Source organism: Gopherus evgoodei, chromosome 24, assembly GCF_007399415.2.
Source record: "Gopherus evgoodei ecotype Sinaloan lineage chromosome 24, rGopEvg1_v1.p, whole genome shotgun sequence".
NCBI lineage: Eukaryota > Metazoa > Chordata > Testudines > Testudinidae > Gopherus > Gopherus evgoodei.
Genome location: NC_044345.1, coordinates 10,266,502 through 10,335,428, shown reverse-complemented (window position 1 = coordinate 10,335,428; position 68,927 = coordinate 10,266,502). Strand labels below are relative to the sequence as shown.

The window sequence follows — 68,927 nt, the reverse complement described above, 5'->3', positions numbered from 1 at the left end:
GGCTATCGGAGGAGGCCTTCCAGATTTAACTGAAGGCCACAGCTCACCAGCGCAGTGGTAAGCGCACTCATAATCAGCTGAAGCAAAAATTTAACACCCTGGCACTGCGCGATTGTGAGGCATATTATAACCAAGTGGCAGATGATGTCGAATTTGGCTTAGCCAGGGGTGACTTGAAGCCAGCATTCCGCGCCACTCACAACCTCAGCGGTCAAGAGGTAGTCGCTACAAACAGCATCCTGAACAAAGCCAAGGCCATCCATGTAAATCAGATGATGACATTCTCTCACGCTAAGTGGAATATTATCACAGCGTCCTGAACCATCCTCCAGCTGCCACTTGTTCAGAGCTGGGTGATCTGGAAGTCACTGCGGTTCTGGATCCAAATATTTGTACTGATGCACCAACACTGGATGAAGTGAAGTGTGCCATCTCTACACTGAAAAATGGACGTGCAGCTGGTGCTGATGGCATTCCCCCAGAGCTGCTAAAATGTGTTATTGTTCCTGTAGCAGAATCACTTCTGGCCATATTTCATCTAGTGTGGAGAACGGGGACCCTGCCTGTTGTAGGAGCAGCAGTGATCTGTATGCTCTGTATAACCTGTATGCTCAAAAAGTCTGTTATACTCCCCCCCACCACTTTGTCTCCTCTCCCTCTCTGAACACCTGTGAAGTGGCTTTCCCCCTCCCCCTCCCTCCTGGAATGCTTGTAGGATGAATGGGCTGCTTGAACAACTGGAAGATCAGAAGAGCTCCCAGGTAGACAAGATGTTTGGGACTCTAATTAGGCAGCGCTCACACACCCAATGCATGGACACTGGCTGAGGTGGAGTGTGACCAGCCAGATGTGCCCAAGTCACAGGCCATGAGGAGCAGGTCCTTAAAAGGGGAAGGGGCCATATGCTCAGCAGTGCAGTCACAAGCTTGTACCTCCCGTGAAGGCCCTTCGCCTGGACCGCCTGGACAGTGGCTCACTGTGTTGCACTCCATCGTGCCTTGGGAAGACTTACCTTCATCGCACCGTCCATCACTGCGCTGTGGGACACTTACCTCGAAGGATCCTGCCGTGCCTGTCCTGGGAGCGTGAGTATGCCTGTGTAAGTGTAACCCCCTGTCACAGAGTCCCTGGGTGATGCTCTGGAACTGCTCCCCACAAGGCCAGTCAGGACTTTGGGGAGCTTCCTCTCCTTTGGAGCAGACTTTTTCAGGGCAAGAAGCTCACACGTCTTCACCTCCTGGGTCTCTCCTTGGAGCATTCAGCATCCTCTGCCCATCCGTGTGCTTCCCACAGCGAGCCTGCCCCAGCAGGGTCCTGGGGAAGCCACAGGGTTCTGCACCCCCACTTTGCAGTCAGACGTGACTCTCAGCCAGCCAGTAAAACAGAGGTTTATTCGATGACAGGAACAGGGTCTAAAACAGAGCTTGTAGGTACCACGAACTGGACTCCTCAGCTGGGTCCATTCTGGACCTCCACATCTGCACTTCACCCCTCGTCCCCAGCCAGCTGCAGACTGAAAACCCCTCCAGCCCCTCCTCCTCCTCTGCTCAGTTCCTTTCCCGGGCCAGGAGGTCACCTGATCTCTTTGTTTCCCCACACCTTTAGCATCCCCTTGAAGGGGGGGGAAGAGCCTGGCCATTAGTTGCCAGGCGACAGAGGGTTGGCCAGGAACTGAGGCCCCCCCACAGTATTCAGAGAAAACATTAAGAACATTCCCACTTCGTCATCCCCGCCCCCCCCCCCACACGTCTTTTGAGCTTAGCTATCAGTATAATAAACATGCTGCTTTCTGCCGAACTCTGGTGGGTCATTAGTCCTCCCTCAGCTTACTAGCTGGCCCAATTTCGGGTAACACTGCCAACTGCCTGGAAGGACAGTATTGTGATCTCACTCTATAAGGGCAAGGGATAGCGCAGTGAACGTAAGAGCTACAGGCCGATCACCTTGTTCTCCATTCTGGGGAAGGTGTCTGCGCATGTTTTGCTGGCACGCCTGGAGCCTTTGCTACACTGCAAGCACCATCCCCAACAGCCAGGCTTTACAAGGAACAGGTCCACATTAGATGCCATTTTGGCTCTTCACTTGTTGTCGGAGATACATCGCGAATTCAGAAAAACCCTGCATGTAGCGTATGTTGATCTTAAGGCTGGATTTGATTCAGTAGACCGTGTCGCGTTATGGAAGGCCATAAAGGGTGTAGGTGTCCCTACCACTCTGCTGGACTTGATTAGAGAGCTGCATAATGGAACCACTACCTGTGTTCATCTGGGGAACCGGATGTCAGCACCTTTTAAATCAGTATCTGGTTTTAGGCAGAGTTGAGTTCTGGCCCCTGCATTCTTTCGTCGAGCAATGGATTTCAAAATGCAGCATTCCGTCAGGTCCATAGGCACTGAGATCAGTGATCTCTCGCTCACAAACCTTGACTATGATGATGACATTGTTCTTTTAGTACAGAGTCCCAATGGGTTTCGTGAGGCCCTCCAGCATATGGAGGAGCAGTAAGCAAAGATTGGTCTCCATGTTTCATGGTCAAAGACAAAACTGCAAAATCTAGGACCAGGTCCACCTGCAACTCCAATCTCTTTGAACAATGAAAAAGTCGAATCAGTTTCCAGCTTTTGCTATCAGGGTTCTATATTTATCAGCTCCCCCAATTCTCCCACGGAGGTTCTCCATCGGATTGGCATCGCAGCATCTGCCATGGACCGTTTACAATTGATATGGAATGAAAATCATCTTAGTGTGACAACCACGTTCAGGATTTATTCGAGCTGTATCCTCCCTATACTGTTGTATGGCTGCAAAACATGGACACTACACCGCTCAGACTGGACAAAGCTGGAGGCTTTCCAAACAAAATGTCAACATTGTATATTGGGCATAAAGTGGAATGACTTCATCTGTAATGCAGATGTTTATGGACGCTCGGGTCTACAGACTACTGGGGCCATTGTCTGCAGGTGGCATCTTATGCTTTTCGGCCATGTCGCAAGGATGCCCCAAGACCTTCCAGCGAACGCCATTCTTCGGGTAGCTTGTGACATCTGGGATAAAATTCCATCAACTGAGGGGTGGAGGTGACCTAGAGGCAAACCCCCAATTACAAGGGTTCATCAAGTCTGTTCCGATGTTGGACTCTCAGACTGTCAAGCCTTTGCGGTTGTGCAGGAATGGCCCAAATGGCGAATGATCGCTATGGCCAATTGTCTGGCTAAGTGTTGAAGAAGAAGAGAAGACACATTCACTGTTCCTTTCTGGTTCATCACTTCCAAAGGTGTGAAGCCAGCCTCCCAGTTAGGAGCTAATTTTGGCACATGCACTCCACACAGTTTGCACCCCAGAGACCTTCTTGGGGTAAAAATAACCAAAAGGTTCATTCTATAGAAAAATCCCAGATTCCAAAATAAAATAGCAAGGAAAAGCAACATGTACAATTTACCCAGAGTGAATGACGAGGTGCAGGAATGGAGTGAGTGGGGGGAGGGGCCTCAGAGAAGGGGCAGAGGCAGGGCAAGGGTGTTCATTTTTGTGTGAGTAGAAAGTTGGCAACTCTACCCTAAGTTTCTATCAAGAGGAACAAAGAAGACCAGGGAATTATAGATCAGTCAGCCCAACTCTGATACCTGGAAAGATACCAGCACAAATAAATAGATAATCGATTTATAAGCATGTAGAGCAGGGGTTCTCAAACTTCACTGCAATGGGCCCCCCTTCTGACAGCAAAGTTACTACATGACCAGGGGAGGGGGCACAGCCCGAGCCCTGGTGCCCCGGGTGAGGGGAGAGGCAGCCGTATCCTGAGTCGTGCTGCTTTGTGTGGTAATGGAGCTCGGGCTTCAGTGTCAGCCCTGGGTCCCAGAAAGTCTAATGCTGGCCCTAACGACCCCATTAATATGAGGTTGTGACCCACTTTGCAGTCCCAACTCACAGTTTGAGAACTGCTGATCTAGAGGATAATAGGGTTATAAGGGATAGCCAGCATGCATTTGTCAAGAACAATCATACTAAACCAGGGGTTGGCAACCTATGGCACGCATGCCAAAGACGGCACGTGAGCCAATTTTTAATGGCACGCTGGAGCCTGCCGGGACTCCAGCATGCCATTAAAAATCCTGCCCAGCCCGGTCCGCTCTCCTCTGCCCTCTGCTTCCCCCGCGGGGGCAGGAAGCAGAAGCATAGCCATGCACACGGGGTGGGCAAATGGCCCCACTCTCCTGGCATGGCAAGCGCAGTGCTCTGAGGGCTGGGGCTGTGCTCTCCCATGGGGCAGCGTGTCTGGCTCTGCGTGGAGCCTCAAGGTAAAGGGCCCAGGGCTGAGGGGGTTAGATAAGGGGTAGGGGCAGTCAGAGGACAGGGAGCAGGGCGGGTTGGATGGGGGGGTGGGATCCCGAGGGGGTGGTTAGGGGCAGGGGTTTCTGGAGGGGGCTGTCAGGGAGCAGGAGGGGTTGGATGGGGCATGGGAGTCCCGGGGTTTGTGAGGGGACAGTGGGTGGATAGGGGTCAGGTCAGTCAGGGGAGCGGGAGCAAGGTGGGTCTTGGGGGGGCTGTTAGGGTGTGGGGGGTCTCTGGAGGGGGTGGTCAGGGGACAAGAAGCTGGGGGGGTTGTATGAGTTGGGAGTTCTGGGGGTCCTGTCAGGAGGCAGGGGTGTGGAGAGGGGTTGGATGAGTCGGGAGTTCTGGGGTCCTGTCAAGGGGCGAGGAGCAGTTGGATGAGGCATGGGAGTCCTGGGGGTTTGTCTGGGGACGGGGGTGTGGATAAGGGTCGTGGCAGTCAGGGGACAGGTAGGGGGTAGGGTCCAGTCTGGGGACAAGGAATAGAGAGGCTTAGATAGGAGGTGGGTTCCTGGGGGGCAGTTGGGGGCAGGAGTCCCAGGAGGGGGTAGTCAGGGGACAAGGAGCAGTGGGGTTGGGAGTTCTTAGGGGGGCAGTCACCCAGTCCTCTCCCCTGATCCTTGGCCCCTGACACCCCCCCACACACACACCACGTCCTCTGCCCTGAGTCCCGCACACCTCCCAGGCCTCTGCCCTGAGCCCTGTACCTCCCTCATACACACCCAACCCTCTGCTTGACTCCTTCATCCCCCTCCCCAACCCTAGCCCTGACTCTGGCACCCCCACCCATACCTAGACCCCCCTCTGCCATGACACCTCCAGCCCCCAGCCCTGACTCCAGCCCACCCCCAGCCCTCTGGGTCCTGGCCGCCGGTCCCACACAGCCCGCTGCTGGTCTAGGGTTCTGGCTGACGGACCCTTGCCAGCCGGAGTCCCGGCCATAGGCCTTGCTCAGCCCGCTGCCGGCCTAGGTGAACAGAACCCCAGACCAGCAGTGGGCTGAGTGGGCTGGCAATGTAAGATCAACATTTTAATTTCATTTTAAATGAAGCTTCTTAAACATTTTGCAAATCTTGTTTATTTTACAATACAACACTAGTTTAGTTATATAATATATAGACTTATAGAGAGAGACCTTCTAAAAGACATTAAAATGTATGACCAGCACACGAAACCTTAGATTAGAGTGAATAAATGAAGACTCGGCACACCACTGCTGAAAGGTTGTTGACCCCTGTACTAAACCAATCTAATATCCCTCTCTGACAAGGTTCCGGGCCTAGTGGATGGGGGGAAGCAGCAGATGTGATATATCCTGATTTTAGGAAGGTTTTTGACACAATCCCACATGACATTCTCATAAACAAACTGGAAAAAGATGGTCTAGATGAAACTACTAGAAAGTGGGTGCACAACTGGTTGAAAGACCATCCTCAGAGAGTAGTTATGAATGGTTCACTGTCAAACTGGGAGGGCATATCTAATAGGGTCGCATGGAGGTCAGTGTTGGGCCCAGGACTATTCAATATTTTCATTAATGACTTCTTGGATAATGGAGTGGAGAGTATGCTTACAAAATTGGCAGATGACACCAACGTGGGAGGGCTTGCAAGCACTTTGGAGAATCGGATTAAAACTCAAAACACCCTCAACAAATTGGAGAATTGGGGCAGAATTCAACAAGATGAAATTCAATAAAGACAAGTGCCAAGTACTTCACTTAGTAATGTGATACAGCATGGCCAGAGGGCAGCAGGAGAGTGTTAGCAGGGAGCCTTATTCCCTGCAAGGGGAGGAAGGTTTGCTATAGATTAAGTAGAGCGCCTGAAGCCAATTAGAGCACCTGAAGCCAATTAGAGCACCAGAAGTCAGTCATATGATAACACCCTCCCCGCATTTCAGTCAAACAGTGTGGGAGCTGGAGCAGGAAGGTTTGGTTGGAGCAGAGAGCAGTTTTGAAGAGAGTCCAAAAGGAAAGTTTGGAGGAGTGCTGTGGTGGGCTGAGAAATCCAAAAAAACCCTAGGTAAGGGGCACCTGGCTTGTGTAAAAGGAGGGCGAGAAGCCCCTTCACAAGCTGAAAGGCAGGAGAGGGAAGTAGCCCAGGGGAAGGAACCGCTAGTTCAAGTGGTTCACCACAAACCTCAAGGCCCCTGGGTTCCTGGAGGAGAGGGTGAGCCCAGGTCCCTCCCTTTCCACTCCCTTCCTCAAGGACAATAGTGGGGTAATTAAAATACCAATTCAGAGGCAAGCAATGGTGCCCTGAATCTTCCCCAAGGAAGAGAAAGCGTGAGACCCAGCATAACAGTACTGGCAATTTGCCACAGTAAGTAAAAATCAAATGCACAACTACAAAATGGGGAACAGCAGGCTAGGTGGTGGTGGTATTGCTGGAAAGGGGTCTGGGTGTCATAGTGGATCACAAATGAAATATGAGTCAACAATGTAATGGAGCTTCAAAAAAGACTAATTCATTCTAGGATGTATTAACTCAGGGTTTCTCAAACAGGGGTCGCCGCTTCTGTAGGGAAAGCCCCTGGCGGGCCGGGCCGGTGTGTTTACCTGCCCCATCCGCAGGTCCAGCCGATCGCAGCTCCCACTGGCCGCGGATCGCTGCTCCTGGCCAATGCGAGTTGCTGCAAGCGGCAGCCAGTACGTCCCTTGGCCTGTGCCGCTTCCAGCAGCTTCTATTGGCCAGGAGCAGCGATCCGCAGCCAGTGGGAGCTGCGATCGGCTGGACCTGCAGACGGGGCAGGTAAATGCACCGGTCCGGCCTGCCAGGGGCTTTCCCTACAGGGGCTTTTCCCTGTTCAAGAAACCCTGTATGAACTGGAGTGTCATATGTAAGACATGGGAGGTAATTGTCCCCTCTCTAGTTGGCACTAGTGAGGCCTCAGATGGAGCACTGTGTCCAATTCTGGGTTCCACACACTAAGGAAGATGTGGACAAACTGGAGAGCATCCCAAGGAGAGCAACAAAATTGATAAAAGGTTTAGAAAACCTGACCTATGAAGTATCAGAGGGGTAGCCGTGTTTGTCTGGATCTATAAAAGCAGCAAAGAATCCTGTGGCACCTTATAGACTAACAGACATTTTGGAGCATGATCTTTTGGGGGTGAATTCCCACTTCGTCAGATGCATGTAGTGGAAATTTCCAGAAGCAGGTATAATATATATATGCAAGCAAGCTAGAGATAATGAGGTTAGTTCAATCAGGGAGGATGAGGCCCTGTTCTAGCAGTTGAGGTGTGAAAACCAAGGGAGGAGAAACTGGTTCTGTAATTGGCAAGCCATTCACAGTCTCTGTTTAATCCTGAGCTGATGGTGTCAAATTTGCAGATTAACTGGAGTTCAGCAGTTTCTCTTTGAAGTCTGGTCCTGAAGTTTTTTTTGCTGCAGGATGGCCACCTTAAGGTCTGCTGTTGTGTGGCCAGGGAGTATGAAGTGTTCTACTACAGGTTTTTGTATATTGCCATTCCTAGTATCTGATTTGTGTCCATTTATCCTTTTCCGTAGAGACTGTCCAATTTGGCCGATGTACATAGCAGAGGGGCATTGCTGGCATATGATGGCGTATATTATATTGGTGGACATGCAGGTGAATGAACCAGTGATGGTGTGGCTGATCTGGTTAGGTCCTGTGATGGTGTTGCTGGTGTAGATATGTGGGCAGAGTTGGCATCGAGGTTTGTTGCCATGCTTTCACAGGCCTTGGGTGGCAGGCCAGTCCTCGCCCACAGACAACCTGCCAACCTGAAACATATTCTCACCAGTAACTGCACACCGCACCATAGTAACTCTAGCTCAGGAACCAATCCATGCAACAAACCTCGATGCCAACTCTGCCCACACATCTACACCAGCGACACCATCACAGGACCTAACCAGATCAGCCACACCATTACTGGTTCATTCACCTGCACGTCCACCAATGTAATATACGCCATCATATGCCAGCAATGCCCCTCTGCTATGTACATTGGCCAAACTGGACAGTCGCTACGAAAAAGGATAAATGGACACAAATCAGATATTAGGAATGGCAATATACAAAAACCTGTAGGAGAACACTTCATCCTCCCTGCCCACACTATAGCAGATCTTAAGGTGGCCATCCTGCAGCAAAAAAACTTCAGGACCAGACTTCAGAGAGAAACTGGTGAACTCCAGTTCATCTGCAAATTTGACACCATCATCAGGATTAAACAGAGACTGTGAATGGCTTGCCAACTACAAAACCAGTTTCTCCTTCCTTGGTTTTCACACCTCAACTGCTAGAACAGGGTCTCATCTGTCAATAACCTTAGTCCCAGATTTGGACCTTAGCGTCCAAAATATGGGGGTTAGCATGAAAACCTCCAAGCTTAGTCACCAGCTTGGACCTGGTACTTGCTGCCACCACCCAAAAAATTAGAGTGTTTTGGGGCACTCTGGTCCCCCCGAAAAACCTTCCCTGGGGACCCCAAGACCCAAATCCCTCGAGTCTCACAACAAAGGGAAATAATCCTTTTTCCCTTCCCCCCTCCAGGTGCTCCTGGAGAGATACACAGACACAAGCTCTGTGAATCCAAACAGAGTGACTCCCCCTCTCTGTTCCCAGTCCTGGAACAAAAAGTACTTTCCTCTTCACCCAGAGGGAATGCAAAATCAGGCTAGCCACTTCAACACACACAGATCTCCCCTGATTTCTTCCTCCCACCAATTCCCTGGTGAGTACAGACTCAATTTCCCTGAAGTAAAGAAAACTCCAACAGGTCTTAAAAGAAAGCTTTATATAAAAAGAAAGAAAAAATACAAATGGTCTCTCTGTATTAAGACGACACAATACAGGGCAATTTCTTAAAAGAATATTGAATAAACAGCCTTATTTAAAAAGAATACAAATCAAAGCACTCCAGCACTTATATTCATGCAAATACCAAAGAAAAGAAACCATATAACTTACTATCTGATCTCTTTGTCCTTACACTTAGAAACAAAAGATTAGAAAACAGAACTACTTCTCCAAAGCTCAGAGAAAGCAGGCAGCCAGAAAACAAAGACCTCCGACACACAATTCCCTCCACCCAAAGTTGAAAAAATCCGGTTTCCTGATTGGTCCTCTGGTCAGGTGCTCCAGGTGAAAGAGACATTAACCCTTAGCTATCTGTTTATGACATCATCCTCCCTGATTGAACTAACCTCATTATCTCTAGCTTGCTTGCATATATATACCTGCCCCTGGAAATTTCCACCACATGCATTTGACAAAGTGGGTATTCATCCACGAAAGCTCATGCTACAAATCATCTGTTAGTCTATAAGGTGCCACAGGATTCTCTGCTGACCTATGAAGAAAGCTTTAAAAAAACTGAGGCCAGGTCTATGCCACAAACTTACATCAGTATAACTATGTTGCTCAGGGGTGTGAAAAATCTCCCCCCCGGGTGATACAGTTATACCGACCTCTCGTGGAGGTGGGTTAACTATGCTGTTAGGAGAAGCTCTCCTATTAGTGCAGTAGCATCGTCGCTACAGCGCCATACATGTAGACAAGCTATGAGCATGGATAGTCTTGACATAAAAAGTCTGAGTGGGAACATGATCAGTCTTCAAATATGATAATGGCTCTTATGAATAAAGAGCATGGAGGGTAATTGTTCTCCATGTCCACTGAAGGCAGAACAAGAAGTAATGGACTTAGATTACCACAAGGGTGATTTAAGTTAGATATTAGAAAAAAACCTTTCCACCTATAAGGGTACTTAAGTTCTGGAATAGGCTTCCAAGGGAGGCTGTGGAATCCCCATCACTACAGGTTTTCAACAACAGGTTGGACAAACACCTGTCAGGGTGGTCTAGGCTTACTTGGTCCTGCCTCAGTGCTGGGGACTGGACTAGATGACTTTTCAAGGTCTCTTCTAGCCCTGCATTTCTATGATTCTTGAACAGGTCCATGATACGTAGTGTCCATGCCTGGCTTCTTCAGAACTTCATAAGAAAGTCAGCATCCTCCTTCTTTTCAAAATGTTTCTCAGAGTTGTCAGTAAAACCATCCCTCACAGGAGACATGGGCATGCTCTTGCATTGACCAGCCTCTGATGTCACAGGGCTCTCTTCAGCAGATATATTTATAATATTTCCTCCCTGCAGTTCTGATTGGCTCAGTGAGAAGGTGAGTAAATGGGGAGTGACCTGCTATGTGGTTTGTCTACAATGAAACTAACCATCCTAGAGCTTCAGAAACAAATGTAGAGCCTGTATAGTATCTGCCATATCCCGTTTTTGGGCCAGGTGATCAGCCTCGCACTCTGCACATGTGCTGAAACACAATATCACAATATTTCAAGTGAGCCCAAAATATTTGTGTTGCACCTATCAAACTGTGTCCTCCCACCTTTGTGGATATCGCAGTCACGGACTCATTAATATTACCATCAGAATGGAAGAAAGATATAACAGACAATGCTGTGTTTGTAAGTGTCACAGAGTGTGGGGAAGTCAGGGCCTGCACCCTCTTCCTGAGATTCACTATGACACTCAGCCAGCCAGTAAAACAGAAGGTTTATTAGACGGCAGGAACACAGTCCCAAGCGGAGCATGTAGGTACAACCATAACCGCTCAATCAAGTCCTTCTTGGGGGGGGGGGTTCAGGGAGCTTAGACCCCGCTTGGGGTTCCCTGCGTTGCACCCCCCAACCCAAGACTGAAAACAAAACCTCCTCCAGCAGCTCTCTTCCCCCTCCCCCCAGCTCCTCCTCTCCTTTGTTCAGTCTCCCAAGCAGAGGGTGTCACTTCTCCCAACCCTCCTCCTGGCTCAGGTTACAGCTCAGGTAGCTTCCTTCAAGGGAAGTTCCCCATCCCCAATGTAACTCCCTGCAACATTCCCAGGTCAAATCCTCCCTGCCCCGGCACAGTAAGTTACATTTTCCTGGGAGCTCACAGATGGTAAAAAAACAAAAACAAAACAAGGTTTAGATCCTGTGTGGCTAGCGAGCAGGGAGAGGCTGAGATCAAAGAGGAATCTGTAAAGCACCAAAATTGTGGATCAATTGGTTAATTCTAACGGGAGAAGAGTGCCACCACTTTATATGCATTGTTTATAGAGGGGATCACTGTGCCACTAGGCCAACGCCCTCTCTGCATAGCAGAATCTACCATCACACTATCAGGCCTTCATTCTGCTCAGGAAAGGTGTCCTGACCAGCACAGGGCAGAGAGAAGGCATGAGATCATCTTTAATTGTAATTTATTGAACTTACGTCAGGCCAGAATTGATACCTGTTCAATATTGCCAAGGCTTTTCTACCCAGGGGAACATTCAGGGAAGTTCAGACTAGAGGAGTGCCCCATTGCTTTGCTCCTTCTCTTTGGACTTAAAGGATCAAATGGGGGATACACCTTGACTCTCTAAGGCTTTCAAAGTCTTCAACACAGGTCAAAGGCCTGAAGATTAACTGTGTTCAGGAGGAAGGACTCCCACACTCTTCTGTGGCTTCCCTGACTGCCACTGTCAAAACTAAGGCCACTTTACTTAGAACAAAAGCATCCACACAAAGGTTTAAGGCATGTAGCTTACATGCATTCACTTCGTATCTTTAGTTCCACACAGTCTAGACAAGCCCTTCATAAAGGAAGGGAACAAGGGAAATTGAGGAGGGAAAAGTCTCTGTTAATTCCTTTTGTTTAAAATGTTTTAACTGGTTTTCCAGGACACCCACACAAACTAGGGACTGCAGACATTCAGATGCAAATTTCTCTGCTAGGGAAGGAGCAGTGTTACCAAACAGTCAGTGTGTCGGAGTTGTCAAGCTATGAATAATAATGGTTAGTTTAACATCTGAGTCAGCAGTAAAGTCTGTGTCCTCTGTGCTAAGAGGTGTTTTTTTACCATGGGGTAACTAACACGCATTACCCATCCCACTGTAAAAACAGAGATAATGCTTTTCTCTCTCACCAGTAGAAGTTGATCCAATAAAAGCTACTCACTGCCTACCCGCCCTCCCTCTAGCGGAGATCCGGCACTTTAGTTTCACCAAAAGGCAAACTAAGTGAGGTCAGCACTATGCCCCCAGTGACACTGGCACAGCAGGTGCCAGCTTCTGCCAAAGTCTCAGGCCAATTCACTTATGTATTAGCATAGATCAAAGTGATTGTTAGATGTGTAAGAGCGTATTTGGTATTTACATGACATGAAAACTAATGGGATGTTTGATGCATTGTTTTCACTTAGCTGTATCCTGTTAAAATATAGTAGCAAACATTTGCATTGAGTATAGTCCTGTAACAAAATAACCCATCAACCAAGGAAGAAGCCTTGTGGCATGCAAATGAAGAATGTTCGCAGGCAAGTGCTAATTTGTGCCCATTTGAAGGCAAGTGGTCACTGTGTGTGATAATTAGAGACCAAACTCTCCTCTCTCTCTACCAGTCAAAGAAAGAACCCACACGGGCAGTTACCCTGTCAGCTTGTTTTCTTTGAGAAGAAGCTCTAAGGCCATGTCTACATCTAAAATTTTGCAGCGCTGGTTGTTACAGCTGTATTAGTACAGCTGTATAGGGCCAGCGCTGCAGAGTGGCCACACTTACAACAACCAGCGCTGCAAGTGGTGTTAGATGTGGCCACACTGCAGCGCTGTTGGGCGGCTTCAAGGGGGGTTCCGGGAACGCGAGAGCAAACCGGGAAAGGAGACCAGCTTCGCCGCGGTTTGCTCTCGCGTTCCCCGAACCACCCTGCAAACCGCAGGGAAGGAGACCTGCTTGCTCGGGGTTCCGGGAACGAGAGAGCAAACCGGGAAAGGAGACCAGCTTCGCCGCGGTTTGCTCTCGCGTTCCCGGAGCCACCCAGCAAACCGCAGGGAAGGAGACCTGCTTGCTCGGGGTTCCGGGAACGAGAGAGCAAACCGGGAAAGGAGACCAGCTTCGCCGCGGTTTGCTCTCGCGTTCCCCGAACCACCCAGCAAACCGCAGGGAAGGAGACCTGCTTGCTCGGGGTTCCGGGAACGAGAGAGCAAACCGGGAAAGGAGACCAGCTTCGCCGCGGTTTGCTCTCGCGTTCCCCAAACCACCCTGCAAACCGCAGGGAAGGAGACCTGCTTGCTCGGGGTTCCGGGAACGAGAGAGCAAACCGGGAAAGGAGACCAGCTTGATTACCAGAGGCTTCCTCCTTCCACGGAGGTCAAGAAAAGCGCTGGTAAGTGTCTACATTGGATTACCAGCGCTGGATCACCAGCGCTGGATCCTCTACACCCGAGACAAAACGGGAGTACGGCCAGCGCTGCAAACAGGGAGTTGCAGCGCTGGTGGCGCCCTGCAGATGTGTACACCTTCAAAGTTGCAGCGCTGTAACTCCCTCACCAGCGCTGCAACTTTCTGATGTAGACAAGCCCTAAGTGTGAATTCAGGGAAAAATCCTGCATTTCTGGACTCCTGGGACTCAAAGGGCAGAATAACTGAATGAGAAGATGGAGATCCCCAGAGTTATTCTGGGTAGTCCTGAGACACTTTTGGGAAATAGGCAAATTACTACATCTCTGATACCATTTGGAATTATAGACTGTGATGTGCCTGTACATATACTTGACCTATTTTAACCTCTCAATAGATCTCATTTCTTTTTCTTAGCTAATAAACCTTTAGTTAGTTTACTATAGAATTGGCTAGGACCATTATCTTTGATGTAAGATCTAGAATGCAACTTGACCTGGGTGACTGGTCTCTTGGGATTGGGCCCACAACCTGGAATATTTGTGATATAAGTGACCATTTATCAAAGTCCAGTTTGTCTGGATGGCCAGACAGATGGGACGGGAGAGTCTAAGGGGACTGTCTGTAACTCCATGGTAAGCCTGTTAGATGTGAACTCCTGGATCATTGTTACTAGCTTCATGGGCACCAACTTTCCCTGGCGCTAGTGAGTGCTCACGCCCCCCCCATTCCAACCCCTTCCCCAAAGTTCCTGCCCCAACTCCACCCCCTCCCTGTCCCTATTGGACTCCTTCCCCAAATCCCTGCCCCGGCCCTGCCTCTTCCCTCAAGTGCTATGTTTCCCCCTCCTCCCCACTCCCACCCTGCCCCATGAAACAGCTGTTTCCCCTGGGAGCCAGCGGGAAAAAGTGGGCTTGCAGCATGCTCGCGGAGCAGAGGGGGGTGAGGAGCTGCTGGTGGGTGCAGAGCACCTACCAATTTTGCTCCGTGGATGCTCCAGCCCCGGAGCGCCCATGGAGTCAGCGCCTATGACTGGCTTGGTGAAATCTATTTATAGAACTTACACTCCACTAGTTTGGGGTGTCTGCTCTGCTTTTGACAGTCTGCCCTGAGGTAGGCACCCAAGGACACGAGCCACTCCAGACAGAGTGACTCTCCCCTCCCCCACCAACCAATGCAAAGGAATAACTGGATAATCCATCTGAAAAAATCCTTGATTTTAGCAGTACAGAATGGTAAACTTGTAAGAATGAAGAATATCACTGAAAGGTATCACAACAAAATATGTAGCACACATAAAAGGCTATGAAATTAAAATATGCAGTTAGAAATATAAACAACTCAGTAGAAAAATCCACATTTGTGTGTGCAACAGGTAATAAAACGTAAAGGAATGTTATAGGAATGTACAGTTGTTTTAGGTATGTGGATTCTTTGGGTGAGGTAACAGCAAAAGTACAAAGCTCAGAAACAAAAAGGAAAATTAAAAGACTCCCAAATGTACTTATTTATTTTCATTTCATGACTTTTGGGTGTATAACTCATGATTTTTTAATGGTTGTGGGCGTCAGTCTACCCTGGGGTTGTATACTTGTAGTTAGTAAAAACTACAGTAGAAAGTTGCCTTTGAGAAGGATTTCATACAAATAGTACAGTGCCCTTAGGGACAGATTTTTAAAAGGTACATTGCTACCTCGATGTAACGCGACTCGACAGAATACGAATTCGGAGATAATGCGGTAAAGCAGTGCTCGGGGGGGCGGGGCTGTGCACTCAGGTGGATCAAAGTAAGTTCGATATAACGCAGTTTCACCTATAACGCGGTAAGATTTTTTTGGCTCCCGAGGACAGCGTTATATCGAGGTAGAGGTGTATTTAGGCAACCAGTGGGATTTTCAAAAGCATTGAGGTGCTTTCAACCTTTAAAAATCAGGCCTGTGGTGAATACCATACTTGGAAACCAAGTTCCACACACAAGTGGAGACATATGAAAAAGAACAAGGCTGTTCGACAGAGAGGCAAAACAACACTTGACAAAGGCAATTCCCATTGCCAGCTCGAAGGAAATTGAAGAAGTTCTGACACCAAACCAGAAAATCACTCTACTAGCAACTACTACTATTTTTATGATAATTTGCTATTAAAGATATCAATTAAATAGGCCAATGCCATCCAGCTGGATCCTGTTAATAAAGGTAAAGGATGTAACGTTCAGAGCCATAAAAACAACATTTTCTGCAGTAAATAACGCAAAGGAGTGAAACTCCATCTGCAGCGCGTTACTGCGGTCCAGGCCTGGCACTGAGCACACAACCTACGGCTGAGCAGCGAACGGCTGCAGGTACAGGCACCCCGAGGGGCTGCGTAAAGTGTTTCGCTGCATCCAGCCTCCTTTGGCAGCTCAATGCAGGGCATCAGGGCGAGGGAGGAACCGCCGGGCCTGGGCACTGCAATGCCGGGGGGCTGCACCGCACAGCCCAGGGATGCGGGGGCTGCGCTGTACCGTCCTGCGGGGGCCGCCTCTCCCCTCTTTTTTTGCAGCCACTGCAGATGGCTCCCCCTGCCTGGGGTAACTGTCACCCCATCTCCCACCCCAGGCCCTCACCCTCCAGCTCTGACCCTCCCCCTGTGCTCCCATCCCCGGACCCCCAGCCTGGGGTAACTGGGACCCCATCTCCCCCCCAGGCCCTCACCCTCCAGCTCTGACCCTCCCCCTGTGCTCCCATCCCCGGACCTCCTGCCTGGGGTAACTGGGACCCCATCTCCTCCTCCAGGCCCCCACCCTCCAGCTCTGACCCTCCCCCTGTGCTCCCATCCCCAGACCCCCCGCCTGGGGTAAGTGGGACCCCATCTCCCCCCCCCAGGCCCCCACTCTCCAGCTCTGACCCTCCCCCCGTGCTCCCATCCCCGGACCCCCTGCCTGGAGTAACTGGGACCCCAACTCCTCTCCCAGGTCCCCACCCTCCAGCTCTGACCCTCCCCCTGTGCTCCCATCCCCAGACCCCCCGCCTGGGGTAAGTGGGACCCCATCTCCCCCCCCCAGGCCCCCACTCTCCAGCTCTGACCCTCCCCCCGTGCTCCCATCCCCGGACCCCCTGCCTGGAGTAACTGGGACCCCAACTCCTCTCCCAGGTCCCCACCCTCCAGCTCTGACCCTCCCCCCGTGCTCCCATCCCCGGACCCCCAGCCTGGGGTAACTGGGACCCCATCTCCCCCCCAGGCCCTCACCCTCCAGCTCTGACCCTCCCCCCGTGCTCCCATCCCCGGACCCCCCGCCTGGGGTAACTGTCACCCCATCTCCTCCCCCAGGCCCTCACCCTCCAGCTCTGACCCTCCCCCCGTGCTCCCATCCCCGGACCCCCCGCCTGGGGTAACTGGGACACCATCTCCCCCCCAGGCCCCCACCCTCCAGCTCTGACCCTCCCCCCGTGCTCCCATCCCCGGACCCCCCGCCTGGGGTAACTGGGACCCCATCTCCTCCCCTTGGCCCTCACCCTCCAGCTCTGACCCTCCCCCCGTGCTCCCATCCCCGGACCCCCCGCCTGGGGTAACTGTCACCCCATCTCCCCCCCAGGCCCTCACCCTCCAGCTCTGACCTTTCCCCCGTGCTCCCATCCCCGGACCCCCCGCCTGGGGTAACTGGGACACCATCTCCCCCCCCCAGGTCCCCATCCTCCAGCTCTGACCCTCCCCCCGTGCTCCCATCCCCGGACCTCCCGCCTGGGGTAACTGGGACCCCATCTCCCCCCCAGGCCCCCACCCTCCAGCTCTGACCTTTCCCCCGTGCTCCCATCCCCAGACCCCCTGCCTGGGGTAACTGTCACCCCATCTCCCCCCCCAGGCCCCCACCCTCCAGCTCTAACCCTCCCCCCGTGCTTCCATCCCCGGACCCCCCGCCTGGGGTAACTGGGACACCATCTCCTCCCCCCCGAGGTCCCCACCCTCCAGCTCTGACCCTCCCCCCGTGCTCCCATCCCCGGACCCCCCGCCTGGGGTAACTGTCACCCCATCTCCTCCCCCAGGTCCCCACCCTCCAGCTCTGACCCTCCCCCCGTGCTCCCATCCCCGGACCCCCCGCCTGGGGTAACTGTCACCCCATCTCCCCCCCAGGCCCCCACCCTCCAGCTCTGACCCTCCCCCCGTGCTCCCATCCCCGGACCCCCCGCCTGGGGTAACTGTCACCCCATCTCCTCCCCCAGGCCCCCACCCTCCAGCTCTGACCCCCCCCCCCGTGCTCCCATCCCCGGACCCCCCGCCTGGGGTAACTGTCACCCCATCTCCTCCCCCAGGCCCCCACCCTCCAGCTCTGACCCTCCCCCCGTGCTCCCATCCCCGGACCCCCCGCCTGGGGTAACTGGGACCCCATCTCCCCCCCAGGCCCCCACCCTCCAGCTCTGACCCTCCCCCCGTGCTCCCATCCCCGGACCCCCCGCCTGGGGTAACTGGGACCCCATCTCCTCCCCCAGGCCCTCACCCTCCAGCTCTGACCCTCCCCCCGTGCTCCCATCCCCGGACCCCCCGCCTGGGGTAACTGTCACCCCATCTCCTCCCCCAGGCCCCCACCCTCCAGCTCTGACCCCCCCGTGCTCCCATCCCCGGACCCCCCGCCTGGGGTAACTGGGACCCCATCTCCTCCCCCAGGCCCTCACCCTCCAGCTCTGACCCTCCCCCCGTGCTCCCATCCCCGGACCCCCCGCCTGGGGTAACTGTCACCCCATCTCCTCCCCCAGGCCCCCACCCTCCAGCTCTGACCCCCCCGTGCTCCCATCCCCAGACCCCCCGCCTGGGGTAACTGGGACCCCATCTCCTCCCCCAGGCCCCCACCCTCCAGCTCTGACCCTCCCCCCGTGCCCTTAACCCCTCCCCCCGTGCTCCCATCCCCAGACCCCCCGCCCCCTCTCGCTATCCCCCGGGCCGGGATCCAATTTCCACGTCTCCATGGAAACGGTACACAGGCAGCACCTCCTCTTCCGCGTCCCTGCCCCGCCCCCATGACGTCTACGAAGGCGTTGGCTGCGATTGGGCGAGAGGAAGGCAGGGGCGGCGCCTGGCCGTGCCCCGCCCCCAGCCCCAGCTGGCGGAGCCGCGGCTGCTGCTGCCCGGCCGCTGTGTCCGGGCCATGGGGGCGGCGGGGCCGGGCCGCTGCGGGCGGGACCCGTGCGGGGCGCTCTGCCTGCTGCTCACCTACCTGAGCGTGGGCTACGCCGACTACGTCATCCTCACCCACATCCTGCTGCAGCCGGGCTTCCGGGGCAGGTAGCGGGGCCCGGGCCGGGGCGGAGCCTGGCGCGGGGGCGGGGCCGGCAGCGCGGGGGCGGGGCCCAGTAGTGGGGGGCGGGACCAGAGTGGGGGAGGGGCAAGAGTTGGGGTAGGGCAGGATGGCAGTAGGGGTTTGGGTGGCAGTAGGGGTTTGGGGTGCCCCTCTGGAACATACCCCCCTTCCTATGCCTGTGGGGGTGGGTCAGTCCCGTGGAGCCCTGCTGTGGGGTGCTGGATCCATGAGATGCCCCCCTGCCAGGGGTCACTAGGCCCCCTCCCAGATATGGGGGGCTCCCCGGGTTCCCTGCACCTGGCCGCACTTCTCCCAGGCAGGGTGAGGGACAGAGGCGCTGCCAGAGCCAATCCCAGTTCTGTGGGCTGGTGTCTAGTGGACCAGGCGCGTCCCTGGGTCACAGATGGGGACTGAAGCGGAGAGATGGAAGTGACTCCCCGCAAGGTCACGTGGGACATCTGGCAGAGCCAGGGCTTGAATCCAGCTCCCCTGAGCACCAGCACCCCCCCATCCCTGAATCAGCATCATTCTGCATTCATTTCCCCGGCTAATGCTGTCCCTGCCATGCGTTTTCTCCCTCCATTGCCCCTGCAGGGTTCAGAACCACTACAGGCCAGGTACCCTAGTCTGGAACTGCCAGCTCCCTTCCTTCCCTCTTCAAACCCCCCCAAACTGGGTCGGCAACATGCAGCTGTCACTTCCGTGCCACTGCATGGTGCAGGAGCTTCCCCAGTCCTCACTCAGCTGTGTCTCAGGTGTTACTGGCCTCCAAGGGTTTAGGCATGTCACAGAAGAGCGTGCAGCCACCTTTGACTTTCCAGCAGCGGGGCCTGGGGTTGAGCTCTAATGCAGGCCGGGAGGGTGTCTCCCATGCAGGCCGTGTGGGCTAGATGCGCAGCCAGGGATTCACCAGACAACAGGGGAGGAATCTCTCGCTGCTCAGAACATGGCTCCCCTTCTAGTGTCTGCAAAAAGAACAGGAGTACTTGTGGCACCTTAGAGACTAACAAATTTATTTCAGCATGAGCTTTCGTGAGCTACAGCTCACTTCTTCGGATGCACAGAATGGAACACACAGACAGGAGATATTTATACATACAGAGAACATGAAAAGGTGGAAGTACGCATACCAACAGGAAGAGTCTAATCAATTGAGATGAGCTATCATCAGCAGGAGAAAAAAAAACTTTTGAAGTGATAATTAAGATGACCCATAGAAGGTGCGAGGAGAATTGAACATAGGGAAATAGATTTAATTAGTGTAATGACCCAACCATTCCCAGTCTCTGTTTAGGCCTGAGTTAATTGTATCTAATTTGCATATTAATTCGAGTTCAGTAGTCTCTTTTTGGAGTCTGTTTTTGAAGTTTTTTTGTTGCATAATTGCCACCTAAACCTTCTAGTGTCTGTTCCCCCTGCTTGGTAACGTGGCCTGGGGTGTGCGGTGCTGATTACAGCTCTAAGGCTGGGCTTAGTGTATGTGTAATGTGATCCCCTGCTGTTGTGCGGCATCCAGTGTGACCTGGCTGGAAGAGTTCCCTAGCAACTGGAATGGACAGGCCTGGGAGGTGCCAGCTGACCCATTTCTGCTAGGTTGTCTCCAGTTCTCAGGGAGCTGTGAGAAGGCTTTGCCTGTGCCAGCCCTCACCCCCTGGTGATTGCACAGGCTGATAAATCTGCCATTTTGGTTCCTCCATCTCTGCCAGTCCCCACCCCCACCCACCCAGGGTTTACACCCTTCTGTAGACTCTTCTCATGCCTCCAGCCCCTTCGCTGCCGTTCCCCAGACTCCTCTCTGCACGTAGCTCTTCTGCCCTGCCCTCCTGTGCAGATTTGGGAGCGCTTTCTGGATAACCTCGATTCGTTTCTGTGTATATTTAGCCTTTTTAACTTACTGCCACGGCAGCCAGAATAAAGGCCTCGCACACTGGCGTTGTGTGACCGCAGAAGCCAACGTTCCTAACGGAGTCTAAAATAGCCCTGCAGCCCCTGGGGAACCTGCAGCTGGGCTCGGTATCTGACAGGTTTGGTTCTCCTTGTTCCCTTTACGCCAGCCTCTGGTGTCCCTTCCATGCCGTGATGTTTAACCTCATTGTCCTTCTATTGCTGGCCTGTCACACACGAGCTGTCTTTGCTGATCCAGGTAAGCACCCACCCTCAGCTGTTCCTCTGCCCATGCTGGGGAGGCATCGGTGGCCTAGTGGCTCAGACAGAGAGCCGGGAAGTGAGAACTGAGGTCTCCCCGCTCCTGATGCTGACTTGCCGCACGGTCCCTGCCCCAGGCTGCGCCTTTCTCCAGAGGGTGGGAATGGAAATGATCCTTCCCCTGTTTGTAAAGGGCCCTGGGCTCTCTGGCTGAAACGCTTGATGGGACAGTCCTGCCTCTTCCTGCAGGGCCGTCTCTGTCTTCTCTCACTAGACCCGGATGTGTCCTGTGAGTCTAGCCGGGCTGGGCTGGCTTAGCAATGGGAGAGATGCATGATGATGACAGGCAGCTCCCGGCCGCCACTTGCATGGATAGTAGTGGGTAGGGGATGGTGAAGTTGGGATTATGTTCACTTACCTGTGTGCACCCGAGTCACTTGGGATGTCAGAGGGCTGCTTGATTCACTCTCTCTCTGAGACCCCGTAGGACCCAGATGGCAAGCAGCAGGTGGAAAGAACCAACGTTCAGCAGAAGAGGGGACTAGGGGCCAGGACTCCTGGGTTCTGTCCCTGGCCATAGGAGGGTAGTATGGTGTCATGGATGTACAGGGGGCTTGATGCCCTAGTCTTTACATTGTCTCCCTTGGGAGCGTTCCTGTTATTTGCTAGGCCCTGGGTTTAGCTTTATTCAAGGATGAGTAACGTGGCCCTTGACTCCAAGCCTGGGCCTCTGGGCTACAGCTCTCCTGTTTCTTACAGCGGCTTCCCAGCGAGTCCCGATGAGTTCAGACTCCTGTTAGTGCCTTTCGCCTTTCAGGGGTGAAGCAACCAGCAGGTGCCTTCAGTGACGCAGGACAGCCTGGTCATAGCAAGCAGCAGGTGTTAGCACCTGGAGTACAGGATTGAAGTGTGCAGGTTCAAATGGGAAAGCCACGCTTCAGTCAAAGTCCATCTCAGCAGTCATCTGCCCCTTTCCTGGAGCCTCTGAGTTTCCATTTCTGTGTCTTGGTCACTCTGTGGCCCTGTGTGTCAGTGTCCCTGTGCATGAGCCCAGTCTTTTGGCATCTCCTGTGTCTGTCCCCATCGCAGCCCCGCTGTGCTCACAGGTTACACTGCCTCAGATCTCACGTGGTAACCGTTACTGACCGGTCCCTGAGGCGCCCGTTTTCTCTGCAAGGCCCTCCCTGTGCATTGGGAACATCCACATCAACCCAGACCAGCCCCTTGCCTGTGTGACATCCAGACAGCCTTTCTTATTCCTCTGTCCCAGGGGAGAAATTAACCCCTTCAGCCCCAGTGGGGAGCCATACAAAATAAGTGGGGAAACTGAGTCATGCCGCTTGGTCATAAACGTACAACAAACATTCCCCCGTTTTACATCTCTGCTTTAGTTTTTGGAGTGGGAGCCTGGCAGACTCCAGGTTTCTGCTGCTGGCTTGCTGTGACCTGACACAGGTCCTGCCCTCTGTGCGGGCTGGGAGGCTAGGCTAGCATAACAGATGCATACGGGAGATTTGCTGCTTTTGCAGTGACCCCAGGCCTCTTGTCATAGGTGGAATGATGTGAACGTGTCAGTGCCATCCGGTAGCGAGTGGCATTTTGCACGGCTTTGGGGTAGTCTGGGGTAGCGTGATGTGTCCCTGGCACATGAGTCTGGAGCTAGACTGCCTGACTCAGCCCCCTCTTTGACAGGGAACCCTGGAGCCAGGTGACTGACGTGGGGTTGGACGTGGGGTTTGCTCTGGGACTATCTCCCGTGGTGAGGTGACACGCAGCCATCCCTGGGGAGGGGGAACTGGAATTCACCCACCTGCTGCTTGGCGTCCTGGTCCCTTCAAAGGCTCTGGAAATGGGGTGTGAACAGACCCTGTGTGCCTCGCCTAGCATCAGCCAGCTCTGGGCATATGCAGTAAGGGAAGAGCTGTGGCCGCTGGGCGCCTTCCCTCTCACATCCCTATGTACAATTCAACCCTGTGACAAGGCTGGTCCCCCTTGTTCCCATCTCTTTAGCTTCCCCCCAGCCCAGGCAATCGCTGAGCTGGCTCCAGGGTGACTCGGGGACTCGAGAGCCATGCATGCAGAGTGTGACGCGGTGCCGTGGCCCATCTGTGCCCTGCTCGCCGCGGGAGCCTCCTCATTGTCTCCTGTTCTGGTTCCTTCTCAGGCATGGTCCCACTGCCCGATACCGCCATCGACTTCTCTGACCTGCGCAGCAACACACCCCACAAGAGCGAGCGGGTGAGTGTTCATGGAGCTCGATGCACTAGCACAGGAGGGGGCAGGTCTAGCCGCTGCCGAGGATAGTGAATCCAGGAGCTTAGGTGTGTGGATCAGCGTAGTAGCATTGGGATGGGATTAAAGTGACACGGCTGCTGGACCTCATGCAGCTGGCATAACCTGTCCAGCTGGTGTGAGGGGCTCCGGGAGAGACGTCCTCTGGGACAAGCTGTGCAGCTGGATTGGCTCAGGGAATTATGGGTGGAGGGTTACTCTGGGCTCTGGAGACAGCCTGTTGGCCTGTGCTGCAACGGCAGTTCTGCTCTCAAATGACCCCGTCTCTCCCTGTGGCTGGAAACAGTCTGAGCCTGGGGTAGCAGGAGACTCGCCCTATATGTTCAGCTGCCCCTAAGCACCTCGGCAGCTGGTCACCCCCCAGGCAAGGCGAAGATGCTGAGCTGGCACGTGGCCAGGTTACAGCCTAGGAATGGCAGAATCCTGGCCTGACTGCCTGCCCCCCAGCCCCGTGTGCTGGCTGGCAGCCAAGCCCCCCTCCCCATGCAGTGGCTGAGCCACAAGGGTTGCTCCCTGCTGGCTTAGCCAGTGCAGGAGTCAGTCCCAAACCTTCCAGCAGACCCAGCGTTCCCTTTGCAGCGGCGCCAGCTCTGGCTGGCTGTGGAGAACCCCCCAGGCTGATGCAGCTGTTCTGGGAAGTGGAGCTCCGTGTCTCGTTGGGGGAGATGGCAGGGGAGCGTGTAGACTTGCAAATGCCGGGGCTGGGCATGCAGCGATCCCAGTAACTCTGCCAACAGCCCTTGCTGCGCGTGAGCCCAAAACTCCCCAGTGGAGAGACTTGCCTGGGGAGGGCTCTGGGATGCTGCTAATGGTCAGTTCTCTGCCGAGCTGGGACTGGTCCCTAAGTCCCAGCCCCAGGGCTTTAGCTTGTCCAGCCCTGAGCATCTCAGGGGCCTCTCCTATGTTCCTCTCCAGGCTGTGTGGCCCTGGTGCTGTATATCCTCTGTTACCCTGTCCAGAGGTGCCCCCTAGTGGCAAAATCCCTGGGGTATTTCTAGTCTATGTGGACCTGCGTGGGGAGGGAGCCAGACTTGATCTTTTACTTTTATATGTAAACTCCAAGGGCTTCTGGAAGTGCTGGGGCTGTCTAGGCTCCCTCCCCTCCCCAGCTCCACCTGTCACTGTCTGTCCCATGTAGGGTGACCAGATGTCCTGATTTTATAGGGACAGTCCCGATTTTTGGGTCTTTTTCTTATAGAGGCTCCTATTACCCCCCACCCCCGTCCCAATTTTTCACACTTGCTGTCTGGTCACCCTAGTCCCATGGCTCTTGCTGCTCCAGTGCTAGGCTTCCTAGATGCTCTGACGCCGCGCGCTGCTGGCCCGCCTGTCCTCCCAGCCCCCTGCATTACCTCTGCCAGTGCCTGCTCCGGCGGGTCTCCAGGATCCCAGGGAGGGCTGCAGCTAAGAGTTCTCTTCCCTGCTCCCCAGAGCAATGAGGACTGGACGGTGTGTAACCGCTGTGAGACGTACCGCCCGCCGCGGGCACACCACTGCCGCATCTGCCATCGCTGCATCCGCCGCATGGATCACCACTGCCCCTGGTGAGGCGCCCGCAGTTTGAGCTGGGGGCCTGGTAACAGCTCAGGCCCATGAGAGCTGCACGGAAGAGAGGGGGGCACGTGCGGAGACCCTGGCTCCCCCCGTGGACTCTGCCATGGCTGTTGGGCTTGTCGCTGCAGAGTCAACCTGCACAACCGTGGTCTGTGCAGTGCAGCCCCCTTCACGCTGTGTGTGCGCAGACACCCCCCGGTGCGTGTCCCGTGTGTGCCAGGCACACGCAGTGCCCTGCACTGCTGGAGCTGCAGGACTTCCTTCCTCCCCCTTCCCTGCCCCCTGGATGAGGTGTCCCCTGTGCTGGGGGCGTGCGCAGGCCCTCGCAGATGGAAGCAGAGCTCTGGGATCTCTCCAGGGATGCGCTGTTCTGGAGGGGTCTGCGAATCTCAGTTCTGTCTCCAGTGCTATGGCACCTGCCAGAGTCCTCTGGCCACATCAGCTGAGCTGGAGAGGGCTGAGCGCCACCGCGAGGCGCTGGGGACATGATGGGGGAGGCAGTGCCTCCGGGTAGCACTAGAGGCCTGCTGCTGCTGGAAGAGCACTCGGGCTTGTTCCAAATCCCTGAGTGCCCTTTGGGAGAAGGGTGTTAACCCCAAAGTCCCGGTTCAGCTCAGTGGATGTCCCTGAACTTTTGGCGGGTGTGGGATTCTCCATTGCCTGCCCTGAGCTGCTGTCTCCCCAGAAAGGGCTGCGTGTCCCTGGCAGGTGGAACTGACCCTCCAACGGGGCTTCGCTTTGCTGTCCTTGGGTGCAGGTGCTGGGGAGGGTGAGGGACGGGGCACCTGGTGTCTGACGCCAGCCATTGCTGGTGGTGTCGAGTCGCTCTGCTGACCCCGTCCAGACCTGTGCTCTCTCTGTAGGATCAACAACTGCGTTGGCGAGTTAAACCAGAAATACTTCATCCAGTTCCTCTTCTACACTGGTACGTGGCTGCCGAGTGGGGGAGCTGCCCACAGGGAGCTCTGGTGCGGGCGTGGTGATGCAGCAGTAGGTGGTGCTGCAGCTCACAGCACCAGCATGGAGCTGTGCCCTCCCCTGCTGCGTGCGGCCGTCCTGCCAGCCCCCTGCCCTTCTGCTGTCCCTCACTAGGGGGAGCTCTGGTCCCACAGCCCTGCGCGCAGGCAGCTGGCCAGCTGGAGAGGGTGTCTCCCTGGCGCCTCCTAGGGCCCTTCCGCAGCAATGGCCAAGGGGAGCCTGGGCAGGAGGACCCAGGAAGCCCAGCTACATGCACCAGCTACCTGCATAGCCCCTTCTCCACTCCCTGCCTGCCAGTCCTGCCCCCCTCTGCTCTGCTCCCTACGGGACCCCCAACCCCTGCCCCCTCTGCGCTGCTCCCTACAAGACCGCCAACCCCTGCCCCACTCTGCTCTGCTCCCTGTGTGACCCCCGTCCCATAGCCACCGTGTGCCCTCCTCTGCTCTGCTCCCTCTGGGACTCCCCAGCCCCATAGCCACTGCCTGCCTCCGCTCTGCTCTGCTCCCTGCCTGCCAGCCCCTGGCCCTCTCTGCTTCGCTCCCTGGGGGACCCCCCAGCCCCATAGTCACTGCCTGCCCCCCTTTGCTCTGCTCCCTGTGGGACCCCCCTGCCCCATAGTTACCACCTGCCCCGCTCCCTGCTCCCCCTTGATGTCTCCATGTGTAGAAGCTGAAAGGACCCTGGGAGAGAGGGGGCCAGGACTGGGAAGGGTGGTGGTGGGGAATTTGGCTGTCCCACCCAGGGGTGAGCGTGAAGGTAGGGTGATCAGTAGTCAAGCAGTTAATGGTGGGTGGCTAGGCCCTGGGCAGCCCTCGCAGGGCAGGTCGGGTGAGATCAAATGGCGTTAACTAGGGCTGTGACTCCAGAACTCTGCTTTGCAGCAGCTGGCACCTGCCCTTTTCCCAGGGCTGCCTCCTGGCCAGGCTCTCTGGTCTTAGCCCGGGTGGGGGATTTTGAGCCCAGTCCAAGGCTGGTCCAGGGTGCTCGTCTCTGGCCTGCGCTGACCTGTGGCTCTGTCTCAGGGCTGGCTAGTCTCTATGCCATGGGGCTGGTGTTAACCACATGGCTGTGGCCGGTCGACAGGAGCTTCCCCGGGAAGATGGAAGGTGTGGCTGGAGGCATCTCTAACAACCACGTCCAGATGTAAGTGTGCAGGGGTCACATCCAGATTCCCCCCTTCCCTGGCTGCTGGGTGCAGGCAGATCCCAGCAAGGGGAGGAGAGGTCCTAGAGGCAGGACACCTGGGTTCCATTTCAGCCCTGCTCCCTGTGGGTGACGCTGAGCTTCTGCCCCATAGAGCTGTGGGGGAGGGAGTGGCCCCGAGTCCCTCTATGAGGTGCTAGAGGAGCAGGGTGTTGTACCAAGCCCATAGCCAGCTGAAGGTTCAGGCTGTCACTGCGGCGTGTCAGGGCCCTCTGGGACTCTGCAGCTACAGGGTGTCTCTGTCTCCTGCCCCCAGAGCCTCTTTCCCAATGTGGAGGTCAACTCTCCAGTGGGTGTCATCAGTACCGGGCCTATGACACACCAGTGGGTGGTTCTAGGCCAGAATCCTCAGTAGCAAGGCCTGAGCCTGCCCTTGGGAACTCCTGAGCAAGCTGAACCTGACCGCTCCCTTCCTCCCAGGGCTCACTGCATCGTCCTGCTGGTGGAGTCCATCCTCTTCGGGGTATTCGTCACCGTCATCTTCTATGACCAGGTTAGTCTTCAAGGGACACCACACCAGGCGGCTTCACGCCTCGTCCCCCACAGCAGCCCCTGCTGGGAGAGGCCAGGGCTGGAGTAGCTGGGAGCTCCCCCCACAGCCAGTGCCCCTGCCCCACTCCCTACAGCACCCCCTGCTGGTAGATTCTAGCCCTGGAGTAGCTGAGAGCTCCCCACAGCTAGCACCCCACCTCACTCTATACAGCGTCCCCTGCTGGGAGAGGCCAGGACTGGAGTAGCTGGGAGCTCCCCCCACAGCCAGTGCCCCTGCCCCACTCCCTACAGCACCCCCTGCTGGTAGATTCTAGCCCTGGAGTAGCTGAGAGCTCCCCACAGCTAGCACCCCACCTCACTCTATACAGCGTCCCCTGCTGGGAGAGGGCAGGGCTGGAGTAGCCGGGAGCTCCCCCCACAGCCAGCGCCCCTGCCCTACCTCCCACAGCGCCCCCTGTTGAATGAGGAGTGTAGCTGTAAATCCATGCACCTCTCTCCCTGGCAGTGCGTCAGGCTCCCCTCTTGTTTCTCAGGTGGTCTCTATCATCACGGATGAGACTCTGATCGAGCAGCTGCGGAACCGGCTGCTGAAGGAGGCACGCCGGGAGGTGGCACACACCCGGAAGCCGAAGATCGCGCTGCTGCGGGAGGTGTTTGGACGGGGTACGTGACCGGGGCAGGTAGAGAGTGGGCTGGGGCCCCTGTGGGGGGGCAGTTACTGGGCTGCCCTGAGGGCTCGTATTTCCTGGGGAATTTAGACTGGTGTGAGCCAAGGTGTGACCATAACCTAGATCCCAGGCTGATCCCCCACCAGGACAGTTGTACCTGAATTAGCGACCCTAGGGGTGACACCAGGGTAATTACACCCAAACAGCCTGTGTGGGCCAGGGCAGGGCCGGGGGCTGAGCCTGTCTGGGCCAGGCCGTGCCTGGTGAGGCCAGGACCCAAGGCTGAGCCTGTCTGGGCCAGGCCATGCTGTGATGCCCCATGGATCCCCGGCCACACTGACCTCCCCTCTCCTACTCTTTCCTCTTCTCTTCCAGGCTTTGTGATCTGCTGGTTTTTCCCATGTAACTGCAGCCCCCCATCAGGCGGGGCCCCTGCCTACAGCTACCTGCCCAACTATGATGTGTGACCTCCATGGCACCTCTGCAGACGCTGCCTCTCCAGCCTCTGGGAGGGGACTTGTACTACCAGTGGCTTTGCAGAACTTGCCACCAAACAGCTCGTTTGGGCCTGCCCACCTGCTCCCTGGTGGCAGCCTGGGGCCAGGGTGTGGCTGCAGCGCCCAGCCCTGCGACTCCTCCTGGGACATGGTGCTCCCACGAAGCTGAGATCCTGAGCTGTGGAGGGGCACTCTCCAGCCCCCTGCACCAGACTCCCTGCAGCGCCTGGCTGCCCAGCGGGTCCCGGCGCCCAGGGCATGGGGAGCAGTCACTTAGGTAGGGTGGGCCCCGTGCATGACGTTTCTCCTGGATCAATGTTAGTGCGAGGGGGGCTGCCCCCCGAGGCTGCAGTCTGACATCCCCCTCTTGCCACAACTGCATCTGGATCCTAGCTCCCTCCCTGGAGCTGGGCACTCTGCCCCCGGCTGCCAGCACCTCGCTGCCCGGGGATGGAGCCAGTTGTTTTCTGCTCCTGGCCAGGGAGGGATGGCACCACTTGTACATAGCCTGTGCGGCATTACCAGTGCGTTCGGCTCTGGGCGCCTGCTCTGTGTGTGTGTCTGTCTGTCTGTCTGCGCTAGCTGGAGTCACTTGAGCTCCTGTTCTTGGTCCTGGCAGCAGCCTCTGCTGACTTGGAGCCCCTCCACGCCGTCCCCAGGGGGTGGCCCGCTCCATGTTGTGGGAGAGCGGGAGAGGGTGCTGGCACCCCTCACTGGTGGTCCCCTCCAGCCCAGCAGGCAGTGTTACTATTTATTAGGTGTATTACGGTAGCATCTGGGAGCCCCAACTGGACCCCTGGTGCCAGAGTCTGTACAAACACAGAACAGAATGATGGCCTCTGCCCCATGGAGCTCGCAGTCTGAGACAGAAGCTGGTGTGACAGGTGGAGGAGGCAGCAGCTAGAGCACTGGACTGGGAGAGCTTAGGTAGGTCACGTCCCCCTTTGGTGCCTCAGTTTCCTCATCTGTAAAATGGGCGTAATGATAGCTCCTCCCATTGTAAAGCACGTGGCGATCTGCTGATGAGAATTGCTAGACAAAAGCTAGGTGGTGTGATGAGGACTGAGGCTGGGCAGTGGGACCAGCAGTGCTCTCCGCACACCAGCAACATAACCCAAGTGTTTTCTGCAGGCATCACCCCGAAGGGGGTTTGAAGGAGAATGAAGAGGGTGTGGATGTGTATGGGAAGCTCCTCCTCCTCCCCCCAAGCAGGAGGGGCAGCCTAGGGAATGCACCAAGGGGCTTGCTTGAAAATGGAGCAAGTGGGCGCTAGAGGCTGGCAGCATGGGCTGATGAGAGGCGGGAGTGACTCCATAGCGTATGGGAATCGTCCGGTGGGTGGGAACAGGCTGGGAAGGGAAGACGAAGAAGGGGGTGCCAGGGAAGGTGCCCAGCGCAGCGACGTGAATCCTGTCGAGGGAGCTGGCATTGCCGTTCCCCAGAGGACGTTTGTGTTGTATTGACTGGGCCTGGCCCCCTCCCCTGGGGCTGCCTAGGGCAAGCGAGAGCGGGGTTCTTGGCTGCGGGATGCCATGGAGCAAGTGGGGAGCCAGCCACACGCCCAGAGGATCTATGCTGTGTGGCAGGACCCTGGAGCCACCTCCCCGCTTCCTGGCCGCCAAAGCGGTTCCTGGCTGACTGTGCCAGGGGTGCCAGAGTCTCTGCTGACTGCATGCTGCCCTGTGTGTTTGCCTCAGTATCCTGTGTGTGAGGCCTCCAGCACGGCTACTGCGTCCCAAGGGCCTGGCCTCCCCTCTTCCTGCAGGTCTCTTTGGCCCTGGTGTGTGGCATACAGGGGTGCCAGGGAGTGGGTGCCCTGCTGCCCTGGCAATTGCTGGGGGCTGCTGCTGCCGCCTTCGAGTGGCGGCTCTGCCCATGGCCCTGTGGGTGGTGAGGTTTTCCCAGGGGCTGCTCGTCTTCCCTGATGCCTCGGTTTCCACTCCGGGCTTCCCTGCCCAGTGGCACAGGCTGGGCCAGGGCAGGGGGCTAGGTCCCTGATGAGGGAAGGAAGGTCCCTGGCAAGATGTGGGCAAGCCAGCCTGGCACTCAGGTGAGGTCAGGGCCTGTGGTGAAGCCTTGCCCAACTCCTGGCTGCTCCCCCAGGCTGGCCTGGCTTTCCCCAGAGCCTACCTCTTGGTGGGGTGCTGGTGACTCCTCTGGCCCTGAGTGCCAGGAACTCTGGGCTGGGTGCACTTGGGCACCATTGCCGGGGGCTTAGTATGCGGTAATCTGCGCTGGTGTAACCAGCCAGCCCCCTTGTTCCCTCAGCCTGGTGCATGTTACTGGGACGCTGCCGGGTTCTGACAGCCCTTTCTGACTCCTGCAAGCTGTGAATAAACCTTGCCTGGGAACTGCTTGATATGGCTGTGACTCTCTGCTTTGTGTAGTGACTGGGAATGGGCTGCCCGTGTGCTTGGTGCTGTACATCCCTGGAACTCAGTCCTGCCCCCTGGTACCTTGCCCTGCCTGGGCTGCCCGTGTGCTCGGTGCTGTATGTCCCTGAACTTGGCCCTGTCCCCTGGTGCCTTGCCTTGTCTTTTCTGCCTGTGTGCTCGGTGCTGTGTCCCCCTGAACGTGGCCCTGTCCCCTGGTGCCTCTCCCTGCCTGGGCTGCCTGTGTGCTCGGTGCTGTGCGTCCCTGAACCTGGCCCTGTCCCCTGGTGCCTCTCCCTGCCTGGGCTGCCCATGTGCTCGGTGCTGTATGTCCCTGAACGTGGCCCTGTCCCCTGGTGCCTCTCCCTGCCTCGGCTGCCTGTGTGCTCGGTGCTGTGCGTCCCTGAACCTGGCCCCTTCATTCCCTCTGCTAGGTGTGTTGATCACTCCAATATGCCAGCTACAGCGCTTAGGCCCTCAGGCCCCACCCAGGGAACCCCCTGCCAGGCGCTGGAGGTGGGAGGATGGCAGCGCATCTCCCTGTGTGCCTGGGATTCTGCCCCAGCAGCCTGTACTCCCCGGGCCTGGGCTGGGCTTCGAGGACCCTAGCCCTGTGTGTGCCTAGCCTTGGCGAGGAGGGGCTGTAATCAGTGTCTCCAGCACCCCTGCCTCCTGCTCGCACCTGGCAAAGGGTCCAGCTGGGGACCTGGCCTCTGCCTGTATTGTGGGGCCCGGGCTGGGCTGGGAGCTGCCCCCTCCCCTAGTACATCTCCAAGGGGTGCAGGGACCTCCCCAGGGACACCCAGCGTGGGTGACTGCGTGGGCAGCAGAAGCCTGGGGTCACCTGGGGCCAGGTGAGCTGTGTCCCAGCTGGGATCCCCAGGCGGTACTGCTGAGAGCTGTATCCTGCCAGGGGGAGAGCAGGCTGTTTGCTGCTGTCCATGGGAGTGTCCCCCAAAGGCGCCTGTGTCCCTATTGCAGCATTGCCCCCCTCTGCTGACCCCCATAGGGGACTGGGATGGGGCTGTGACCCTCCCCCCCAGCCCTGGTGCATGTGTGGTGGTGGTGGGCTCCCTCTAAATCCAGTGGGGCCCAGAGGGGAGACACCCTGCCCCCCACTGCAGCTGAGCTGCCTTTAGTGCTGCAAGCCCAGCAGCTCCCGCGTCAGCCCCAGCTCTGTGCAGCCAGCAGGAACCAGCACCACGTGCCCAGCAATGCAGGCCACTGCCCATGCCTGCTTCCCCCTCCCCGGGGAGGGCAGTGCCTGGCCTCAGCAGGAGGAACTACTCCTGCCCGCTGGCCCCGGGCTCCCTCCAGGGCCGAGTGCTGGGTCTCGTCCTGGCCACGAATATGAGAGCTGCCCTGTGGGCCTGATCCTGCTGAGCCAGCCCCCTGAGCTTTAGTGTGTGCACTTGGCACTGGGTGGGGGGGGAGGGGCGCTAGACAAGCCCTCTTCTTCTGCAGCTTTCCCCTGAGCGCCCACAAGCTGGTCATAAGGAGGATGGGGTGTGGGGGCAGAGCAGCTGTGGAGGGGTCCTGGCAGGGCTTAGCCCTCTGGCCCAGGATCAATCCTGGGAGCCTGGACCCCAGCCCTGGGCTAGTAGATCTCGTCCCATCCCCAGGGCTCTTGCTTGGCCTGCAGCCCCAGGGCCGGGCTGTACACACACGAGCTGCTCTTTGCCGAGGCCGGGCATGTGCTGGGTTTGCATGTCCAGCTATTGCAGGGCCTAGCCCTGGCACGGTGGCTTTGGGCTGGGGCTGCATGGTACCATTGTGGGAGCCTGTAGGGCACAGCCTGGCTGCACAATTAAACATCAACCCTGCCAGGGCCTGGTGCAGGGGGAGCCTGGTCCTCGGTGGGGCAGGACATAAGTGCCCAAGGGCGCTGGGCCTGCATGGAGCCGGCCACCTGGGCAAGGCCAGTTCAGCCTGGGTTGTGCTCCATGCAGCCAGCACAGCTGCACTGTGGAGAAGGGGGGATTCAATTCCCAGCTGCCCTCGGGCCCATGCAAAGAGCAGCAATGGGAGCCGCGTGGGCCTGGCAGCTGGTGCAGAGCGAGCCCCTCAGGTGCAGGGGAGGGGCTGGCATCGCTCCCCCTGTCATCGAAGGCTGGCGTCAAAGCGGGTCTGGCAGGGAGAGCCGTGACGGGGAAGCTCCCGCAGCTTCCGCCCCCACCGCCATGCAGCCCCCTGGGCCGGACTCTCGGCAGCAGCCAGAGACTCTGTCCCCGACCGGCGCCCTTCCTTCCCCTGGCTGCAGCGCGGCAGGGCTGGGCCGAAGCAGGGACCCCTTGGCACGTTCACAGCCGTGGAAGGGAGACGCTGGGCAGAGTGAGGGGCTGCACCGGTCCCGGAGTTGGGCAGGAGCAGGAGGATTGACGCACCGGGCAGGGCAGGAGGTACCAGCTATAGTGCCAAGGGCAAAGCAGGTACTGCCAGGGCAGCAACATGCAGCCGGCCCTGTGCATTATGGGGCCTGGGTCCCGCTCCTGGAGCAGTGATGGGGTGAGGGGCTCGATCTCATAGCACAGCTCCCAGGGATGGTGGCTGGGTGAGGACACAGCTGGAGGGGGCGGTTTGTCAGCCCCAGCAGAGCCCGGACCCCCTGCACAGGGCGTTAGCTGAGCTGGAGCTGTGAGCCGAGCTCTCCAGGGGCAGCAGCTGTTCAGCTGTGTACTGGATCCCTGAGGGAAACGGCCCGCGGAGGCCACCTCTGCTCCTGGACACTGGAGCCCTCCAGGCTGCGGTAGAAGGAGGCTCTGCCAGCTTGATTGCTGCAGGAAGCTGAGGTGGAGCCAACGGTCGACACCCATGCCCAGGGTGGGCACCCTATGACCACAGCAAACTGGCTGAGCGGGGTCTAGTCTACTCCGTCCCTCACTGGACCTCCAGCACTGGGTACTTCGCTGGTACAGGGAGTGGGTGAGTGTGTGTGTCTGTCCCCCTCCCACCCAAGCTGGCACTGCCCTGGGCACTTCACTGCCCCACCACAGCCTGTCCTTGGGCGGGAGCGCTGACCTCCCAGGGGGCCACGAGCAGCCACAGCCTCCTCAGCAGGGCTCAGGACTCCCCGCTTCCCGGGGCTTAGCGCTTGCCCCTTAGGTGCTGGGCCGCTGGCAGGAGCCAATGACAGGCCAGGTCAGTGGATATCGCTGCCCAGCTCCCTGCCCTATGCTGGGCCTTCTCCAGCCACATCACCCTCCCGGGCTCTGGGGACAGGTGCCTGCAGCAAAGGGGCTGGCCTGACACTGGTCAGCAGTGAGGATGGGGGCACGCCATTCTCTCCCAGCAGGGGGTGTTGCAGAGGTGGGGCAGGGGCATGGGCTGTGGGAGGTCCCAGCTCCGGTCTTGCTCCAGCGTGCTGCCAAGCGTGGCATGACAGGGTGGCGCGTGGCTCCCGCGGGCCCAATAACCAGGTGCCACTTGAGCGTGGTCTATAAATAATTCAGCAGATTTTTATTACAAAAAAATAATGACAATAATTAATAGAAAAATGCAACTGGTGCAAACTGCCAGCAGCCATGCCAGCAGGGACTTGCCCGGGCAGCAGCCCTTTGCTTTAAATAGACAAATTATTACCCGCAGTCCCGCCTTGGCTTCGTGGGCAGCCGCTGACCAAATGGGCCAGAGGAGGCTGGCTCTCTGTTCCTGGGCACTGCTAGGCTGCCATGATGCCAGTGGAGCACCAAGACCAGACAGTGCTGGGATCACATGCAGCAAGGCCTGGCCCGCAGCCCCGGAGGGCCCTAACTCAGCCCTCATATTCCTCTCTGCAGTGAAGGGGGCTGCATCCTGCTTGCCCCCGGGACCAGGCAGTCCTCTGATGCCCAGCACGCCAATGAACCCTGTTGAGACCCAGCTCTAGTGGGGATTGTGGGGGGACTGAGGTAGAAGCTGATTCAAAATGTGCTTCGTGGCTCGCGCCTGGCGGCACGTGGGCTGAGTTTGCCAAGGCTCAGACAGGCCGAAGGAAGGTGCTGAGTGATGTACCATGGACAGTGCCCATGGCCCCAGCCACGAATAAATACCCGAATAAATAGAGACCCGGCACACGCAAGTGTCCCCGCCAAACAGGTCCCTTCAGGAACGCCACAGAGGCTCCTATTGCAGATTCCCCTTCAAATGGCGGGACACAGAACTCTGTTCCACGGAGCCCTGGCCTGGCAGGGGGAGCCCCAGGGAGTAGCTTGAGCTGGGGGCTCCAGCATCTGATTCTGTCTTTGGGACGGGCTCCAGCCCATTGGTCCCTGGTACCAGGGGAAGCTGCATCGAGTGCTGCCACTCCAGCCTTGTGCTAAATGGCTAATGCCGGGGGCGTTCCTTGCGGATGCGCCGGTTCCTCAGGATCTCCAGGATCTGGGCCTTCTGCTTCAGCCACTGCTCTGTCGTCTGCTTCTGCTGCGTGGGCTTGAAGAAGGTGTATTTGAGCCGGGGGGCTTTTTGGTCGCTCACCACCAGTGCCTGCAGGGTGAGCGGCTCATGGAGTGGCCCGCGGCCCGTGATGATCTCTGTGGCCTTGGTGGCCCCGCTGTAGTGCAGTGTCACGCTGCCCGCCAGGCTGACGTCCAGCTCCGAGGGCACCAGGACGTAGTTCCCGTTCAGGGCGTAGGTGCCGTCCTGCCTCCGCAGCGCCAGGTAGATGCCATCGTTGGCCGTGGAGGAGCTGCTGCTCTGGCGGATCAGGATGTGGGTGGCCCCAGCCGGTATGGTGACCACGTCATTGTAACCATAGCTGAAAGGCAGAGAGATACAGGCATCAGGACGCTGGAGGGAAAGCAGAGGGAGGGACCTGGGGGCTGGCCCTGAGCAAAGCCCTGGAGATGTGGGCTCCAGCACCTGCTCCAGCACTAGGAGAGTTTGGCATAGCTCCCCCTCATGCCTGTGTCTCAAACCGCCCAGCCTTGTGCACCCCCACTGCTACAGGAGGGGAGAGGACTGGGAGGCTGCAGGCTGGGATTGAGGAGCTCGGAGCCGGGGCTGAGGAGCCCAGAGCTGGGGGTGGGGAACCTGTCCCTGCTAGGGCTTGGCAGTTCTTGCTATTAGCGCCTCGTTACCATAAGCTGGTAACGACCTGGGCGTGGGGGCCCTGAAGCTGCTGCTGTGATGCTCACCCCCTGCCTGCTGTGTGCACACAGCCCCATGCCCAGGTCCTGCCCCCGGGTCAGCCTGCTAGGTGGTGTGGGGACTCACCGGGGCTTGGCAAAGGAGCCGTAGGTCTTGGAGCAGCGGGATCCATCTCCCCCGCACACCATGCACTTGTCAAACTTCTTCTTGGAGCCGATGACACGGTCGCAGCCGGCGTGGACACAGCGCCCCTGCACGCAGACCGAGGTGCTATCGGGGGAGCAGGGCGTCCCATCTGCCACCTGGAGATGGGCGCAGAGTCAGTGAGGCCTGGGCCACTCCTCTCCCACCACAGCTCGGCTCTACAAGCCCCTCCCCCCCAGAGGTGGCTGCATTGCAGGGTCTGGGGAACACTCACTCACCCTCGGTTCCAGCACGTAGTAGTAGCCCAGGGCCCGCGACTGGCACGTCAGCTTGCACTGGTCCTTCTCGGCCATGCCGCTGTAGCGGGGCACCCAGTCCATGGGTGCGGGGTAGCCCTTGAACAGGTCTGAGCGGTGGTTGTAGGCAGCGCATTGCTGCTCCCGGAAGGTGAGGGCTGGAACGAGACATGTGGGGCGGGTGCTGGGTCAGTGTAGGGCCGTGCTGGGCCCTGGCTCCTGGAGAGTGACCCCCACCTGTCACCACAGCCTCCCCTCTCCCTGTGCTGGCTTCTGGACGATGCTCTCAGGGTCTTCCACAGACTGTTCTGCCTGACCCTTTCCCTGCCCCAGGCCTGCCCCACCCCCCGTGTCCAGCTGGGTCCAGCTCAGCCCACGGACCCTTCCCAAGGGGTTCCCCCTTTGTCACCCCCGCAGCAGCTGCAGCTCTGGCTCAGGAAAGGGTATTAGTGCCAGTGCACAGCCAGGGGTGCAGGGGCCTCTCTCTCAGCTCCTGAGGTGGTGCTGGCTGGACCCAGCCTGCCCTCAAGGAGGGTCTGTGCTTGGAGCAGGAGGGACGCTGCTCTAGCTGGCCAGTGGCTCCTGGGTCCTTGGTGGGGGGAGGGGAAATGCTGTCCCCCCGGTGACATGTTGCCCCCACTCACCCGTGCCGTCCGGGCACTCCTGGGTGCTGCAGGAGCGGTACTGGGTGCGCTTGCCCTCACAGTATTTGCCGCCGTTGCGTGGGACGGGTTTGTTGCACTCGCGGGTGGAGAACTGCACGCCCCCGCCGCAGCTCCTCGAGCACTCGCCCCACGGGCCCCAGGGCCCCCAGCCACCGGGGGTGGGAGTCTGCAGGGAGAGACAGAGCAGGATTAGAAACGGGGAAGGGGGAGTCAGAGCCACAGGGCCGCCAGGGGGTGCCCTGGACCCAGGCACCCAGCGCAGTTCTGCAGCTGGGAAGCATGGGGGGTGGTCTCCATCCTTCCCAGTCCCCAGCCACCCCCTCACCTGCCCCACTTCCCCCACACTCTGCCAGTCTCTGAGCCCCACCCTCACCCCTCTCCCTGGCTCCCCTGTGCCCTGTTCCGCCCCAGCAGAGGCAGGCAAGTGCTTTGCACCCTGCCCTGCCTTGCAGGTGCCCAGAGCCCACAGGTAGCTGGACACTCACGTTGAAGGCCTTCATCTCCACTCTGCTGATGCAGCGCCCATTCATGCAGGCCTTGCCCTGTCCGCAGGCGGTGCCGTCTGCCCAGGGGAAGTGCTTGGTCTGGCACATGAAGTGCCCGTTGATCTTGCCCGTGCACCACAGGGAGGAGCAGGGCGGGTGCAGGTTGGGGCAGTGGCGAGAGTCCGGCCCAAAGGTCAGCTGACACTGCCGGTCCGCGTCATAGTTGCTGCCCGGGAAGGGGGCTGGCAGGCGTAGGGGCTCACGAGGCTTGTCCAGGAGGCAGTGACCTGTGGAGAGGGAGTGGGCTGGCACGTGAGGGGCCTGGGAATCACAGAAACAGACAGGATGGGGCAGAGCTGACTCAGGGTGCGTGGTGTCGGGGCCCCCCCACCCACTTGGCAAGGGGGCAGCTGGGACAGGAACACTATGTGGGGTGGGGGGATCACCTCCAGACCAGCATGGGCAGCAGAATCTGCCTGGGCAGAGATGTCCCCTCCTTGGGCCAGGGCAGGGACCCTGGTATGCCGGGGGCTGGCTCAGTTCCAGCCTGACTGGCAGGGGCTGGCCAAGGGCTGCTGGGCCCGGGGTGATGGGGGCGGGTCTCAGCCCTGTTCCTAATGCACAGCTGTTTGCCCCACAAACCATGATCCCTGGTGGCATGGGCCGGCCAAGGGTCTGACAGGCGAGGGGGGATGAACTGTAGACCCATAGGGGGAGAGCAGGGCTGGGACAGCAGGGGGCTGCAGGTCAGGATTCGGGGGCACTGGCAGATCTGCTTTGGAGAAACTTGCCCAGTCCTTGCCCACCCTGTGCCTGGCTCTGGTCAGCCGTGTTGTGGCTCCGGCCAGCCGTGTTGTGGCTCCAGACTCCCAAGAGGGGTCCTTACCATGGCCATTGTCCAAGAAATCTGTGATGAAGCGGGCGCTGCAGGGTGACCACAGCTGGTCAGGGTCCACGTAGGACATCACTGGAGCCATCATGTGCCGAGTGCCGCTGGCGTGGGAGTTCAGATCCTCACAGGCCTTGGCGTTGTCATGGAGCATGTTGAACACGTGGCCTGGGAGGGGGGAGATGAGTCAGAGTCAGTGTGTGGCATAGGGACCCGGTCTGTGGGGGCTGCCACGGGGAGGGCATGAAAGGGGGGCCCTGGGCTGGTGGGGGGGCACGGGCAGCGGGGGCTCTGTGCGGGGAATCAAGCAGCTGAGCCTGGTGATACTGGGACTCTGATCCCACGTGCTGTGCAGGGGAGGGAGAGATGGAGCGGAGAAGTCAGTGCGCAGTGGGGGGAGATGTGGGGTGGGAGTGGAGATGGAGTAGCTGAGCCGGGCCATGCTGGACTCTGATTCTGGGCCTGACAGGCCTCTGGGCTCTCGCTGCCTCGTGATGCCCAGCCCTGCTCTGCCCCTGGCCGGCAGCACTTACCGAGTTCGTGGGCTGCGGTGAAGGCTGACTGCAGCCCGTCATCCTCCACGATGGAGCAGCTGCGAGTGGGGTCGCAGACGGTCCCCACGTCTGCCATGCCCAGCGTGTCGCAGGTGGAGATGCCGCACAGGTTCTGCGGGAGAAAGAAGAAGTTGGGGCATGTGGGGCGCTGCGACGGGAGGCCTGCTGTGTGGTCCCAGCCCCTGGGCATGAGGCACACTGCTCTCTCATGCCAGTGGAGCCAGCCCCACCTCCCCCAGCTGTGAGCCAATTTGGGGTATTCAGGGCTAGTGCTGGACTGGCCAAGCAGCCCCTCCATGGGCCCTCTTCCCCAGCAGGGGCCTGTCCCCCACATGAGCCTCTCACTGCTGGCACTGGCCATTGCTGACGTGATTTGAGTCCTCCAGAGCCCCCATGGCTGGGAGAGGCGCTGCACTGGGGGGGGCTGCACTGGGGAGAGGCTGTCCCGGGGGGGGAGGCTGTCCCGGGGGGCACCGTACCTGCCGGGTAAAGAAGATAGCTGTGTCGAAATGCTCCGAATCCGCGTCGTCCGGCTTGTTGAGCCCCTTTTGCCACTGGCAGAAGTTGCGCAGCATCTGGGCGGCGTTGGCCGTGACCTGCAGCCCATCCTCATCGGGCCCCAGCACCACCAGCCGCGTCACCACCAGCGTCACCGGGTTCTGCAGGCTTGGGTGGCGGAAGAACTTGGCGGCAGCGGCCATGACGGTCAGCAGGTAGCGTTTGAGCCCGGCGCCGTGGAAATGGGCCATGTGCTCGTCCGCCACCACCAGCGTCTCCACGTAGCGTGGCACCGAGGCGAACCGCTGTGGGGAGGGAGAGGGTCAGAGATAGGGTGGGGGCACCCAGGCAGCCTGCCTTGTGGCGGGTTTTTCAGTGCCATATGTAGGTTCTTGGCCTTTGCCCAGGGCGGTTCCCAGGATCCAGGCTCTGCCCCAGGGCTGGACCTGGTTCATTCTGTGGCAGGTGCTGTGAGAGGGGCTGCGGGGGGCTAGGCCCAATCACTGCCTCAGCCTGGGGAGCAGGGTGGGCTCAGACAGAGTGTGCTCAGCCCCATTTTATAAAGGGAGAAACTGAGGCACGGAACAGAAAAGGGTCATAATGTCTGGGAATAGCACCCAATACCCCCACCTTCCCCCTGCTCTATCCACTAGACCCCACTTCTCTCCCAGAGCTGGGAACAGCCCAGGCATCCTGACTCCAGCCCCTGCTCCACCCAGGCTCCTCAGTCAGCCCCAACCAGAGACTAAACGTGATCTCTGAGCTCTGGCCCAGGGGCCTCTGCAGTTTTCAGCTCCTCTAGCGCCAGGTGATGGGCCAGGGGCAGCTGGGAGCCTGTGCCAACCCGCCTGCCCCTGGGGCAGCTCCAGCAGTGGGGGTGGGGGTGGGGAACAGCTGTTCCCATGGCAGCGAGTCACCCTCCCAGCTGGGTTGGGAGGCAAATGGCCAAGGTAGAAACAAAGAAAGAGGGTTGGAGGGGAGGTGGCTGGCTCAGGGAGGGGACAGGGCTTCCCACAACAGCCTGGCCCTGCTACAGGAATGGCAAATAGCCGGGATCCCCCTTCCCTCCCCCTAGGGACAGGAAACTAGCCGGGAATCTCACAGGTGCCAACCCTCCAGAATTGTCCTGGAATCTCCAGGAATTAAAGATTAATCATTCATTTGAGATGATGTCATGTGATGAAACTTCCAGGAATACGGCCAACCAAAGCTGGCAACCCTACCCAGGATCCCCCTGCCAGCCTGGGACAGGAAGCTAGCCGGGATCCCCCACCCCCGGGAAGGGATGGGAAGCTAGCCGGGATCCCCCCTCTCCCCCAGGGAGAAACGGGAAGCTAGCTGGGATCCCCCCCTCCTGGGTAAGGCCAAGAATCTAGCCAGGATCCCGCCCACCCCCTGGGCAAGGACAGGAAGCTAGCTGGGATCCCCCCCTGCCGAGAAGCTAGCCGGGATCCCCCCCACCCCCTGGGCAAGGCTGAGAAGCTAGCTGGGATCCCCCCCTGCCGAGAAGCTAGCCAGGATCCCCCCCACCCCCTGGGCAAGGCTGAGAAGCTAGCTGGGATTCCCCCTGCCGAGAAGCTAGCTGGGATCCCCCCCACCCCCCAGGCAAGGCTGAGAAGCTAGCTGGGATCCCCCCCTGCCGAGAAGCTAGCTGGGATCTCCCCCACCCCCCAGGCAAGGCTGAGAAGCTAGCTGAAATCCCCCCCTGCTGAGAAGCTAGCTGGGACCCCCCCCCACCCCCCAGGCAAGGCTGAGAAGCTAGCTGGGATCCCCCCCTGCCGAGAAGCTAGCTGGGATCCCCCCCCTGCCAAGAAGCTAGCTGGGATCTCCCCCACCCCCCAGGCAAGGATGAGAAGCTAGCTGGGATTGCCACATTCCAGAATTCCCCCTGCAGCAGAAACAGAACTAGGTCACCAGGCCAAAAGCAACAGGCACGGGAGGAACCCTCGTCTGGGGCGCACGGCCAGGGGAGGCGGGCCAGCCCTGCCCGCCAGAGAGGACCCTGCCCCGCCCCGGTGGATGATGCCAGCAGCCGCCCCTACCTTTGCTCTCCTCAAGGACGCTGCTGCGGCGCGGGGCTCCCTTCTGCTGGCTGGAGCCATGCCCAGAGCCTGGGCACCCACACTACACATGGTGCTATTGGCTTTCTCGGGTATCTTCTTCCTGAGCACGTGGGCACCGGCTCCATCTGCAGCATTGGGCACCCCCCCTTCCAGGGGCTGCACGTGGTACTCCGCGCCATGGTACTGCAGCACCCCCAGCAGCGACACCCCGTCATAGTTCACCGCCGCGACGGAGTCCGGGTCGGAGTTCACCGTGCCGGTGTAGTAGCTCCCCGGCTCGGTTGACCCGTCGACCGCGGCTGGCTGCCCGCTCCTGCCCAGATACTGCACAGTCAGCCCCTCTGCCAGGAAGCTGGGGTCCCTCTCCAGGTCCAGGACCAGGTCTTCCCCCAAGGCGCGGATGCGGTAGAGAAGTCGCTGGCTGGGGCTGCCGCCCAGCCCCTCCCCAGACACGCCCGCCTTGGCTTCACCCACCAGGCGCTCCGGAAACACGATTTCCTCCCTGTAGCCACCAGCTCCGGCTCGCTCCCCCAATGCCAGCATGAGGTGGCAGCAGGCAGCGATGAGGAGCATCAGCGTCGCACAAAGCGGGCTTCCCATGGGGGCACAAGGGTAGATGAGGAACAAAATACAATCCCAAAAGCTCTGTGAAGTTACACTGCTGTGGGGAGGCCCTGGGCCTTTCCCTTAACTAGCAACAGCAGCTGTAATTAACGACAAGGACCCGGGGCTCGGGCTCTGGAGAGCCGCTCCGTCAACCGCTCTCAGCAGCACCTGGCACAGGGCAGCGCTTAACAGCAGCTCCTAAACGAGCCAGCCATTGGCAAGCGGGCTGTGCGCTCGGGGAGGTTCACGGCAGATGCTGACCCGGAGCCAGAGGAGGCGCGCACGGCCTGGCTGGCTCTTCAAATAGTTTATAAAACGTCTTCTCAGCTCTTTTGTTTCAAGTCCCAGACCTTCCCTGGAATATTCCTTCGGCAAACTGCAGGGCGGGCCAGATCCTGGGTGACTTCGCAGAGTCCCAGCAGGATGGGGCTGGCTCTAGTTTTCAAATCTTGTTTGAGAAAAAAAAATAGAGAGGGTTTTTCTTCTCCTTTTTGCAAAGAAATAGCAGGAAAAGTGCCCACTGGGAAGAGGTCAAGTTATTCCCTCTAGAAACTGGCTCCCAGTTCACAGCCCTCTCTGCCAATCCCTGCAAGTCTGAGATTAGACTTTCTTTCTTTCTTTCTTTCTTTCTTTCTTTCTTTCTTTCTTTCTTTCTTTCTTTCTCTTGTTCTCTCTTTCTTTCTCTCTCTCTCTCTGCCAAGTTTCTCTGGCTGCTCATCCGCGCGCTAGCCCCTTTTAACAGCTGTCTCCCGAGAGCGGCTCAGCCCCCATTGGCTGTCACATCCCATGAAGCTGAGTACACGTTTTTGCAATCTCTTCTGTTGCTTGACGCAATTGCCCCTGTCAGAGCTGTAGTCTTTTATTTTTGTTGTTGTTGTTTTTTTTAATTAAAAATAAAGGAAATTGGGAGGGAGGTTGGAGGTGGGAACAGAAACAGCTGGCGGCTGGCCCAGTCTTCCGGCATGAAGTTGGCACTTTGCCCCGTTTTTTCTACAATTTGTAGCTTGCTTTGAGGAGTATTTCTCCTCTTTGTCTCTCTCACCCCCTCCATGAGAAGAGAGGCTGGATACTGCGGTGATGGGTGCCCTGCCCAGGACATGCAGCCAGTTGGCTCCAGATTCCGTGGGCTCAGATCCTCCTAGAGACAAATCCATGTGGCCCTGCCAGCCCCAGACATTCAGAAATCATGAGTCAGGCCACAGAAAATCATGATACTGCAAAAAATAATATCCTAACTGTTGGGTCCTTTCCTCTGCCTCCTGCTTCATGCCCATGGGCCTCTCTGCACTCAGAAGAGCTGGAAAGTGACTCTTACTTTAATCCCGAACCATGTGACTCTTGGAGCTGGGGCTTTAAGAAAAACACCAAGTATCAGAGTCCCGCTGAGACCAGGAGTGTTGGTGACCCCAATTTCCTGCGTTCCCAGCACTCCTGTTGACTCCACTGTGTCAGGACAGGGAGGATCCTCTGGGAGAGCCAAGCTCCCTGTCTGACCTGGGCCAGTCCCTGCCCCCTTCTGCCACAGCTTCCTCCTCTGTACAGGCTGGCACCTGGCACGGAGCAGGGCTTTTCCTCCAGCGATCTCAAAGCCCTTCCTGAAGGTGGGGCTGTGTTACCACCCTCATTGGAGATGTGGGGAAACCGAGGCATGGAGATGGGCAGTGACCTACACAAAGGCACAGAGGAACTCAGTGTCAAGGCTTGGAATATAACTCAGGAGTCCTGGTTCCCAGGCCGGGCCTCCATCCCAGCAGCTGGGGGCTGAGTTAATGAGTGCGTGTAGAGCTCTGAGCTGGAGCTGGGCACAGCAGAGCTGTGTGAGTGGGAGGCTGGCTGTGCTAGGAATACAGGAAGGGGCCATCAGATCTGGCTTGGGCTGGGGCAGATCTGGTGCCTGCTTTTTGCCATCGCTACCCCATGGGAAACCAACATGTATAGAGGGAATTTGGGGTAAAGCCTCATGGAATCAGGCTGAGTGAGGACAGGCCCTCTGAGGGCAGTGAGAACAGGGGAGGGGAGAGGGCTGCTAGCCCCCTGAGGGAGATGGCTTGGCAGCCTGGGTTCCCCCGAGGGCAGGGGCTTCCCCGTTTCGTCCCCCCAAGCCTGTCCCAGACACTCCACATGGGCTCGGGTCCTTGGGGCTGAAGCTGGCACGTCTGTGACTTCTTCCTTTCCAGGGGGTTGCAGTGGGGCCGGACACCCCTCTGCCAAAGCCTGGCAGGTCAGAGAGGGGCCCGTCCCCTGGGGGCACTGTGCCCAGAGGGAGTCTGGGCCAGCCGAGCTCAGCCTGGGCTCGGGGCAAATCCCCTCCGTGACAGAGGAAATTTGGGCTGGCACAGGCCTTGGCAGCTGGACCCTACAATTACAGCCTAGAAGCCTCTCCCTGCTGGCCTCCCTTCCCTGCCCCCGTGCTTTCCCCCTTTACCCCCATCCCGCGCCAAGGCTCTGGGATCGTGCAGCTGTGGGCGAGGGGGGGGGGCTGCTGGCGCCGAGCTGCAAACGCAGGCCGAGCCGCGCAGTGTCTTGCTTGGCCTTTTGCAGCTTTTGCTTTTTCATTGGCGCGCCCCCCTCCCCCCCCACAACTTCTCCCTCCTTCCTCCCTCCTGCTCTTGGCTTTTCATTTTCCCTTTGATCTTCCCCAGCAGCCCCACCATCAAGTGCCTTCCTTCTGCCTTCGTTCCCTTGCCCCCCTTTCCCTTCCCCTCCCCCTCACATCTGCTTTCCCTGCACCGCGGCGCTACACAGTCTGAAGCTCGCCTCCTCCAGCCCTCTCCTCCCCTGGCCCGGCGGCGCACTCAGCCCAGAAGACAAAAGGCAGACACGGCTCCAGCCCACGTCCCTCCCAGCCACGCTGCACCAGCGCCTCCCAGCTGCTCTGGCCAGTGTGTTAGCCGCATGCCTTACCCTTGCATTTCTAGGAAAGGCCGGTCGTGCCCTCTTGGATCCTCTGGCCCACGTCTGCCCCTCCCTGAGGTGCCTCAGTTTCCCACCCTGCAGGTTGAAATTCCAGTGGACAAATGTCCCTTTAACTCACCTCTCCGCTCCACTGCACCCCACAGGTTGTTGTCTGAGTTCAGGGGCACCCTAGCCTTCAGGGGTGCATTCAAATGGGTTGGATACCTCCATTGCCACTTTTCCCCACTGTCTCCCCTGCTGCCGTGTCCCCTGTCTGGGTCCCCCAGTCACATGGCCACCACCACCTCGCCCAGCTATCAGCAACCACAGCTCTCGGGTTGGCTGTGTACAGGCTGCTCCTCACGCTGCCCTGGGCCAGGCTGCCCTGTCCTGAGGCTCCACTGCCAGCCCGGTGCTTAGTAATTGCTCTGGGTAGTGCTGGGGAACCTCACTGCCGCCTGGTGTCTTTTCTGTTTCATCTTTCCTGTCCCCACACAGCATCCCCTTACCTGGCTGCATCTACACTTAAACCACTGCATCTCTGCAGCCTCACCATTGACCTAGCTACTGCCTCTCAGAACTCCTCCCATGTGTTTTAGGTGTAGACATGCCCTGCGACAGCCCCCTAGACCGGTTTAGCAGAGTGTGTCTACGCTTAAAACACGTCAGTGCTGCAGTGTAGACGCTACTTATGCCAACGGGAGCGGTTCTCCCATCGGTGTAGGTAACCCACCTCCCCGAGAGACGGTAGCTAGGTTGAGGGAAGAATTATTCCATGGACCTATGCTGTCTACATGGGGGCCTTGGTCAATATAGTTATATCTCTCAGGGGGGTGGATTTTTCACACCCCTAGATATACTGATGTAAATTTCTAGCATAGACCAGACCTCAGTGAATTTGTTTTTAAGGGTCAAAGACTACTCAGCTTTGCTTTTAAACACTCAACCCCCCATCCAATCCCACATCCAGCTCTTGAGACAAGCCGCCCCATCTCCCTTCTCACTTGGCTCACTAGCCCACACTTAGCAGGAAGACGAGGTCAGGGTGCCCTCTCAGTCAGGACATAGTAAGAACCATTCTGCTACCCTTTAGTTGTACGATAGAGATAACAACATTTAATTTCCCTGTATCCACGGCTTCAGTGAATTTGAACCCAAAACAGCCAGCACCAAGCACCGTGACAAAGGAGATGGGCCTATGCAAATAAGGCTGGTTCAGGAGGACTTTTCCTCCGGTTCATCAATAGATGGCGTGAGACAGCTCATTAAGGCCCATTGGCTTACAGGTATTGTGCTCTGTGGGTATGTCTACAGCCAGGGCTGGCTCCAGGCCCCAGCATGCCAAGCGCACGCTTGGGGTGGCACGCCATGGGGGCGCTCTGCCGTTTGCCGGGAGGGCGGCAGGCGGCTCCGGTGGATCTCCTGCAGACGTGCCTGAGGAAGGTCCGCTGGTTCCATGGCTCCGGTGGAGCATCCGCAGGCACGCCTGCGGGAGGTCCACCAGAGCCGTGGGACCAGCGGACCTTCCGCAGCCACGTCTGCGGGAGATCCCCCGGAGCCGTGGGGCCGGCAAGCGGCAGAGCGCCCCCTGTGGCGTGCTGCCGTGCTTGGGGCAGTGAAATGGCTAGAGCCGGCCCTGTCTACAGTGCAGTGGAAAACCCAAGGCTGGCCGGTTCGAGAGGCTTGGGCTAAGGGATTATTTCATTGCAGATATTCATAGCATCCCAGAGCCCACGCGTCACAAGGAGCCAGATCATCTACACTGCAGTTAAACAGCCCCTTAGCCCAAGCCCCACGAGCCAGAGCGAGCTGGTACGGGCCAGTCGCAGGTGTCTAACTGCAGTGTAGATATACCTCCAGAGCTTCTCTTCTGGGTCTCAGGCTCACACCTTCACTTCACAGGGATGGGATCCTTGATTCACCCACTCTCAGCCCCGGCCCTGGGCTCCAGTCCCCCATGGTTACCCAGCAGGTCTGATGGGGTCCAGCCCCTGTTGGGAGCTCTGCCCAGAGTGACCCCACCCAGACTTCTGTGCAGGATCTGAACCATGGCAACCCGTCCTAGCACAAGAGAGGGGACTGAAACAACAGTCCGTCTGCATGTGCCTCACCTAAAGGCTTAGGCAGGCCTGACTTATCACCAGCCGAGCTGCTCTCCAATGGCCTGTGCCTCAGTGTCCCCAGTAACTGGCCGACTGCTCAAGAGAATGTCTGTGTCTTCAGACCCATTTGAAGTGTCTGACCCCCGCCCCCCCCCGCCCGTAGGGAAACTTGTTTGGCAGGTCCAGGAAGGGCAAGTGGGAAATCAAATGAACATCTTTCTCTCCAGTTTCCCCAGGTATTGGCCAGGAGATGTGTCAGCCCCTGCCCAGGTGCTCATGGAACATGCAGCAAGGACCCCACTGAGCCAGCGATGGCGGAGCATTACAGGCAGCTCCAAAACCATCACAGCTGCACAGGGAGCAAATTGTGTGTGTTGTCACTGTTTGTACGAGATTGTGTGTGTGTATGCATGGGGAATGAATTAATAGGGAAGGTGTGTGTGTGTGTGTGTGTGTGTGTGTGTGTGTGTGTGTGTGTGTGTGTGTGTGTGTGTGTGTGTGTGTCTAAAAGTTATGTGTGTGTGTGTATGCACGCAGGGGTAGGAGTTGTGTATGGGGAAGGGTTTGTGTGTCTGTGATGGCTGGAATTGTGTGTGGTGGTTGTGTGTGGAGGGAAGTGTGTGTGCATGTGGGTGGGTAGGAGTCATGGGGGGTTGTGTGTGTGTATGTGTGTAGGGAAGGGTTTTGCATGTGTGCGGGGGGTACTAGAAGGTGTGTGCAGGGAAGGGTTTGTGCGTGTGTGTGTGGAAGAGTGTGTGTGTGATGCCCCTAGTGGTTCCCTAGAGAGAGGATCCTGGCCTTTCCCCTTGTTCTCGCCCTCTGCGAGTGGCTGTGAGTTAGTCCCTGAAGTTCAGGCTTCTAGTCCCAGGGGTTGGGGGTGTTTTGTGACAATAGCTGCCTAGCCCCTGGCCCCATGGCAAGGCTGGCAGCATGGATTGTAGCTCTGCTCTGGTGCCGGGAGGATCCCTTAAGTATGTCTACAGGGCAATCAGACATCCGTGCCACCCTGTGCCAGCTGACTCAGGCTCAGGGGCTGTTTAATTCCAGTGTAACCATTTGGGCTGGGTTCTAGGACCCCACGAGGGGGGCTGGGTCCCAAACGTCTGCACTGTAATTAAACAGCCCTGTAGCCTGAGTCCCTTAGCCCGAGTCAGCTGGCCCGGGCTGGCACAGGGGTCTGACTGCGGGGCAGATGGACCCTAGAAGCCGGAGCTGGGTGCTGTGTCAGGAAGGCCTGGTTCCGCTCCCAGTGAGGCCAGCTGATTGCTGATGGCCGGCCGCCAGGCATTGCTTCCTCCCCTCCTGCCATTGTTCGGTTGCTCCATGAAAGGGAGGATGGGAAAGCATGACTCAGTCATGAGAGTGGACGGGCCCAGCACCTGAGCCCTGACCCACGCCGATGAGTCCAGCTTTGCGGGAGGAGGTCAGGACCAGCAGCGTGTCAGCTGTCATCAAATCCTTGGCTGGATCACCCACGTCCCAGGGAACAGGTCAGTCCTTCCCCCAGGGGTAGCAGTGCAGAGCAGAGGGTCCAATCACACACCGAGTGCATCAAATATTCCAGACAATTCCCCTATTCGCCACGCTGCAAGGCCATGGGAATAGAACCCAGGAGTCCTGACACCCAGCCCCCTGCTCTAACCATTAGACAACACTACCCTTCCAAAGCCAGGAATAGGACCCTGGATCCTGACTGCAAGCACTAACAGCTGTCCAGCTTCCCCTCTTGGCAGCAGGAGGTGTGAGCTGGAACAGGCCCGCTGACCTCGTCCCTCCATGTGTAGAAGGAAGCGTTTTTCCTTCCAGTAGCTCCAGAGCCCTGACCCCATTGCTACTTGCTGCCTTGCAGGAGCTGGGCCTGCTGATGGGCCTGTCTATCTGTCTATCTATCCCCATACACCCCATCTATCTATCTATCTATCTATCTATCTATCTATCTATCTATCTATCTATCTATCTATCTATCTATCTATCTATCTATCTATCTCCATAACCTGCATCTAGCCATGCATCCCTGGCACCACACCCCCTTTACTGTAGAGTCAGGCATGACACCCCTGCTCCCCCAGCACCAACTGCAGTGGATCTGGAGGCTTTGCAATCTGGGTCTGCCCTGGGATCTGCATTTTGCCGATGGCCCCTGTCTCTCTAGGGCAGGTTGAACAGCATCTTTGCTCTGCTCTCAGGACAGGCTGGTGCAGTGCCATTGAAAGGCTGAATGGTGGGAGATAACTGTGTGTGGCCAGTTCCAGGCCCTGTCAGCATGCCCGAGTCCCAGCGAGGCAGAGCAGAGCAGGCCGCAGTAGCGTAGCTAGGGGAGGTGCAGGGGAAGAAGCCGCTTCTCCTCAGCACATTTTCCAAAAGTGGTGCCTTAGTTAGGGATTACCATGGTGCCAGTGGGCAGGGCCCATGCTCCGCTCTGAAGCTTGGCCTGCTGGGCAGGCACTGGGCTCCTGCAGGCAAGGGAGGGAGGCACGGCCAGAGGAGCCATGGGAAGGGGTGTGGAGGCAGCACAGCGTGGCCAGAGGAGCCATGGGACGGGGGCGGCATGGCTGGAGGAGAGAGCAGGGGCGCAGCATGACCAGAGGAGCCATGTTGGGGGGGAGGTGGCACGGCCAGAGGAGCCATGGTGGGGCTGTGGGGGTGGCATGGCATGGCTGGAGGAGCCATGGGGGGGGGCATGGGGGCTGCACGGCACGGCTGGAAGAGCCATGGAGGAAAGTCATTGCATGGCTGGAGGAGGAGTCAAGGGGGCATGGCCAGAGAAGGAGCCAAGGGGGGGGGGCTTTTTAATGTTTGCTCCCCCTGCTCTTAGAACCTGGCTACGCCACTGTGCAGGGGTCCAGGGCAGGCCAGCTCCAGGCCCAGCTGCTGGTCATGCAGCCCATGGTGCATTGGGCCTGGCTGGTGCAGAGACCCCTCCACAGACTGTGGGCCATGGGAATGCTGCTGTGATGGCACCCAGTGCCTGCTAGGCTGGGGCACTGGTGCCAGGTGCTTTCAGTGACCAGGCCCCTGGCTGGGGATCAACCCTAACCCTAGACAAATTAGAGGATTGGGCCAAAATCAGTCTGATGAGATTCAACAAGGACAAGTGCAGAGTCCCATGCACTGCTACCCACTAGGGACCGAGTGGCTAGGCAGCAGTTCTGCAGAAAAGGACCTAGGGGTTACAGTGGACGAGAAGCTGGATATGAATCAACAGTATGCCCTTGTTGCCAAGAAGGCTAACGGCATTTTGGGCTGTATAAGTAGGAGCATTGCCAGCAGATCAAGGGACATGATCATTCCCTCTATTCGGCATTGGTGAGGCCTCATCTGGAGTACTGTGTCCAGTTTTGGGCCCCACACTGCAGGAAGGATGTGGAAAAATGAAAGAGGGCAACAAAAATGATTAGGGGGCTGGAGCACATGTTTTATGAGGAGAGGTTGAGGAAACTGGGATTATTTAGTCTGCAGAAGAGAAGAATGAGGAGGGATTTGATAGCTGCTTTCAACTACCTGAAAGGGGGTTCCAAAGAAGATGGATCTAGACAGTTCTCAGTGGTACCCAATGACAGAACAAGGAGTAATGGTCTCAAGTTGCAGTGCAGGAGGTTTAGGTTGGATATTAGGAAAAACTTTTTCACTAGGAGGGTGGTGAAGCACTGGAATGGGTTCCCTAGGGAGGTGGTGGAATCTCCTTCCTCAGAGGTTTGTAAGGTCCGGCTTGACAAAACCCTGGCTGGGATGATTTAGTTGGGAATTGGTCCTGCTTTGAGCAGGGGGTTGGACTAGAACCTCCTGAGGTCCCTTCCAACCCTGAGATTCTATTATTCCATGCGCCGGTCAGGCTCCCCCTTCTCCCAGGGCTCACATTGGTCAGGCTCCCGAATGGCCACCAGGGCAGATCGAGAGCAGCACAGGTGAGCAGGAGATGGTCAGGAGAGGAGGGTGGGGCTGATGTCACCCTGGTCAGCGCAGGGGAGGGGAGCACTGATTCGACCTGCTTCCAGGGTGTGTGATCAGCTGCCATAGGGTGACCCCAAACTGGCTCCCTCCCCATCTATCTGGGACTCGAATTCAGCTCTAGGCATTTCGGCCTCCATCTCAGCTCTCCAGCTGGCTCCTCTGCCTGGCTGCTTCTGGCCTGGCCTGGCCTGCAGGGCGGCGCCTCCCTGTAGGAGCAGCTGGAGGGAAGGGCTCTTTGCTGAGGGAGGTACTAGGTATAGGGTGGCTGCGTGTCCACAGGCCTCACTCCATCCAGCTACCACATGCTTATTTAATGACCGCCAGCAATGCCTTGTGCCAGCCAAGAACAATAGAGCTGGCCTCAGTGGCACTGCAGGCCGTGATATATTAGCCAGGGCAGCCAAGCATGTACTAGGCCACGGAAATCCTGACACGGTGGCCGTAAATCCTTCCGCCCAGGGGAGGGGATGGTGCAGAATAGAGACTGATGCTGTGCGGGGTCCTGGGTGCTGTTGGCATGGGACAGCGACCAAGGGAAACACAGACCCTGCAGGCTGCCGGGGAGGGGACTTACCTTTCTACTTCTGGGGAATGCTCCTGGGACAAGCCAGGTGGGCAGCGATTGCAGGGGCTGGGTGCAGGAGTGGGGTGTGCTACCCGGAGGCTGCAGGGAGGTGAGGACTGGAGGCAGGCCCCTGCCTGCCAGGAGTGAAGCCCTAAGACCCAGTTCCTCCCAGTGCCATGGATCCCATCTGGATGGTACTGGCACCGTGCCCATCCCATCCCAGCCTGCTCCCGGCCAGGCTCAGAGGAGCCGGTCCTGTGCTCATTCTTGTTCCAGAGTCCTGGCCGGGATCCGCCTGGGACAAAGGGAAGCTAAAGTTCAGCTCCCAGACCCAAATCTGGGCCCCTGAAGAGCCAGCTGGTTCCCAGGGCTCTGAGCGCCCACAGCTCCCCTTGGATCCCTGGAAACTGAGGTTCAGCACCCCTGGAAACCAGCAGTTTACTGAGGTGTTTAAATGCAGGTGGAGGAGCCACCAAGGCCCCCCTGACGCTGTGTGCTCTGCCCAGAATCGTAGGGCCAGGACTAGTGATCAGCGCTGATGGATTAGAACGTGGGCTGGGTCTAACACCGCGTCCCAGTGTGTCTGTCCTGACTAGAAGGGCCTGGGAACAGCCAACAGGTGCAACATTGTTGCTACTAATGTTCTAGTCTGCAGCTAACTGTCGACTGTATTTCAGTTTGACGCGGGGTCTAGTCCCCCCCCCAAGTGACTGACTCAGGATGTTTGGGGTACTAGCCCTTGCCCCGGGAGACCCCCTGCTGCGTCTTACAACAGCCAGTTGTTGCTAACGGGGTCCAAGGAGATGCTTGTTGTTTCCACAGACCCTGCTCCCCCCAGCTGCGGGGCCCTGGAAGCCTCGTCCGCCATCTGGGCTCAGTGGGCTGGGCTCTCGCAGGAAACAGGCTCTGCTCTCAGATGTCTCCTGTAAAGGGCAGGAAGCTGAGAGCTCAGGGGAGGTGGGGACAAGGACTGGTTCTCCCAGCTGCCAGCCCTACCTGTCCTTCAGCCAGGCTAGAGCCCTGCGGACAGGTAGAAGGGCTGAGCCCCATGTCTGTGCTCCCCGTGGTGATGGTCAGCTCAGCACTTGCCTTGCCAGGAGATCTGGGCTCTATTCCTGGCTCTGCCCTGAGCTGCTGGGTGACCGAGGGTAGGTCCCTTCCCCTCTCTGCCTCTATTTCCCCTCCTGCCCATGGTCCATTAGACCGAGAGCTCTTTGGAGCAGGAAGATCTCTCATTCTGTGTCTGGGCATCACCCAGCACCCCGGAGTTGGGCCAGCGCCTGCGTAGTGCCCGGCACAATGGGGCTCTGATCTCGGTGGGGGTCTGCGCAGCAAAGGGGCCCTGAGCTGGATACAGTTCCCGTCTTGTAAATGTGACTCACATTGTTGCATCCCAGACGTGTGACCTTGCCTTTGGCTGAGTTAATAAGCACGTTGTTCTAATGTTCACCCAGCTTACTAAGCGCTCCAGATCCCCAGGTCTAGTCCTTGGCATTCTTCACCACTCCACCAGTCTGGGTCATCTGCACAAGTTACCAGCAATGATTTTATTTCCTTCCAAATCAGTGCTCAGGCTGTCAAGGAGCATTGGGCTGGAACAGAGCCCTGGGGAACCCAACCGGAAACCGCCCTCTGCAGGGCCAGGATCCCCCATTCACAGTTATCGTTTGAGAAGCTCTAGCACTTAGCCAGGTTTTAGTGCATTTAATCAGGATTATGCTAATTTTGTACAGTGTTAACTTTTTAACGATAATGTCACGTGGAATTGTGTCAAATGCCTGACAACTTTCTGCCAGCACGGTTACCTGTCACCCAAACTTGTCATCCCAGCAAACAAAACTCTCCCTTTTATTTAAAGAGCCCTATCTCCCATAAACCCAAGCTGAAAATCATTAATTACAGGGCCGCCCAGAGGAGGGGGAAGGCAAGTGGGGCAATTTGCTCCAGGCCCTGGGCCCTGCAGGGGCCCCGTGAGACCTGGCCCGGAAGTGGTCCGTGTCTTCGGTGGCATTTCAGCGGTGGGAGGCCCTTCGGTGCTGCTGAAGATGCGGAGAGACTGAAGGGCCCACCACAGCCAAAATGCCCCACGAGCCCTGGCCCAGCAGTGGTCCGGGTCTTCAGCCACTCCAGGTCTTCAGCAGCATTTCGGCAGTGGGAGGCCCTTCAGTGCTGCCAAAGACCTGGACTACTGCTGGGTGAGTACAAGCACTGCCACTCCCCTGCTTTGCCCCAGGCCCCCTGAATCCTCTGGGCATCCCTGATTAATTATGTTCCTGTCCTTTACATATGTGCAAGGAAGGATGGCCCAGTGGTTAGGGTGCTAGCCTGCAACTTCGGGGAGCCAGGTTCAGTCCACTCCCTGTGTTGCTTAACTTCTGAGGGCCTCAGTTTCTCCCCATATAGTGGGGATCAGAACCCTGCCCTGCCTCACAGGTGCTATAAGGAGAAATAGCACCCATGACTGTGAAGCACTTTGAGCATTACCCATGACAAGCACCGTATCATAGCTAGGGACCCTCTTATCCACACTGCAGGTACATGGCAGCACCAGCCGACAGTCTCCCAGTGTTGTACCGAAGTGGGCAAGCACATTATACCACTTGTGAATCAATCTCACAGAGGATCTCACTGGCTGCACTGGGACTAGAACCAGCCTGGCTCTAACCTTTGGCCCACACACCTTCCCGAAGCCACGACTAGAACCTGGGAGGCCTAACTCCCACTCTCCTAGACACTAGCTACGCAGCTGGACAGGGCAGGACACTGGACACCAGACCTAGGGAATTGTTGCAAGGCAATTGGATTATTATTATTGCCTTAAAATGTGACCTATAAGCCAGGCTGGGGACCCCATGCAGCACAGCTGATGCCCCTCAATGCCTTCTCGCAGCCCCCCACCCCGCTGGTCCAGACAGGGGCCATGCACAGCTCCTCCGACCTGCCTTGCTCCTAGCACACAGCAGCGGGTCTCTCTGGAGCACAGTGGCATTGGACAATGGGCCAGGCTGGGCGCTCGGCTCCAGGTCACTGAGTGGCCAGGTGGGACTTGGCAGAATCACTCCCACATCATTGCACAAGTGATCAGACCTGGGCATGAAGTCTGGTCTGCAGGGGACACCCAGCCCTGTGCTCCCCGCCTCAGGATGCATGAGCAGGTTCCTTCCCTCCTGCTCCCTTCCCATCACTCGCTGTGTCACAGCCCAAGCGAATCACTGCCAGTCCCAGGCGGTGGGGCATCCTCTCCCAGCCCTGCCCAGGGGCCATGAGCAATTCCCTTTCCGGGCCCCCGCCCCACCCCGCCGGCCCAGGGACAAACTGAGCACTGGAGGGAGGAAGCCCCGGAGCAGAGCTGGAAGCTGGGAATTTCCTGCTAGTGAGCTGGTTTCCTCATCCTCTCCTGTAACCGGGCCTGAGCCGCCTCTGACCCTGGGGAGTTGTCAGCAGGGCGGACGCCCGGTGGAAAGGGATAATCCCCCCATCCCCTCCTTACCCCCCACCCACAGCTCTCCTGCTCCCCCTCCCTGCTCCCCACCCCTCCTGCCCCCACCCTTCACCCCTCCTACGCCCCACCACTCTGCTCACCACCCCCTCCCTGCCCCCCACTCCCTGCTTCCCATCTCTCCTACTCCCCATCACTTAGCCCTCCTGCTCCTCACTCTCCTCCACCTCTCCCTGATTCTACTCCTCAGCTCTCCTTCTTCCCAACCCCCGTCCTCCACCCCTTCCACCTCTCGCTGCCCCTCACCCCCAGCCCTCCTGCTGTCCACCCCTCTTGGCTGCCCCACCCCTCTTGCTCCTTCACCCCCTCCATCTCACCCCTGACTGTCAGTGCAGAGCACAGCTGAGGACTCCAGGCCCAGCACCCCAGACTGTGATTGCCCCACGCCCAAGGTCTCCAGGACAGCCCAGCCCTCCCCTCCAGAGTCCCCAGGGTCAGAGCCATGCTGGGTGCGGGTCCCTCTGGCTGTTCTCCTCCCTCACACAGCATGGGGGGCTCAGAGGGCACTGGCAGTATTGCTGGGGGAGGGGGGTCCCTACAGGCCCAGCAGCGAGGAGAGGCAGCAGGGGACTTGGCTGGGCCTGGCTGCACCACAGGGGAGCTCCGACAGGTTGACAGGAGTCGGCTCTCGGCAGCAGGCGGGTGGGAGGGGGAATGAGGCCGTGTCGGGAGGAGATGTCTCTGCACCCGGGGCCAGGAAAGGACAAACAAACCCGTGTCACAGAATGAGAACAAAGGAGGGTGACGAGCACCCACAACAAAGGGCCTCAGTGCCCCTGGCACCACGGGGTCACTGAGCCAATGGTGCCGCCTCCCAGGCAGGGCCAGCACTTACCAGCCCTGCTGCCAGCTGGCTCGCCAAAGGCGCTGGGACCCCAACAACCACTGTGTCCCCCTGGCTGCAACAGACAGAGCATGGCCCCCCCATATCCTCCCACTTCCCCAGACCCTCTCAGACCCCCACCCCATATCTCCCTGCTGCCCCAGACCAGAGCATGCCCCCCCCATATCCTCCCACTGCCCCAGACCCTCTCAGAGCCCCACCCCATATCCTCGCTGCCACAGAACAAGGCCCCCACTCCATATCTCCCTGCTGCACCAGACCAGAGCCCCCCACCCCATATCCCCTGGCTACCTCAGAGCACAGCCCCCACCCCATATCTCCCTGCTGCACCAGACCAGAGCAATACCCCCATCCATATTCCCCTGCTGCCCCAGACCAGAGCAGTGTCCCCCACCCCATATCCCTCCACTGTCCCAGAGCAGTGCTCCTCTACTCCATATCTCCCTGCTGCACCAGACCAGACCCTGGTGGGCCCCCATTGTGTCCCAGCTGCCCCTTCCCTCAGGGTCCTCCCTGAGCCTGTGACTCAGGCTTCCCCTCTGTTCGGGGACAGCAGCTGTGTGGCTGTTTGGGCCTCTCTCATCAGGGGGCGGCAGGACTCTTACCCTGGGACCCCAGCCTAGCCCCCTACTCCTGATGCTCGGCCCAGGAGGGTTTCCTAGGGACACGCCTGGCCAGTAGCTGGCACCTGGTCAAGTTGGTCTCTGGCTGCCAGGGCTGGGAGGAGCTACCAGGGGACAGGCCTTACAAGTCTGCCTGGTGCCACTACCCCTTCACCTCACTGCCTAGCGCCCCATACTGACAGCTCCTGGGATCCAGCCCCACGGAATCCAGGCCTCTTGCTGGAGGGCCCCTGTGTCCCACCACCCATGGGAGTGGAGTCAGAGGGTCCCTGGTCCCTGTTGCTGCTAGGGCACCTGGTGACCAGGGACTGTGGGGAGCCTCAGCATTGCACAGGGCTCAGCCAAGTCCCACTAGTGCCCCGTGGCGCAGCAGGTTCTGCCGGCATGACGCCCCCTGCCCAGCCTCCTGTCAGCAGTTATTGTCCAAACGTCAGCAGATCACCAAACAAAGCCTAGTCCCTCAGCCCCTGCTTTGTCCTAGGGGTTCACGGCCTCCCCGCCAGGGGTCTCTGATCATCCTGCTTCGGGCCGCTTCCCAGGCCCAGCCTCTTCCTTCTTGGCCAGTCCTCACTCAGCAGCTGCATCGCTCTTCTGGAACAGCAGCTTCAGGGCAACCTTCCTGGGCACCTGGTCTGTTGCTTCGTTGCCCACCTTACAGTAGCTCCATCTAGGTTGTATTTCCCTAGTTTGTTTATGAGGAGGTCATCCGAGACAGTATCAAAAGCCTTACTAAAGTCAAGATATACCATGTCTACCACTTCCCCCCATCTACAAGGCTTGTTATCATGTCAAAGAAAGCAATTAGGTTGGTTTGACACGATTTGTCTTGACAAATCCATGCTGTTACTTATCACCTTATCATCTTCTAGGTGTTTGCAGATTGATTGCTTAATTATTTGCTCCATTATCTTTCTGGGTACAGAAGTTAAGCTAACTGGTCTGTAATTCCTGCGTTGTCTTCATTCCCCTCTTTATAGATTGGCGCTATATTTGCCCTTTGCCAGTCCTCTGGAATCTCTCCTGTCTTCCATGACTTTTTGAAGATAATTCACTAATGGCTCCGATATCTCCTCAGTCAGCTCCTTGAGTATTCTAGGGTGGATTTCGTAAATGTTCCCATTGCCACTGTTTGGGGGATGAGTGGGGGAACCACATGAGGAACATTAAAGACTCTCTCACTGATGGGGAACACCATGCGTGGAGCTCCACAAAACTTTACTTCCCCCCAACAGTCAATGAATGCCCCCTACCTTTTGTGGCCCTAGTATTGCCTCATATCTTGCTGCTTTCCTGCAGGAAGCCCTCACTCAGGGCTGGGGGATGCAAAGGGAGATGATGGGATCTGAATTCTGCCTTGCTCCTGGTCGGAAGCAGCAGCTGTGCCCAGCGTAGGCAGGAAAACCCTGGGGAAATGAAAAGGAGGTGCCAATGGAAGCTGAGTGATCTGGGCAGCACAGTTCCAAGCAGCTGCCAGGGGAGGCGATGTACAGCCAGGGCAGATGGGGTGTATTGAAGTGGTTCCCAAGAACAAGGTGCACCCCAGGGCAGCAGGAAGAGGTGGGGGATGGAGGGCTGCGCCAGGGCAGTGGGGTGAGATGAGAACGGGCAGAGAAGCTTACCTGACAGGGGAGCCCCTGCTGCCTGGGATGGGCTGACATCTGGAACCTCTCCTGCCATGGCTGAGAGCGATTTCTACGTAAAATGAAGCCTGGCTCATGATCTCAGGCTAGAACTCGTGAGTGTCAGGATTTGTTTTTTCAGCTGACATTCGAGAGTTCTCTCGTGAGCTCCCGAGCCAGGCTTCATTTTACTTAGAAATTGTGTCTCTTGCGATGAATTGGCCAGAGTTGGCATGTCTGAGCTAGCGAACCAGGAAACTGCCTGCCGCTGTTGGTTCCTGCTGTGTTCAGGGAAACAGGACTTTGCGCATTCTTTGTAAATAAACAGTACTTTGCACCCAAGCAATACCTGACTCGTCACATCAATGGCTCCTCCTACCAGAAAAGGCTCAGCAAGGGCCCGGAGACTGGCTAACGCTCGGCCTAAAGGACACCGCATTGTTCTGCTTCTCCCATGCAGCTTCTCATTCAGCATGAGCACAAAGGGATTCTGTGAGCTGGTTGCGTGGCCCCGGGCCAGTGCCAGCCGGGTGCCTGGGGAAAGTCTCCCAAGGCCTGGCAGGTCAGTCCCTGTCTGTGCTAGCGAGCGCTGGCGGATCCAGTCCCAAAGAGCTGTCAGTAGCCACAAGAATTCCCAGCACTGTTCCAATGGCCCCAGCTCTGAGCAAATATCCCAGCCCCTCATCCCACGGTTCTGTCCCAACCACCACAGCGCGAGAGAGGGCGGGACCCACATGCTTCACAGCTGCACTGGGGTAGTTAGTCCTCCCAGTGCAGTCCCACAATGCACCTGCTTGCTGGCCAGGCAGCACTCTACACCAGTGGTTCTCAACCAGGGGTCTGGGGCCGCCTGGGGGCCACGAGCAGGTGTCAGGGAGTCCGCCAAGCAGGACCAGTGTTAGACTCGCTGGGGCCCAGGGCGGAGAGCCTAAGCCTTGCCATTCAGGGCTGAAGCCCAGGGCCCTGAGCCCCACCAGCTAGGGCTGAAGCAGAAGCCTGAGCAACTTTGCTTCATGGGGGGAGGCCTATGGTGTGGGGCCCCAGGAAATTTGCCTGCTTGCTACCTCTTAACGCCGGTCCTGGCTTTTATCTGCAGAAAACAGTTGTTGTGGCACAGGTGGGCCGTGGAGTTTTTATAGCATGTTGGGGGGGCCTCAGAAAGAGAAAGGTTGAGAACCCCTGCTCTAGACCAAGCTCCTTCACACTCCCCCTGCACAGGGCATCCCGGACTAACGGGTCCCTCCCCTGTAGACACTGCAGGAGGCGCTGTGTGTTGCTAGGGACATATCGCTGTATATTGCCTAGTCCCTCAGTCTGTGGCATATTCTCCCACTAGCTTCTGCTTCAGGGATCTGTGCCGGGAATGGCAGGGCTGGTATGTGGTACATGCTGCACTGGCGCAGTGACGGTGTGGAGGTAGTGTGTGCACCAGGCAGGCTGGCTCATGCGGACGAGTGCACGCTGGCTCTTGGAGCAGCGCAGGACATGGCTCTAGCTGCCGGGGTGGGGGGGAATAGGGCCTTGCCAACCCCAGCCTGCGCCGTGAGAGCTGGGGTTGGGGCTCTGCTTTGATGAAAGTGAGTTTTCTGGTGTGGCAGTACAGCACCTGCCTAGAGCTTTCGCCACGCCCTCCGGCCTGCTGCCCATTGGAAGGAACAGCTCACGCCAGCTCCTGGCCCAGCCAGAAATATTGTCAGCTGTAAAACTACAGCCCAAACTCTAAGGTAGATGGGGCTTGAAGCCCAGAGAAACCTGTTTGGCCTGCGGGACTGACGTTAAGTTACTAGTCAGAGTCCTGGATTTCCATTCTGCCCCTGCCGGCTGACCTGCAGCACCACCCAGCCCCAGGGGTTCCAGCATCTCGCCCAGCTCTGATGGCCTGGCTAGTTTGCTTGTGATGGCATTGCACAGCTGCCTCATGGTGGGGGCATTGGTACATGACATTGCGTCAACCCTCTCGCAAGAGTCCCTCAGTTTGGGGACATCCCTTGTTTTCAACCCAAAGCTCCCTGCAGTTCCCACAGATCTCACCCTCACCCCCTTTTATGACTGAGCGTGATTTGCATTGGAAAGGCCAAACCCTGGAGCCGAAGCCCGAGCGCCATTTGCTACAGCAGTCGCTTGTTCCTCATTTGTGCCCCACGCGTGGCCCGGGCCATCCAGGATGTGCCTGTGTCCTTGAGTAACATCCCATTGCAGGGCCAAGCGTCTGCACAGCATCCGCATTGCCACATGCCACTGTGCTGCTGTGCGACCTCATTGAGCCACCAGGTGAGGTCACTGCACCGCAGAATGATGTCATCGTCTAACCCACTACTCAGCAGTCCCTTGCAGTGCCCACATCACACAGGAAGTGACTGGCGCAATTCACAGGTGGCTGTTTAGCTCAAGCGGAAAAGACGCCTGCTTTTAGCTCTCAAGGTGGCCAAGGGGGTGACCAGTGCAATAGCATGACCGGGTGATGTTGCTGCAGCTTTGAGTAATGTAATTGTGCTGCTGAGTGATCTGATTACAAGGCTTGGTGAGGTCACTGCAGCACTGAGTGATGTCATTACAAGGCTTGGTGAGGTCACTGCGGCACTGAGTGATGTCATTACATGGCTTGGTGGGGGCACTGAATGGAGTCATGCCCTGGTGAGTGAGTCATTGTGTGATGTAGTCACTACATAAAGACTCATTTTTCTCCAGGAAGTACCTGTGGAAGGTGAGCCCTGCCCCGCTCCCTGGCTGCTGCCCAGCTGGGTGGCACTCTGAGGTTTCTCAAAGGGCCCCGTCACTGTCTGATAGGTTGATGTCATGGTGCTTCGGCTTTCTCTCTGCTTCTGAGTGTCTTTACATCAGTGTGAGATCATCATAGATCAACCCCCAGCATAGCTCACCAAATCCCTACTAGCCCTACTGGGGGGACTTTCGGCTGGGATCGGCTCAGTGTGACCCCTACCAGCCCTGCCGGGGGGGCTCACAGCTGGGACCAGCTCAACGTGGCTCCTACCAGCCCTGCCAGGTGGCTTTCAGCTGGAACTGGCTCAGTGCGGCCCCTACCGGCCCTGCCAGGGGGGCTCACAGCTTGGGACCGGCTCAGTGTGGCCCCTACCAGTCCTGCTGGGGGGCTCTCAGCTGGGACCTGCTCAGCGTGGCCCCTACCAGCCTGACCAGGGGGCAGGTCCCATCCCAGACCGGCTCAGCTTTTCTTTCCCTCTGTCCCATTCTCCGGCTTTCCCAGTGGCTCTGTTATGAAGCTGGGTGAAACCAAGTTATGGGTGAGATTAACGCCTCCTTAGGCCTTGTGGGTGTGAATGCACCTGTCCCTTGGCTCACCCTAAAGAGGAATTAATCTCAAGTCCCCCTAGGCCCACAAGGAGGGTGTGAACCCACCCCGGAGGTTTGGGCTGGATGGGTGGGGAAGGCTTTGGCTAAGGCATGTTTTGTATGGGTGCGGGGCGGCGTGTGGGGGGAGGCGGACCATAGCCGCTGACTTTTGAAGAGATGTGTGTGTTTGGCCGGGGTAAGGGCACTCTGACCGATTTGGGGGGGGGAGGCTATTTTCAGCATAGTTATACACTTCTTTCATATTCTCGTTACTGAATGCGGCTATCTTCGTCACATGTAGTGCCCTGAGATGGTCTCCATCGGGGCCGTCCCTACCGATTATGCTGCCCTACGCAGCCCAAGCACCTGCTCCCCCCTCCACCCCCGGGGAGGGTCTGGGCTGCGCTCAAGGCCTGCGGGGCCACGGAGGCAGGAGCTGTCGGGAGCCAAGGAAGTCCAGAGCGGCCCAGGGGATTAGCAGGGGGGACCTGGCGCTGGGAGCAGGAAGCGGAACGACCTGGCCCCCGCCCGCTCTGCTACCCCAGTCCCAGCCGTGTCGCTCAGGGGAAGGGGTCCGCCCCCCCCCCCCCCACTGGCAGCAGGAAGTGGAGCGACACAGCGGGGAGTGAGCAGAGTGGAGTGGGCTGGGGCGCTCTGCTTCCCGCCACTGCGGGTGAGTGCCAGGGTAGGCCTGACCCCTGCTGCCAGCACCAGGCCCTCCTGCTAATCACCTGGGCCGCGTCTGTTGCTGGGGGGAAAGGGGGGTTTGGGAGAAGGAGTGGAAAATGGTGGTGGGCTGGGGATGGGTAGAGGCGGGGTGGGGCGGAGGGAGTTGTCCCAGGCCCTGCACCCTCCTAGGAACGCACGAGGGGCCAGCTGGGGGATGGAGCTGGCCACCGGTGCTGCCACATACAAAGCACACAGCTGCATTGGGCACCATGAAATTTGGGGCAATTTGGTGCCCTAAATTTCTTGGTGCCCTACACAGCTGCATATTCTGTGTATGCCTAAGGACGGCCCTGGTCTTGATGCACGGTAAGGACAGCTACATGCTTCATTGTGTCTGTCCCACTGATGACTGGAGATGAGTTTTAAGTCTTCTGAAGCTGGAGAATTTCAGGATGATACAGGCACAGTGAGAAGGAGTCTTATATATTTGCAATACTCTGGAAACATAGTGCTTCCAGAGTACTGAAAATGCGTCCAAGATCTCTTTGTTGATGGGTAACAGCTAATTTAGGCACCATCATTTTGTATGTGTAATTGGGAATGGATTATATTTTGTCGTGTGCATTTCTTTGCATTTGACATTGAATTTCACCTGCCATTTTGTTGCCTAGTCACCCGGTTTTGTGAGATCCCTTTGTAACTTTTCACAGTCTGTTTTGGACTGAACTATCTTGAGTAATTCTGTATTAGCTGCAGACTTTGCCACCTCCCTGTTCACCCCTTTTTGCAGCTCATTTATGAATACGTTGAACAGCCCTGATCCCAGACCAGCACAGACTCCGGGGGAACACCTCTATTTACTTCTCTCCATTCTGAAAATGGGCCATTTATTCCTACCCTTTGTTTCCTCTCTTGTAACTGGAGTGCCTGGCAATGCTTTCAGGATCATCTAAGGGTCCTTAATTTAATTTAACTGACAAGCCTTTTATCTTAATCACGCTGCCTCTGTTTATAAACAAACTCTCTGCCCCAAGAGTGGGAGTTGTTAGCAGCCTGGAATTCATCACATTCCACACTCAAGCTCTGCCTCCTTGGTTCCGAGCACCCCTATTTTTTTGTAGGTGCTTAAGCCCCCCCCCCCCACGGAGCACCATAGAATCAGACAGGAGTAGAGACAGGCAGGGACAAGGCCGAGCAGTGGCCAGGAAGCAGGGAGTGACACTAGGAGAAGCGCAGAGGAAGGTTTGGAGCTGGGGAATGGCTGGCTGAGAGAAGCCTGAGCTGTGAGCCAAGAAGCTCTCCCTGGGCTGGGGTCCGCCTGCATCCTTGAGGACTTTGCACGTTCCCTGCTGTGCATCAGCCAGGCTGCACCAAAGCAGACACCAGACTCTGTCGTCGGTTTCTGCTTCCAGCTGGAACGTCCCCAGCATGGCCCAGCTCGGGTTGGAAGGGGGCCACAGCGCTCCCCTGCCCTCTGCCCTGCCTTTCTCTGGCGCTGCCTGCTGCTGGGACATCCCGTTCCACTCTGGGGACTTCCTCGTGGAACATTGCTGGGACACAGCAATGAACCCCACCCGTGCCATCATCTTTGTGTTTCCAGAGCAGAATCCCATAAGGGAGCAAGGCAGGCATTTGTTCCTGTCACTGGGGAACTGGCATCGCCCAGGGCTCCGAGCCAGGATCCCGGCTGTTGGTTACATCAGAACTTGCTGCAACTCAGTTTTGCAAATTGAGATGTTCTTCCCCTTTGTAAAGGAAACTAAAGGACACGGTGAATCTCCTGCTGGTGGTGGGAGCAGGGGCAGTGTGGGGACACCAGCACTGGCGCTGTGAGGTCACTGCAGTGCCCAGCACAGAGTGCTGTCTGTGCTGAGGAATGGATCATGGAGCCCAGCCAGGTCTTCCCATCTCCGGCCTGATGCAGTCCATGCTCCTCTCCAGCCAGGGCAGCAGATCCTGTCCTTTAAAATGAAAGGTGAGAGTCTCCCATACCCCTCGCCTGCCGGAGCTATGGTGAAACACCCAACCCTGCAAGAGTAGCAATAACATTGTGGGAGTTGGTGACACTGCAATGGTGACACACATGTGGTCACCCCAAGGAGATACTCACATCTCCTCTCTCTCTCTCTGTCTCTCTCTCTCCTCTGTAACACACACACACACACACACACACACACACACACACACACATCAGTGACAGGCACATACTCACATGGAAATGCCAGAAAGAGAGACATACAGCTTGCATACACTCCTGGACACATCAGATACACACGCACACTAGAACCTGAAGATTTTGTCCACACACAAACTGGAACTAAAGCAGGTGATTTGTTCCTGATTTAAGCTCAATTGAAATTGGAGGCTGTTAACCAGCTGTATAAGAATCAACACCCAGACCAGTGTAGCAACATACCTGGAACATGGAAAAAGCAACACAGGTTCAGGAGGGAAGAGTTTGGTGGAGGCACCAAGGAGTCAGTCTATGTGCACATGACTGGAATGTCAGTTGCAGTTGCAGCATCTCTGCAAATAGTTATCTTAATAAAGAGTCTGTTTAATTTTACAAGCACTGTTATTATCCAGCACAAGCTACGGGAATTGTGGTGGCAGCAGCCAGGCTAGTGAGCCGCACAGCAAGGAAGAGAGTATGATTAACAGGCAAATAAAGCAGCATCTAGAACCACAGCAAACAGGCAGCACAGAGGGACTCAGTGCACCAGAAATGTTGGATTTTGAGACAAAAACCTCTCCCAAGTCTTGGAGCAAGAATTGAATCTTTGCACAGAGCTGCTTATGGGGGAGAAAATTAAGGGAAAACTTTTGTACTTTATCACTGGGGAAAAGGAGGAGAAGTGAGTGAGACACGTGCCAGGAATAATGCCTCAAGCACTGGTAGAGCTGATAAAGGGGTCTGACCCCAGACAGACAGGAGAGAGCATAGATAGCTGGTGCCTTCTCATACTGGGGGGCATCAGCTAAAGGGGAGAACGTGCGACCTCCCCATGTGACTCCTCCCTTGCCTGCCCTCAGCCCGGGGCCCCTGCACTCTCTCAGTCCCTTCCCCACCCCATGGTACCTGGGGGGCTCTCCCTAGCAGACAGACCCCAGGGCCACTCTGGATGTTGCCTGGTTCAGCACTGCAGGTACCTGGGAGAGTGCCCGGTTGTGGTAGCAGCAGGCTGCCCCTGTCTAGGCTTGGCTTCCCGGAGAGTGGCTGAGCGAGTCGGAGCTACCCCTCTCGGCAGGCTCAGAGTCGGCTCCTGTCCCCAGAAGCTGAGCCTGAGAGACTGCTTTTTTTACACAAACCCAAGAAACAGACGAGGGAACAGATCCTGACGTTACACAGCTGAGAACTCTGGTACGCACGTGTAACTGGAGACATAAGAGAGTCCCTAATTAGAGACAGGATCGTCCATGGGGCGCGGGAATCCTGCTTACAGGAAAGCTTGTTGAGAGAAGCAGATCTTACCCAGGAGAAATGCCTCCAAAGAGCAACGGCAGCTGAACTGTCCAAGGAAAGGATCAAACACAGCCAGCCATTAGTGCAGGCTCAAGCACATGGAACCCAGAAAGCAGGTGCAGGAGCTTGACTAACAATGCAGGCAGCATAGGCCAGTGCTGTGGCAAGCAGCCCGAAAGGCTGACAGACAAATGCCTCCCTAAGGGGAGCAGCACAAGGGATGTGGGAAACAGAACCACTTAATGCCCCCGGGCTGCAGCTGCCCCAGGCCGAAAAGGCTGGGTGGGAATTTGAGGTTTTGTGGGTTAGAGTTCGTGTCTGCTTCACCCATGTGTGTTGTGTCCCTTAGCCCCCCAGGCTGACCAGAGCCTTGATCACCAAGGAGCCCCAGTCCCTGAGGGGTCCCTTCTCCCAACTCACCCTGGGCAAACGCTGACTCAGCACTGGCACCCTGCTCCCTGCTCTGACGCACTCAGAGCCTCGCTGAGTGGGAAGCTGAGTTACGTTGCTGTGGCAGCGCGGTCCCCGGAAGGACATGCTGAACGCTGGCCGTGGAGCGGCACGCAGAGTGCGAGCGTCAGTCCCGCTCCGACATGGCTGCCGTCCAGATCCTGGGCCTCTGGGAACGTGGAACAAAGTCAAGAGGCAGAGGGAGGGAGAGGAGATGAGGAAGGGATGGGGATGGAGAGCTTGGCTGTAAGTCACCCCGACTGAGCCCCTCCCTCTGGGGAGAGATTTGCTTCCCCTGGGTCACTGCATGCCAGCGGCTTCCTCTGCACAGGCAAGGCAGCTGACAGGGCTCCTGCTTGGGCATAGGAGCAGCAGCTTCCAGTCTCCTGTGAGCTGCCCCCATGCAGCCCTGCCAGGGTAAGACACGGACACTCTCTTGGGACCCAGGTGTGCAGCAGGAGGCTCCCTGGAGGATGGTGCGCAGGGTGCGCATTGGCTCTGAGACCCTAGTGTGGCACTAACCGCATGATAGACCAGGGTGAGAACTGCCCAGGCTCCGCAGCCCAGACGGCGTTCCACTTTCATCGAAATGCTTCAGGCTGAACCCCAGGAAAGAGGGACAACAGCACGCTGGGCTGGACTGGTGCGGGCCTGACTCTCCTCTGCCTACCCTGGTGTAAATCAGGAATGCCTTCCTGGCTCAGTGGGGCTGATTCCCTGTCACATACATAGTTTTAGGCCAGTGGAACTCCACGAATGGGCCAGCTCCTCACCTGATGTCAGTCTGCATTGCTCCTTTGAAACCAGTGCCAATTTACACCAGCTGAGAATCTGGCTCAGTGGAGTTACTCTAGATTTGCTCTGGTTCCAGGTCAGAGTTAGGCCCATCAGCCTCCGTGGGTGCAGCCCTGGTGGGAATGAGAGGAGAACGTGGCCCAGTGGTCTCTATGCCGTTAGGCACGTGTTTGCATTCAGCAGCTACCCCAGGCCTTGGAGACACAATTCCTGGCTCGGCTGGTGCCGGGCCCTTGGCATGCGATGTCAGATCTGCTTGGCTGGAGACACTGAACTGCTTTCCTGTTGGCTTGCCAGCCGTTTGCTGAGTTGCTGACTTGTGCAATATGAATGGAAGTGCACTGGCCCACTGTGGCCAGGCTGGCACAGAGCCAGGCCAGGACCACTCAGCTAGACCTCCTCAATCCCTGAGGGCAGGCCCTGGTGGAGCTGGGGCAGAGTTTGGGCTTAGTTTAGAAATTCCCATCTGGTTTTGGGTTACGCAGAATTCCTGCCATGGCTCTGACATGGTTGCAAGAAACATCTGCTCTGAAACCACTGGGACTGGACTGACAGGGAGCAGCAGCAGTACAATAAGTGGATCAGGGCATGAGCCAGCCCCATGGAAAACAGAACTGATTCAGACTTTCTGCTGACTTGACCCAAAACCCCAGGTCACACACATGGAGCTTAGAACCAGGTTGGCTCTGTGGTTGGAAGAGGCAGCTCTGAACCAAATCTTTGGTGCAGGTCAATCTGACAGACCTCTCTCTACAGAGGGAGAATCCAACCCCACCCTTGGGGAAGTTCAGAGATTAATATGGGCCTAACCTCTTCACATTCAGGAGAGCTCAGATCGATCTGTTTGTCCCCTTACGGAGCTGAGGTTCTGGGCCAGGTTTCAGTCGGGCTCATGACAGAGATGAGGGTCTGCTCCAGAACAGCCATCACTGCAATATTTCTGCCTCCTCCAACCAAGGGTTCCAGAGAAATTTCTCAATCCAGTTTTGCAAACTCTGGTTGCCGTGCGAGCTTTCTAATGCTGATCTAAAGGAAACCTCAACCCTATTACTCACCGAGAAGGGCAATGAAAAGGACTAGGGGGATGGAACTGATTTCACCTGAGGAGAGATTAAAAAAACTGGGACTGTATGATAGAGGCCTATAAGATCATAACTGGCGTGGAGAAAGTGAATAGGGAAGTGTTATTTACCCCTTCGCGTAATACATGAAGCAGGGGGTCACCCAATGAAAGGTTTAAAACAAACATAAGGAAGTATTTCTTCACACAATACACAGTCAACCTGTGGAACTCTTGCTAGGGGATGTTGTGAAGGCCAAGGCTATAACTGGGTTCAAAAATTAATTAGATAAGTTCCTGAAGGAGAGGTCCATCAATGGCTATGAGCCAAGATGGTCAGGAATGCAACCCCATGCTCTAGGTGTCCCTAGGCCTCTGACTGCCAGAAGCTAGGACTGGATGACAGGGGATGGATCACTCGATAATTGCTCTGTTTTGTTCATTCCTTCTGAAGCACTGAAGGGATTGGCCACTTTAGCACTGGCTAGACCCAGTCTTGCCTCCCGATGTACTTGTGTACTGCTCTGAAATCCTGGTCTGGATGCCCCGTGGCAGGGACATGGCACAGGGTCTGGCTGCACTGCAGGCCGAGGGGTGACTGCAGCTTGGGCAGGTGTACGCATACTAGTTTTACCCCTGCTACCATTACGAAAAATAGCCGTGACGCTACCTATTTGTGTTTCTGAACACCTTGCCACAGTTACACTGTTATTCTCTGCAATGCTAGCGAGGTAAAGTTAGAGTGAGCGCGTCTGCCCGATCTGCACTCATAGCGCCAATTGCAGAGCCAATAGTCCTACAGCCCCAGCCCGTTAAAGAAAATCCT

General features: G+C 57.3%; 2 protein-coding genes across 6 annotated transcripts; one reads left to right on the top strand and one right to left on the bottom strand.

The window, feature by feature from the left end:
- Positions 1-18,638: 18,638 nt before the first annotated feature.
- LOC115639401 (palmitoyltransferase ZDHHC3-like) lies at positions 18,639-30,980 on the top strand. Of its 5 annotated transcripts, none has more exons than XM_030542103.1 (9): positions 18,639-18,776; positions 20,847-20,935; positions 23,102-23,175; positions 24,661-24,773; positions 25,647-25,708; positions 26,784-26,904; positions 27,385-27,457; positions 27,990-28,119; positions 28,500-30,980. In XM_030542103.1, exons 1-9 carry the CDS (start codon positions 18,640-18,642, stop codon positions 28,589-28,591), a joined length of 891 nt encoding a protein of 296 aa, XP_030397963.1. In that variant the 5' UTR covers position 18,639; the 3' UTR covers positions 28,592-30,980. The 5 variants fall into 5 exon arrangements, with proteins under 5 accessions (XP_030397963.1, XP_030397964.1, XP_030397967.1 ...); XM_030542106.1 differs by having other exon boundaries at positions 18,695-18,772; XM_030542105.1 differs by lacking the exon at positions 18,639-18,776 and adding an exon at positions 19,977-20,012.
- A 3,128-nt stretch (positions 30,981-34,108) lies between these two features.
- ADAMTS4 (ADAM metallopeptidase with thrombospondin type 1 motif 4) lies at positions 34,109-42,906 on the bottom strand. The gene is made up of 9 exons (XM_030542446.1): positions 41,631-42,906; positions 39,570-39,893; positions 39,070-39,202; positions 38,534-38,704; positions 37,648-37,934; positions 37,142-37,328; positions 36,480-36,655; positions 36,184-36,359; positions 34,109-35,725 (listed from the first exon to the last, which is right to left on the bottom strand). The coding sequence occupies exons 1-9, from the start codon at positions 42,249-42,251 to the stop codon at positions 35,296-35,298; spliced, it is 2,505 nt and encodes an 834-aa protein (XP_030398306.1). The 5' UTR covers positions 42,252-42,906; the 3' UTR covers positions 34,109-35,295.
- Between the last annotated feature and the right edge of the window lie 26,021 nt (positions 42,907-68,927).

Coding starts and splice junctions, on each gene's coding strand:
- LOC115639401 (XM_030542103.1), top strand. CDS start 18,640: ATGGGGGCGGCGGGGCCGGGCCGCTGCGGGCGGGACCCGTGCGGGGCG. Junction 27,458..27,989: donor CCGTCATCTTCTATGACCAG/GTTAGTCTTCAA, acceptor CTTGTTTCTCAG/GTGGTCTCTATCATCACGGA. Junction 28,120..28,499: donor GCGGGAGGTGTTTGGACGGG/GTACGTGACCGG, acceptor CTTCTCTTCCAG/GCTTTGTGATCTGCTGGTTT.
- ADAMTS4 (XM_030542446.1), bottom strand. CDS start 42,251: ATGGGAAGCCCGCTTTGTGCGACGCTGATGCTCCTCATCGCTGCCTGC. Junction 37,329..37,647: donor TGGAGATGAAGGCCTTCAAC/GTGAGTGTCCAG, acceptor CTCTCCCTGCAG/ACTCCCACCCCCGGTGGCTG. Junction 36,656..37,141: donor GGAGTGCCCGGACGGCACGG/GTGAGTGGGGGC, acceptor GTCTCGTTCCAG/CCCTCACCTTCCGGGAGCAG.